At 33.3% G+C, this 59,067-nt stretch overlaps 6 protein-coding genes across 8 annotated transcripts; 2 read left to right on the forward strand and 4 right to left on the reverse strand.

The window, feature by feature from the left end:
- Nucleotides 1-13,836: 13,836 nt before the first annotated feature.
- Nucleotides 13,837-15,965, reverse strand: LOC133878189 (uncharacterized). Of its 2 annotated transcripts, none has more exons than XM_062316703.1 (2): nucleotides 15,828-15,965; nucleotides 13,837-15,707 (listed from the first exon to the last, which is right to left on the reverse strand). In XM_062316703.1, exon 2 carries the CDS (start codon nucleotides 15,648-15,650, stop codon nucleotides 13,980-13,982), a length of 1,671 nt encoding a protein of 556 aa, XP_062172687.1. In that variant the 5' UTR covers nucleotides 15,651-15,707; nucleotides 15,828-15,965; the 3' UTR covers nucleotides 13,837-13,979. The 2 variants fall into 2 exon arrangements, with proteins under 2 accessions (XP_062172687.1, XP_062172686.1); XM_062316702.1 differs by having other exon boundaries at nucleotides 15,851-15,962.
- Nucleotides 15,966-23,556: 7,591 nt separating this feature from the next.
- LOC133876683 (S-protein homolog 29-like) lies at nucleotides 23,557-24,021 on the forward strand. Its single transcript, XM_062314941.1, has one exon. The coding sequence runs from the start codon at nucleotides 23,557-23,559 to the stop codon at nucleotides 24,019-24,021; it is 465 nt and encodes a 154-aa protein (XP_062170925.1).
- A 9,653-nt stretch (nucleotides 24,022-33,674) lies between these two features.
- On the reverse strand, nucleotides 33,675-35,671 carry LOC133876684 (uncharacterized). Its single transcript, XM_062314942.1, has 2 exons — nucleotides 34,865-35,671; nucleotides 33,675-34,664 (listed from the first exon to the last, which is right to left on the reverse strand). The coding sequence occupies exons 1-2, from the start codon at nucleotides 35,669-35,671 to the stop codon at nucleotides 33,675-33,677; spliced, it is 1,797 nt and encodes a 598-aa protein (XP_062170926.1).
- A 2,037-nt stretch (nucleotides 35,672-37,708) lies between these two features.
- Nucleotides 37,709-42,618, forward strand: LOC133878254 (10 kDa chaperonin, mitochondrial-like). The gene is made up of 3 exons (XM_062316784.1): nucleotides 37,709-37,936; nucleotides 39,739-39,878; nucleotides 42,353-42,618. Exons 1-3 carry the CDS (start codon nucleotides 37,832-37,834, stop codon nucleotides 42,399-42,401), a joined length of 294 nt encoding a protein of 97 aa, XP_062172768.1. The 5' UTR covers nucleotides 37,709-37,831; the 3' UTR covers nucleotides 42,402-42,618.
- Nucleotides 42,619-42,876: 258 nt separating this feature from the next.
- Nucleotides 42,877-47,707, reverse strand: LOC133878053 (uncharacterized). 2 transcript variants are annotated; one of them, XM_062316541.1, is made up of 6 exons: nucleotides 47,550-47,707; nucleotides 44,317-44,370; nucleotides 44,165-44,237; nucleotides 43,602-43,642; nucleotides 43,280-43,339; nucleotides 42,877-43,182 (listed from the first exon to the last, which is right to left on the reverse strand). In XM_062316541.1, the coding sequence occupies exons 1-6, from the start codon at nucleotides 47,613-47,615 to the stop codon at nucleotides 43,120-43,122; spliced, it is 357 nt and encodes a 118-aa protein (XP_062172525.1). In that variant the 5' UTR covers nucleotides 47,616-47,707; the 3' UTR covers nucleotides 42,877-43,119. The 2 variants fall into 2 exon arrangements, with proteins under 2 accessions (XP_062172525.1, XP_062172526.1); XM_062316542.1 differs by having other exon boundaries at nucleotides 44,320-44,370; nucleotides 47,550-47,701.
- A 2,855-nt stretch (nucleotides 47,708-50,562) lies between these two features.
- On the reverse strand, nucleotides 50,563-54,493 carry LOC133877940 (uncharacterized). The gene is made up of 6 exons (XM_062316398.1): nucleotides 54,383-54,493; nucleotides 53,523-53,574; nucleotides 53,272-53,410; nucleotides 51,303-51,373; nucleotides 51,061-51,147; nucleotides 50,563-50,974 (listed from the first exon to the last, which is right to left on the reverse strand). The coding sequence occupies exons 1-6, from the start codon at nucleotides 54,478-54,480 to the stop codon at nucleotides 50,720-50,722; spliced, it is 702 nt and encodes a 233-aa protein (XP_062172382.1). The 5' UTR covers nucleotides 54,481-54,493; the 3' UTR covers nucleotides 50,563-50,719.
- Between the last annotated feature and the right edge of the window lie 4,574 nt (nucleotides 54,494-59,067).

Here is a 59,067-nt window from a genome sequence, read left to right on the forward strand (position 1 = left end):
GCTTTCTTGATGTTATATTTGAAGGCAATTTGTTACATATATAGTGAAGGAAGTCAATACTACTACACCGTGCTTTAGTAGTTTTGGACATTTTGTGGCAGATATTAAATTAGGATTAGGCTCTCTATGGACATTTAATCTTATACATGTCAAGAGGAAAGTCAATTTAGTTGCACATGGTTTAACCCGAGAGGCTACTACTCATGTTGTAGATATTACACGGATGGAAGAGATTCTAGATATAACCAATCTGTATTGCTTGTTGTGAACTTTGCATCCCTACTTCTTGATTCAGCTTTTCTGATTAATATATAAATGACATTTTGCTTAAAAAACAAAAACAAAATAAAAAAAATAAAAAAATAAAAATAAAAAAAGACAGACAAAAACAAAAACAAAAACAAAAACAAATAGAGAGGCAAGCATAACAGTAGTATTTGAGGTTAGTGCAGCGATCTTCCGTCCAGAGGTGGGTTTTATTTTGGAGAGCAATAATCATTGTCCGCATTTTATAGTAAAAAATATATAGTACATTATTTTTTTTATTTTTAGGAGATAGAAAAAAGTTGGAAATTTTGAACCAATTAGATTAGTAATTTAAGTCTGAGTGGTTAATTAGTAGAATGATTACAAAGCATAACTTTAGTGATTAATTGCACTGTTTGGTTCAAAACATGTCAAACCAAAACCTAATTAATGTACTTATGTTAACAAGAGAGTTGGTTAGTTTATTTTTGATGGAGATCAACATTTTTTACTATTGAATTTTTAAATAAAAAAAAATAGAAAAAAAATTTACTTATAATCCTTAATCTTTCATCATTTTTTAAATAAAGATACCCAAACTTTAAAAAGTGTCAATTTAGAGTATCGATTTTTCAATTTTTTTCTATTTCAACCATATGTTAGAATTTTTTGTTAAATCATATCAAAATTCTCAAAATATCCCTCGTTTTTTTTTAGGAAAAAAAATTGTTAGAATTTAGATATCAGTAAGAATTTAACGGAATTTGCAAAAATACCTATGCCAAAATCTTTGAAAATTTTATAATTTTTTTTAAAAAAATCAATACATAGTATTTTGAAAATTTTGATAGAATTTAACAGAAAATTCTAACGAAATTGTTGAAATTTAAAAAAAAATTAAAAGATGAATACTTTAAATTGATACTTTTTAAAGTTTGAATACTTTTTTTTCAAAAGTAATGAAAAATCAAGAATTATAAATAAAGTTTTTCTAATTTTTAATTTTTAACCATGGTTTTTTCTCGTAATTATTTTTTTTCATTCTCAATGTACCCCTCTTTGTTTCTTTCACAATCAACTAACCCACACCACAAGCAAACAAAAATAATGTATTATTGAAACTTTTTTGGACCATCACCATCACTCTCCAACTTGGCATAGGGACGGAGGGAGGGGGGGGCTGGCAGGGGCCATGGCCCCCCCCCAAATTTCCCCAAAAAAAAAAAATTTAAGGTGAGAAAAAAAAAATTATCTAAAAAATTAAAAAATTTAAGGTAAAAAAGAAAATTTAGCTTACTTGGCCCCTACCCAAAAAAAATTTTCGGCCATTGGCCCCTACCTATAAGAACTTCTGGCTCCGTCCCTGTCTCCAAGTCTCCATTATGAACAATGAACATGATGGAAATCCACCTTCTTCTTTTTTATCTGCCCCATTCCTTTTTTACCTCTTTTGTTTTTCCTTTTTTTTCTTTTTCTTTTTAATTTCGGGTAGATTTAATTTGAGTGGGTTGTTGGATACTGTATGTGCATGATAGACTATATATAATTTACTGCTATATCATATGCTATAGGTCCATGCCTTAAAAAAGTGAAGTATAAGAGCTAGACTGCTAGAGTCCATGTTCTTAACCTTAAATCATATACCTTGAGCTTAATTAGAAGCATGAATTTTGAAAATGTTTATGCCCTAATTTAAATTGAAGAGTTTTGCTTGCTTCAACCGAAAAAAAAATGGAGAATGATTGATAGAGAACGCCAATTATTTTTTCACTAAAAACAATTTCTATCACTTATTTTTCACATAGTGATCTTCAGTAATTTTTTCATCGAAGATAAACCAAACTTCGTAAAAAAATAGATTTTCTAGTAAGTGTGGTGCGGTATATATTTGAAGTAGCTTGTGATTAATTACTAATCTGGAGTTTTTATAATAAGCTAATCCTGCTTTTGTAAAATATATACCAAATTGTTTTGGATTTATTTTCTAAAAGAATATCCTTTATGCTATATAGATGTCATGTTGGGGAAAACGACATTGTCTTTATTTGTTTTTAATGGAAACTTACCAAAAAATAAAATAATGACTAGTGTTCAAGAGCTTATGTAATGAACCACCTTTAACGACATAATATTGTGCGTTTTTTACTCTCTTGAATTAGACTTCACAGGAGATTACTCATTCTGCTACTACTCTCGTAGAAACACGCTTCAAGTTCATGGCTATTACGACTTTAAAACGTATTGTGTCAAAAATTATGCGTTTATATATATAATCACATTTCCATTTCAGGCGATATAGGACATCACAGCTTAAATTTTCATGTAATTTTGGTCTTATGAACATAATTTATTTTGGTGCACAAAATTAATATCAAAATGCACCAAGGTAGTATCTATTATGTCCAAGTAGTGATAAATTCAAGGCGCTTCAAATTTCCTAATTTCTGTTTAATACATATACAAGTAATACAACTCTAACAAGGTAGAAATTTATCTACTCAACTTCAATTTTATTTTATTTTATTTTAATAAAAGCTGCTTTATATTTTTTACACGTGTAAGAGATTAAAATAAAACTTCCCAATCAAACAAAAGAATGGGGTTAATTAAGGTTTGACCCGAATGGTACACCCACCTGCTACATATGCTTAGATAACACGTTAATGATGTGTTATGCTAATTATTATAAGTATTTGGTTCCATATTAATTAAGAAATAAAAAATGGGTTTAAATGGTACTTCACCACAACAAACGAAATACATCTTAACAACAATATAAAATAACTCATGCCACTCAAATTTTGGCTTTATTTGTTAATATGTTTCAGAGGTTTTTTTTTTTTTTTTATTTGAAAACTTATTTTGATGTGACATAAAGCTTTTTGTATTTTTATAAGTTTTTATTTATTTATTTATTTTCCCTTTGTGTGTATTATAGGGATTGCATGGAAAGAACAATAACCAAAATACCCACAAACCCTAACAAACGCCTTGTATTTGGATATTTGTTAATATTTTTGTTTTAAGAATAAATAATAATAGACAAAAAAAACAAAAATTTTAACCAACTGACGTGAAAATGTTTGGTCAAAACATTAAAACTAATAATTTTTACTAGACAAAAAGAAAAAAAGAAAAAGAAAGATTAACAATGATAATGGACTAATTTTGTACATGCAAATAAAATACCTCCATTTTTTTTCTTACGTATGATTTATGACAAAGTTTTCTTTAAATTTGAGTTGGAAAAAATTCTTTGAACTCAGTCTATTAAACTGCATGTCTTTAAAGCAAAAACAAAACAATTTCTCCTCCGAGGGTTCAAAGTACGAATGAAGAGCCAATTCTAATTTTAATATATATTATATGCCCTAACCAACCTTTTCGTCTGTGCCTTGAGCATTTTAACACGGGTTTTGCTCCATAAAATTGTATTTAGTATTTTATTTTTTTTTATAAAAAAAAATACTAATAACAATTTTTATCTTTATATCACATTAGAATAATTTTTTTAATTAAAAGTGGCATGCCCTCACATAGTCACATGCAAATTGTGCGTCGGGTCAGCTCATTGATGCTCATTATAAGCATGATTAAAGGCGTGATAAAGTGGGGATTAAGCAACTTTAATTAATAATTACACTTATTAACAACCTTCTCTCTCTCTCTTCTCTATGTGGCTAATAACTACTTCGTGACGTGGCGGACCATGTATGTAATGACCAAGAAAATAAATAAGGAGTTTAGTATTTAATAAATTATATTTATTAAATAGATGAGACTAATAATTATATTCTAGGTGGTAATACTTATATTATGTAAATAAAAATAGTTTAAGATAAAATAATGGAAGTTGAAATAAAAAAATATTATTAATGAATTTCTAGGATTAAGTAAAAATAAGTCTAGTTAACATGGAAAAAAAAAAACAAAGTGTTTATTTTTATCATATGGGCTTGTAAATGATAGCCCAAGAAAGGAGAAAAATGATGATATCTTTTAGGCCCAAACCAGGAATTTCCACTAAAGCCCTTAAAAATCACTTAGTTGAAGGGTGCTAAGGTTGATAACTCTTCATATTATGGAATGAGTAATGCTCTACATACTTCTATTTCTTTACACCCATTTCTCAATACTCTTAGGTGGCTTTTAAAACTACAATTGGATTAAAATCCAATAAAAAGTCATATCAAAGCCAATGATGGTTTTAAAAGCCACGTACGGGTGTAGAGAAGTGAAAGTGTGTGTAACATTACTCTTACGAAATTTATTTAATTTAACCCCATAAAAATTCACGTCAAATTTTCTATCCTCTCTTATATATATATATATATATATATATAATTCTTTAGAATTTTTCCCACAAACTTTTATATAGAAGGAAATCGTATACATTGGAACTTTGGAAGGTGACCCAACCTCAGGGTACCCATCCGGGTCTCAAGTCTCAAGTCTCAAGTAGTGTCGAATTACATGCTTTATCCTTTCAACCCAAGTCTTCTTCACCATAACTAATAGGGAAAAATCTAAAATTAGTTATTGTATCTTATCTGATTTGTAATTAGCTTTTTATGATATTAAAATGAACTTAAAAGTTTTTGAGATATGCCAAAAAATGATTTACTCTTTACAGTCAAATTTCATCCACTATCTTAACAGATTTAGTTAGTGTGACACTAATTTAAATACAACACGTGTTATAATTTTATTTGTTCTAACGTGACACACTATCGAAATCTGTTAATTCAGTGAACGAAATTTGAATATAATAAATAAATTATTATTTTAGCATATCTCAATGATCTTTGAATTTATTTTGATACCAGAATAAATTAATTAGAAATCAAGCAAACCAGAGAGACTTTTGGACGCATGTTATTTTCACGCACATATTCAGTGGTATTAATATTTTGGACGATTGTGGAGAAATGTACTTTGCTTTTAAGCACACGATGAGGAGTGGGTATTAATCTTACGAGTTTTAAAGGTGAAGGTGGTAGAAAGAGTGGGTTGGCATTCGATCACCAAAAAGAAAGAAAGAAAAGAAGATACCTAGACGCATATACATGGTGGAGATATATGCCTTTTCATTTTGGATAAAGAAAAAAAAAAAGGGGGGTTTTGAGGGAGAGTGGTCATTTGGATAGACCACGACCCATAGTTATCTTTTGATAATCTAAGTATTTGTTGCTGGACCACTTTGGAACCCATTTCTAGAATGGATGAAAATGGGAATTGGCGGAACGTACATGGCTCTGATACCAATATGAAAGACAAACTAGTTTACAAACTAGTTACTTTTCTATCTCTCTTTCACTCTTTCTCTCTTTTATTACTAGAAGATAAAATAAGACTTAGAGAATAGTAGAGAAAAGAGATAAGAGTAGAGGAAATATTCTTCACTTTTTCTTATATTTCAAAACACCTTACAAAGCCCATATATATAGGCATACAAAACACAAACGACTAAAGCTTTTTTTTTACTTCTTCTTTATTACAATAACTTAACACCAATAACTCTTCTAATTTAAGACTTCAGTTGAAGAGAACTTAAGACATCAATAAACTAAATGCCTTTATTAAAAAATTTCTTAACTAGCTTCTTTATTAAATATCCTTCTTACGTTTTGGATTTGTTGAGTTTCCAACCCCTAAGATTTGTTGAGTTTCCAACACTTAGGTGTGGTTCAAGCAGTGAATTATGAGAGCTCAGGTTGGAGCACCTATGGTCACTTGATTGCTGATATACGCACTACACTTTTTGAGTTAACGAGTTTTACAGTTCGGCATGTGAGACGATCGGCTAACCAAGCTGCCAACAAGTTGGCCAAATTTGCCGTGAACCAATCCTTAGATTGTGTGTGGGATGGATGTTGCCCTGAGCCTATCAGGGATATTGTAGTAGGGGAGCAAGCTTTTTTCTAGAGGATTTTTTAACAGATCTATGATTTCTCCACAAAAAAAAAAAAAAAAAAAAAAAAAAAAAAAAAAAAAGTTTGGAGGAGTTAGGGGCAGACGGGCAGCAGTGTGTGATGAATAAAAGTTGGGAAAGAAAAGAGTAATTACACAAGATTTCCACTTTTTCAAATTTATTTGTCCACACATTTATGTTGTTTTTAAAACTACCATTAGATTAAAATCGAATAAAAAAATCACTATCCTAAAGAATGAAATGAACGCCCACATAAAGATATCACATAAAATAAGAGTACTCCACTAAAGGTAAGGATACTCAGAAAGGAGCAGTGATTGGCAGGGAACGCCTGCCCCTTTTCATTAAAAGATAATTTTTTTTTTTTTTTTTTTTTTTTTTATCAAAAAAACAACTTCTGATATAGAAGTTATCAAAAGTTGTTTTTTGATAAAAAAAAAAATAATAATAAAATAAAATAAAATAAAATAAAATAAAATCATTTTTTTAATTTAAAATGCCGGTTGGGGGACTTTTTAAAATCATTTCCCCTCGTAAAGGCAGTGAATGCTAAAGGAAAATTCCAACGTGATCAAAGGTCCAATCAGCCATAACAATCACTAAACGAAATGTGTAGTAAACGAAATTCAAAAGACAATTAATCCTAAGATATGAATGAGAATAAGTTGTAATTATGAAACTTGAGAATTTAAGACACAACATTCGTTTAATTATTTGGTAAACCAAAATTAACAAGTTGCAGTGAGACAAATAGGTAACGAGCTTTACAAATCCAAATGGATAGTCAATATTTGACTAAAATGCCTAAGAGAATATTCCCTAAATTCATTGAATACCACATGCACGTACATTTCCTCTTCAATTCTCAATTGTACATGTTGCTAATTAATTCCAAGCCTTGAAAATTGCAGAGATTGAGAATAGTGATTTTGGGTTGGCAAATAAAGGCATCCTCTTTCCAATTCAATTTACAATGATTTTATGCAACGAGAAAATCTGTGATTTACCTCAATCGATTCCCTGGATATGTCAAGGATGACGAGAGTTGTATGAAATTACTCCTCTAGCAATCATAGTCAAAGTCTTATGACATATATCTTCTTCTTCTTCTTCTTCTTCATTCTTTTTTAAAGAAGGAGAAGCAGGAGTTTAATCCAATTAATGTATATAATGAAATAAATTATACGACTATGAGGTACTCTCTCATTAACACAAACACAAATGTATTAGCTAGCTAGTGTAGCTAATTAACTACAAAAAAATATTTTTCTAATCAGCACTAAGAGATAATGCTTTTACTCTTATGTTCTCTATACAATTAATGCCCCAATGGACGCTGGCTTCGCATTGTGTACAGTATAGGGCCACATTCCCCTCAAAAGTTTTACCGCACGTATCACATGGACGAGGGACCTTAGTTTTCCATACAAAAGTAAGAGGGTGTTGATGATATTCTGAAGTAAAACTTCTTCCATACTTAATGTAAGAAAACCTTCCTTTAACGCATCGAGGATGAGCAACAAAGTTATATTGTATGCAGTAATAAAACCAATGGTTTGGATTTCTTTCTTCTTCACAAATTAGACAATAATATTCTTCAGAATCGTTATTTTCAGCAGTAATGTGAGTGAGTGAAAGGAGATGCAAGTGATATTCGTACTTGGCTTTGAATGGGAGTGTTGCACATTCAAAACCCAAGGCAAACCTGCACTTAGTGCATACAAACAGACCATTGTGGGACCTATTACAACCTCTGCACTTGTTCCACCCATCACAAGCATTGCAGTTTTCGTCAGAACTGATAGCGTGATTGAGGGAGTGTTGGTGAACTTCGTGCTTAAAGGATTTTGAAATCGAACAACATCGGATGTCAAGCCTGTAGTTACATCCATGACATGTATAAGCGAACCCATGGCTATAACCACCACAAGAATCACAATATACGATGCCATCAATGTTGTTTCCCCTTGCGGAGAGGGTAAGCGAATGTGGATGACTTGGGTGTCGCTTCTTTAAGGGTAGTCGGGCACATGAGCTGTGAAAAATGTAATTGCATTGCTCACAACTATAAAATGGGGCGGAAATTGATTGCATACAACCTTCACAGAGCTTATGATGATGAACATCTACTTCGTTGCGGCTAATGATTAAGTTGTGTTCATGATATAAACATTGGAGGACATCACCTTCTTCAACCTCTTCAAAGTCGATATCCTCAATGAGATCTATGTTCAAGTCTAAGGTCTCACTTGGAAGACAAATATTTTTGCAAACGCATTCCAAGTGGGATACGAAATCACATTATTGACAATAATAACCCGCATACTTGAGGTTGACCTTTTTATAGCAAAGCTTACACAATAAGTTGTTTGGGGTTGGCTAATAAAAAGGCACCTTATTGGGTGGTTTGCCTCTAAACCAAAATAGACCCCTCTAAACCAAAATTCGTGCCTCATGGTTTATAATCAGTATAATCTTGACCTATTTGTACTAAAATTCTGGCTAGCTCCACCATTGTTAGGACTTACTTGGAATTCCACATCGAACATTGCATTCTGTAAGTCTTAAACATGCATGATTCGAACAAAGTTGGAACACCAAATGGAACAGCCAATACTGGAAGACTTCAATCATTTCATGATAAGGAGCGTTTGAATCAACTTGGGACGACACTTAGGACGGCCAATTTTGACACTTTTACAACTTAGTTTGAACCAACTTCGAACTAGGCTTGGCAATTCAGGTTTAGGGGCCAGGTTCGTGTCAACCCGACCAACCCGATTACATAATCGGATCCAACATGAACCCGACCCGATTATTAATCGGGTTGAATTCTTAAACTCGAACACGACCCGGGTAACCCGTTGTGAACCCTAGTCCGCGTATCCCAAACAGGCAAACAACACAATCTCGACCTCTCTCACGCCCCAGCTCAACCTCACCACCATCCACCACCACTACTTCACCAACTCACAAAACGATATGGACTCTAACCCCCTCCTCTCCGATGCTCAAGACGATGACATTTCCATTTCCGAAGACAAAATCGACGCTCGACATCGTCGAAGATCCACTCAACAAGACGAATCGAAGGAAGAAGATGCAGACGGCGCCTGATCGGATCGGACTCGGGTTTTGGGCTACTTCTTCAACCATCTCAGCAGGGCCATCAGGAGGTCGTTCAACCAGCGCTCAATCGACGAGTGGGATGACGATTGCTCAGGGTCTGAGGATCGGAGGAGGTGTGAACGGTGAAACCACTAAAAGTCTGAAATGGCTGAAGGAGAGGACTAGAGGAGGCATGAAAGAAAGTGAAAAAAATATTGAAAAGAAAATATGCAGCCACTAGGGTTTGTTTCGGCCCTTCTGATTTTTTAACTTTTTTTTTAAACAAACAGGTTATAATCGTGCCTGGGGTTGACCTGCCAGACACGATTATAACCCTGTCATAATTAGGTTGACCCGAACCCGATTATCCCAAATCCAAATCTTGTATTTTTGTGTTGTGTTCGTGCCGGGTTCACGAGTCATGTCAAAAATTGCCAACCCTACTTCGAACGACACTTGGAATGACAAGTAGTGGGTAAGTTTCAGTATTCCTGAAACACATTCAGTTTGAACTCACTTAGGATTTAACTTGGAACAACTTGTTCTGCTTGACTTGAAACTGCTTCTTCAAATGACTTATTTTAACCGGTAAAACCTCAGTTCGAACTGAGTACATGAAATTGTTCTAAATAAGAAGTCTGAAGTACATTTTTGTCTAAAATTGAATTCCACCAAAGTGTTTTGAACATCGAATTAGCTAACTTAAAAACTAACAACGTGAGTCTGGTTTCTACTGCTAATTGGCTGCAAAAACTAATAATTCTAAAACCAAAATAGGGAGAACATACAATGGTTTCAATTTTTTTTTTTTTTGTGAAAATTTTAATATAACTTGTTAAATCAATCTCACAATCCTATACATCTATTGAAATTGACTAGCTCATTCATGATTTACTGACCAATTAAAACACATTTGTAAATTTTTTAGTATTCCAATGAACCCGCTATTGTCATGGGTGTTGTGTTCATGATAGAAACGTTGGAGGACATCACCTTTTTCAACCTCTTCAAAGTCGATATCTCATGTCTTCAATGAGATCTATGCTGGAGTCTAAGGTGTCACCTGGTTCAATCAAATTTTTGTGGGCGCATCCCAAGTGGGCTACGAAATCACATTGTTGACAATAATAACCCACACACTTGAGGTTGAGCTTTGTAAAATGGAGGTTACAGAATACGTCGTCGTGCCCTTTGATCACTTTACGAAGTGAATAGATGAGAGTAAGCAAGTGACGATCTACCATAATTTTGATGGTACGCAGCATCACAGCACAGCGAGTGTGAGCCAAGAGTTGACAAATGCGACATACCCGGGGGAAGATGTTGCTATCCAGACGGACCGCATGGCCACATACTTCACAATCAAACTAGATCTGCTTCATGAAGGGAACAAATTCATGTTGGTGACAGTCGTCAGGTTTAGTTACCCAAATGGCAGCACATTCGATATCAAGGTCGAAACCGCAAATATTGCTTTGGTAGAAAAGAAGCATCTTTCGTAACGCTTAAGGCAGGCATCACAATATCTAAAATCTTTTGATGGCGCTTAAGCTTGGAGATGGAAGGTGTGGTTTTGATGGAAAGGGGGGTGTTGTATCTCAGGGGGTAACTCAGCGCATGACTTGTGGAGGAAAGAATTTGCAAGGAGAGCATTTGTAGGCAGGACCACACGATACTGATTTATCGCACCCGGAGCAAACAACTTCATTTTCTAACTCTTCCACCAACATCAATGTTACGTAACTAGGGTATGTGACAAGGGCATTATTGAAATTATATTTATGTCATCTTTAATAGAATAATTATGTTAGGTTTTTAAATAAGGTAATAGTCTAATTGTCTATTAGAAAGAATAATAGATTATTATTATTTTTAAGAAAATAAAGAGTCTTGCTCATAAAGCAATATCTCTAAATAATAGATTATTATTATTATTATTATTAGGAAAATAAGGAGTCTTGCTCATAAAGCAATATCTCTAATAGAAAATTAAGGGATTTGTCTCCCTTTAGAATTAATATTTATTATTTTGGGTTTGTAATATTTATTTAATTATCGTCCCGTAATTTCAGCTTTGTAACCTTATTAATTGGGGTATTGAAGAATGAATAATCAAGCAAAATATTATTATTCAACTCTTGTAGTTGCATTAGGAGTTTTTTAGGGTTTCTTGAATAACCATAACTTTAGGAGGCTTAAGGTACTTCGAATACTCTACTATCACTCGCACTCCGATCCCCATCCAAATCACCATCGTCCATTCCTTCTTACGGAAGATCGTAACAATCAAGGGATGCTCTTTGTGGCTAAAATGTTGGATGCTCTTTCTAACTCTGCAAGCTTAAGAACGAGCTTAATTTAATCGTGAACAAAAAACAAAATAGAATAATTAAAAGAGGAAAAGAGAGCAAACAAGCACAGGTGGAGCTAAACCCATGAGTTTTTTCTTTGAACTAAATGTAACCGTAAATTCGGCTCACCGGAAAGTGAGCGTGACCGAGATCAGTATATTGAGCAGACCCCCAATGAAAAAACCCAAAGGCAGAAAGTGAGAGTTACGCAGGGCGGAGTGAGGGGCAGGCCAGGCGGGGCAGCAGCGCCAGTGTGTGATGAATAAAGGTTGGGAAAGAAGAAAAAAAAGGGCCCAAACTCATTAAAAAAGGGCACAACTTTTACGTAATTTTTGCACAATTCTAACCTTTTATTATTATTATTATTATTTTTTATAATCAATCATTAGATTTGTTTTCCTACATGTAGGCTCTAAATATTCAATGATTGATCTTTAAAAAAAGTTGTTAAAGTTGTGTAAGGGTTGTGCAATAAACATTACTCATAAAGATAAGTGTATTTTAGAACTGAGAAATGCTTGGTTGTACACTCTCATCCCACTCCTATCTCACTCTTATCTATTTGGACCAATAATGTGAGAGATAGTGGAGAGAGTGTAGTGGGACCCAATTTTTTTAACAATATTATTGGTCCAAGTAGACAAAGGTGGGATAGGAGTGGGATGAGAGTGTACAACCAAGCATTTCTCTTTAGAACTAATGAATTATTGATTTCAAATTTAATGTATTATTAATTCCAAATATCATTTGATATTAAATTATAATCTTGTAATTATAAAGGATTTTGGCAAATACAAATATGAAATATGGGAATGAGATTGACCAAATCAGCCTATTAACTAAGATTTTATTTTTTCAAATAAAATTTCAAATTTGTATTTAAAGATTTTACAATCAAATTTTCCTTAATTATCCTACACAATATTTTTCTTTTGTTTGAAAATTATATTTTTTTCTTAGTTTCCTCATCCCTATAACTCTTAATTTTTTTAAAAAAAAATTAAGACAACAAAAAGAGAAACGAAATTTCATTTAATAAAACAATTTAAGAGTTCTTTTCAAAATTTAAACTTTGCATTAAATTTCACTCAAATCTCTCTCAAATTTCCCTATAATCAGCTAATCCTTGGTTTTACATAAATCTTCTTTCCAATAAATATGAACCGTACGACTATGAAGGTGTATACCGAAAGGGAAATATATATGCTGTTGATGGGATGATTTTGTGTAAAGGCGCGTTTGAGATTGTGATTTCATAGACAATATGTGCGATTTTAAATCAAATCTCAGAACATAGATCGTTTAGGAAATGCGTTTTTAAAAATTGCAATTTGAAAAAGTAGAAAATCTGTTTTTTCAAATCGCAGGTAAGATAGTGCTTTTTTGAAACACAGAATTTTAAAAGCTAATTTGCAATTTTAAATGCTAAACTGTGTTTTTAAAATCAAGATTTTAAATTGCACTTTTTAAAATCGCAAATCCAAATGGACTCTATATTCAAATCTTATACTGCAAGTACTTATATGGTCTTTATACATTCGAATATTTTCCCCCACATTGCTTGAGAAATATTAATATTTAAAAATTATTTTATAAATATTAATAAAATATAATTTATTATTTTTTTTTTATTTTTAATAACAAGGAGAAAAGAGAAATGGAATGAAGTCACAACACATAAGAGAAATTTTAAGAAGAAGAGGTAGACACAGGCAATTTTACCAACTTAATCCAATAAATCTCTTCAAAGGCCTATCTCTTGAAAAGAGGAGCTTATAAGGTATGAGTTTTAAAATTCCAAATGGGTAGTCAATATATGACTAAAATGCATAAGAGAATATTCCCTAAATTCATTGAATACCACATGCACATTTCCTCTTCAATTCTCAATATATTATTATATTGTACGTGTTGCTAATTCCAAGCTAGAAAATTGCAAAGATTGAGAATAGTAATTATGGGTTGGCAAATAAAGGCATCCTCTTTTTAATTCAATATACAATGATTTTATGCAACGAGAAAATGTGTAGTTTACATCAATCGATTCCCTGGATATGTCAAGGATGACGAGAGTTGTATGAAATTACCCCTCTACCAATCATACCCAAATTCTTATGTCGACAGATGTATATTTTTATTTTTATTTTTACTTTTTAAAGAAAAAGCAGATAGGGAAGCAGAAGACAGAAAGGGAAGCAGAAGTTTAATCCAATAAATGGTACCTAATGAAATAAATTACACGACTATGACCAGGTACTCTCTAATTAACACAAACACAAATACAAATGTAAGCTAGCTAGTGCAGCTAACTACCAAAAAAAAAAAAACGTCTCTAACCAGCACTAAGAGATAATGATTTTATCACTTAATTTCTTTCTACAATTAATGCCCCAATGAACGCTGAATTTGCATTGCTTACAGGTTAGGGCCACGTCTCCATCAAAAGCTTCACCGCAGGCATCACATGAAAGAGAGACCTTAGTTTTCCATTCAAAAGTGAGAGGGTGTTGATGATCATTTAAAATAAAACTTCTTCCATACTTGATGTAAGGATTCCGCCCAACTACGCACCGAGTATGAGCAGCAAAGTTACATTGTATGCAGCAGTAGAACCAATGATTTGCATTTCTTTCTTCTTCGCAAATTAGACAATAATATTTTTCAGAATCATCAATTTCTGCAGTAATACCGTGAGTGAGGGAGAGGGGATGCGGGTGATAGTCATACTTAGCTTTGAGAGGGAGTGTTGCACATTCAAAACCCAAGGCAAAATTGCATTTAGTGCATACAAATACACCGTCGTGGGGCCTATTACAATTTCTGCACTTATTCCACCCATCACAAGCATTGCAGTTTTCGACAGAACTGATAGCATGATTGAGGGAGTGTTGGTGAACTTCATGCTTAAAGGATTTTGGAATCGAACAACATTGAATGTCAAAACTGTAGTTACATCCGTGACATGTATAAGTGAAGCCATGGCTATAACCACCACAATAATTACAATATACGATGCCATCAATGCAGTTTCCCCTTGCGGAGAGGGTAAGCGGATGTGGATGACTTGGGTGTAGCTTCTTTAAGGGTAGTCGAGCGCATGTGCTGTGGAGAAAGTAATTGCATTGCTCACAACTATAAAATGGGACAGAAATTGATTGCACACAACCTTCACAGAGCTTATGATCATGAACCTCAACTTCGTTGCGGCTAATGATTAAGATGCATTCATGATTGAAATGGTGGAGCTCATCACATTCTTCAACCTCTTCAAAGTCGATATCCTCAATGAGATCTATGCTCGAGTCTAAGGTCTTACTTGGAAAAGAAAGATTTTTGCCTACGCATTCCAAGTGGGATACGAAATCACATTGTTGACAATAATAACCAGCATACTTGAGGTTGACCTTTTTATAGCAAAGCTTACAGAATACATCGTCGTGCTCCTTCATAATCACTTGACCGAGTGAATAGATGAGAGTGAGCAAGTGGCGATCTGCCGAAATTTGGATGGTACGTGGCTTCACAGCACATAGAGTGTGAGCCAAGTGTCGACAAATGAGACATACATGGGCCGGCTGGGCGGCGGTGCTGCAATCCTCACCACAGAGTTTACAAGTGAACTGAATTTGCTGAAAGATGGGAACGAATTCATGTTGGTGACAGGCGTCAAGTTTAGTTGGCCAAATGGAAGCACATTCGATATCGAGGACGAAATTGCAACTATTGCAGTCGTAGGCGAAGAATCTTTCGCAAAACTTAAGGCAGGCATCACAAAATCTAAAATTCTTTGATGGCGCTTTGAGAAGGAGGGTGTGGTTTGGATGCAAAGGGTGGTGTTGTATCTCACGGGGTAACTCGGCGCATGACTTGTGGAGGAAGAATTTGCAGGGAGAGCATTTGTAGGCAGGACCACATGATACTGATTTATCGCACCCGGAGCAAACAACTTCATTTTCTAACTCTTCCACCAACATCAAGGGGTGCTCTTCGTGGCTAAAATGTTGGATCTCCATCTCTCTCAAAATTTCTCCCGATTATCTGCCTCTTCCTGTTTTTTCTAACTCTGCAAGCTTTAGAACGAGCTTAATTTAGTCGTGAACAAAAAACAACAAAGAAGAAAAGAGGAAATGAGAGCAAACAAGCACAGATAGAGCTAAACCCATGAGTTTTTTCTTGAAGCTAAATGTTACCGTAAAATCTTGAGAAGGCTCACCGGAAACTGAACGTAACCGAGATCGGTAGATTGAGCAGACCCCCAATGAAAAAAAAAAACCCAAAGCAGAGAGGAGCGAGGGGCAGGCGGGCAGCTGTGCGTGATCCGTAAATTGTAATAATGAAGAATCACTCAGACTTTGGTGGAGCAAGTCCTTTTTCTATTTCAGAGTTGTGGGACCATTGTGACAAAAACCAATCTTGATGCCAGCTGGTTGGCCTTGCTTGGTCGAGCTGTGAAAATGTTCGATCGTTAATTATATTCGCATATGCAAAATACAATTTTTAATATCGGTATCCATATTCGTATTCGAATTATATGATTATGATTATGATTATTACGTGCATTTGCGTGTTTATTGTGATTATTAAATGTTATTATTATTCGCTATACACATATGAGATAATATGCGTTTTAGATTACTTTAAATAAACTAAGATTTAATTTATAATACAATTTACGATTATCAGTCATAGATGGTTATTGTCTCATAAAGTAATTGAGATTTTGATTACCAAGATTGGAAGATAATCCGAGAGGGTGTTTTTGTTTTAAAAAAATAAAAATTTGAAAGGTGCATATAAGTGAGGGCGATGAAGTAGTTGTTAAAGTATTGATTAACTAATCAATTTATTATTTTTTATCAGTTTAAACTTTTAGATAAGTGGTAGTTTAAAACATAATATAAAAGTATATATATGTCATAAATTTGAACCATATCGCCTTTGTTTACCTCAAATTTCAATTAAACATTTGAAGTATTGGGTCTCACATATTAAAAGTAAATTTGAGCTTATATGTGAGGAAGATTATTAAAATATTAATTAAATGATTCAAATTATTATTTTTAGAAGGGAGGCTTACATTCTCTATTCATTCGATAAACAGCCAGTTCAATATCCATATAGCCCAATCGAAATTTTAACTTCATTAGGGGCTCGCAAGCACAACAAGCACCCGATTTGAGGCATACATCGTGAAAGAGGCAACAAATCTATATGATTGTAAAACCAAAAATCACTCCCCTAAATAAAGAAATAAACGCCCACATAAAGAAATCACTTTTTTTTATGACTTCAACTTTTGAAATATAAAGAAGCGAGGAATGAACAGTTTGTTTACAATGAATGATGATTAAAGTTGGGTAAGAAAAAAGTCCCACCCTTTTCAAGAACCAATAGGGGATGCTCGATGATTCTTGTGGAGCAACTCCATCTTCAGAGTTGTGGGCCATTGTCGGTCGAATAATCAATAATGGTGAGACGCGGACAAAATCGGTCACGAGAGTAAGATTCTCAATTATTTTTTATTTTCATATATAAGAAAACACCTCATTAAGAGATTTTCTTACCTTTCTTATATCAATTAAATATTATTTTTTTTACTCATATTTTATTCTTTAGTAGACATGTATATATAAGAAATTACTATTAATCATTTCCAATAGAGAATGCTCGATGATTCTTGTGGAGCAACTCCATTTTCAAAGTTGTTGGCCATTGTCGGTCGAATAATCAATAATGGTGAGACGCAGACAAAATCAGTCGTGAGAGTAAGAGCCCTAACAGAAGATTTTCAATTATTTTTTATTTTCCTATATAAAAAAACACTTCATAAAAGATTTTCTTACTTTTTCTTATATCAATTAAATATTATTTTTTTTACTCATATTTTATTATTTTTTTTCTCTTTCTTACATCAATTAAATATACTTTTTTTATATTAAAATAATATATAAGGAATGAATAGTAGACATGTATATATAGGAAATTATTATTCATTTCCAACATCTTCATCTAAATATAGAGCACATGCTGTGGAAGGTTTTTTTTTTTTTTTTTTTTTTTTATGTTTTTCATAAATTTTTTCTTAAATATAATAAAGAGAACTAATATAGGATAACTGCTACTAATGCTTTAATAGTCTGCCAGCTGGTTGGTCTTAGACTCTTCACTAGGAATATTACGAAACTTTATTTTAATTTTGTCAAATTCATGGAAAAAGAATTGCGTGATGTACATTTATAATACTTTTCCGTACTTATCTTTTTTATATATATTTGTTTTAATCTCTTTCATGAAAAATTTGAAATGTGGTGTAGTAAACGAAATTCAAAAGACAATTAATCCAAAGATATGAATGAGGATAAGTTGTAATGAAGCTTGAGAATTTAAGACAACATTCGTTTAATTATTTGGTAAACCAAAAAAATTAACAAATATGTAAAGAAATAATCAAAATTAAGAAAAAAAAAATAAATCAAAACATGGTTAAATAAATATTAACCATAGATTTGCATTGACTACAACTTGTATGGTCTTTGTATAGTCGGATATTTGCCCCCACATTGCTTGAGAAATATTATTACTTAAAATTATTTTTAAAAATATTAATAAAATATTATTTTAGTTACCTCATATATTAGGTATGAATAGTCAATATATGACTAAAATGCATAAGAGAATATTCCCTAAATTCATTGAATACCACACATTTCCTCTTCAATTCTCAATTGTAAGTGTTGCTAATTCCAAGCTAGAAAATTGCAAAGATTGAGAATAGTGATTGCAAACCGTACTTACACAATAAAGTTGTTTGGGGTTGGCTAATAAAAAGGCAGCTGATTGGGTGGTTTACCTCTGAACCAAAATAGACCCCTCTAAACCAAAATTCGTGCTTCATGGTTTATAATCAGTATAATCTTAACCTTTCTGAACTAAAATCCTGGCTAGCTCCACCACTGTTAGGACTACTTGGAATCCCACATCGAACATTGCATTCTGTAAGTCTTAAACATGCATGATTCGAACTAAGTTGGAACACCAAATGGAACAACCAATACTGGAAGACTTCAACCACTTCATGATAAGGAGCGTTTGAATCAACTTGGGACGACACTTAAGACGGCCAGTTCTGACACTTTTACAACTTAGTTTAAACCAACTTCGGACGACACTTGAAATGACAAGTAGTGGGTAAGCTTCAGTATTCCTGAAACACAATCAGTTTGAACTCACTTAGGATTTAACTTGGAACAACTTGTTCTGCTTTACTTCAAACTGCTTCTTCAAATGGCTTGTTTTAACCGGTAAAACCTCAGTTCGAACTGAGTACACGAAATTGCTCTAAATAAGAAGTCTGAAGTACGTTTTTGTCTAATTAAAATTGAATTCCACCAAATGTTTTGAACACCGAATTAGACAACTTCAAAAGTAACAACGTGAGTCTGGTTTCTACTGCTAATTGGCTACAAAAACTAATAATCTAAAACCAAAATAGGGAGAACATACAATGGTTTCAATTTTTTTTTTTTTTTTTTTTTTTTTTGTGAAAATTTTAATATAACTTGTTATATCAATCACACAATCCTATACATTTATTGAAATTGACTAGCTCATTCATGATTTACTGATCAATTAAAACACGTTTGTAAATTTTTTAGTATTCCAATCAACCCGCTATTGTCATGGGTGTCTCAGGGTAAATAAATAAAGAAAGAATAAAAAAAAAAAAAAAAAAAAAAAAAACTTTTTTACTTGCTTTCAAATGGGATTTTACTTCTATGTATTTTTATGCTTGTATTTTTCAAATGGGAAACTTGTTTTTGGAAACAGGTTTGAAACTGTTCTCAGATTTCGTTTTTCACGTGTTTTTCTTGTCACCCATTTTTTGTTTTAAAACAGGTACCCAAACGCATGGCTACAGTGACAAAAACGATTTTGCTGTCTTGGAAACAGAGGATCCGTTTCCAAAACGACAACCAAACATCCCCTTATTTTCCTATATACGTACACCATTTGAAATTCATTGAGATTTGTCTTAGAAAGAGCCACCCGCCTGTGAGTCAGGGGATAACCATATTGCTCTTCATTTGATCAAACCAAATGGCACCTACGCCTTCAGCTTTAGACCAGACTTCTTTAAGACTACGCGATTTACATGCAAATTTGCGTGGGACGGCAAGAATTTCCAGTTTCCCATCTACGTATTTGACAGAGATCATCCAGTGTGCAGTAAATGCTTTTGGAAGATTACTACTTCTGGTCTATGTGAACTTAATTATGTCACCAACAAGTATGATCTGTGCTATACCTGGTGATCTCAAGCCTGCAGCAATTTTCTAAATAAATTAAGAGCTCCTTAATTACGTACGTACCTTAATATATTAACTGTAGTGAAAGAAAAGCCCAAACGTACTAATTATATGTTATAAGTCACGTAGCTAGTTTGCCTCTTTTTAAAAATATTCTAAATAAGTTTATTGTTAGTGTTGTTAAAAGTCGATTCTGTAACCCAATTGGGCCAGAGATCACTGAATGCATAATTGTCTTGTTATGTACGTGGAGAATGATATGTTCAGGCTATCAACAATGAAGAAATCATGCAACGATTTCAAAATATGAATACTCATTAAGGACAACAAAATAAAATAACGATAGCTAGGCGTGACAAATTAAAATATAAGCTACATTTATATGTTTTAATCAATAATTAACTTTTTTTGAATTGTTTATTTATTTCATTCGTTACATTCTTTATTATTTTTAATTAATTTTTGTTTAAATTAATTTTTAATATTGACCCATCTCAACCAAAATCCTGGTTTCACCAGTTTTCGGACTTACTTGGAATGCCCAATTGAACGCTACATTCTCTACAAGTCTTAAACATGCTTAATTAGTTCGAACTAAGTTGGAACACCAAGTGGAACGGCCAATATATACTAGAAGACTACAGTCACTTCATGATAAAGAGCGTTCGAACCAGCTTGGGACGACACTTAAGACGGCCAATTCTGAGACTCATACAACTTCCTTTGTTTGAGCCAACTTTGGTTGGCACTTGGAATGACAAGCAGTGGGTAAGTTTTAGTATTCCTGAAACACAATTCGTTCGACCTCGCTTAGGACTTAGCTTGTTTTGCTCTACTTAATTGAAACTGCTTCTTCAAATGGCTCGTTTGAAGTAGTAAAACCTCAGTTCGAACTGAGTACATGAAATTGCTTAAAATAAAACGATTTTGCTGTTTTGGACCGTTTCCAAAACAACAACAAAACATATCCCTATATACACTATCAAAGCACACTCTTCAAATCCCATTTCTTGTGAAATCATTTGTTTCACAACATCATTTGTTGTGGAAGCCAAAAACACGTTCAAAGGTGTACGTGGAAGCCAAAAACATTTCTTGTGAAATCATTTGTTTCTTTATACACGTATATACCATTTGAAATTCATCGACATTTATCTTAGAAAGCCACCCAACATAGTCAACAAACAGGCAACATATATGGTCTCATCCAGCAGAAATGTAACGTTGCTACTAATGTGCCTCATATTAGTGTCTGTAACAGGGTTTGTTTCGGCATCATTTCTCCAAAGAAAGCGAACAATCATCACAATGTATAATGAAGTAGATGGAGGCAAAGATCTTAACATTACCTGTGATTCAGGGGATGACCATCTTGGTCTCCAATCGATCAAACCAAACGGCACCTGCCACCTACACGTTCAGCTTTAGACCAGACATTTTTGGGGATTCGTATTTTGAATGTATATTTGCGTGGGCCGACAAGAATTCCACGTTTCCCATCTACATATTTGAAAGAGATCGATCATCCAGTGTGCAGTAAATGCTTTTGGAAGATTGCTACTTCTGGTCCATACCGTCCATGCATGTGAACTTAATTATGCCACCAACAATTATGATCTGTGCCATCGCTGGTGATCACAAGCTTGCAGCATTCTAAATAAAGAGATCCTTAATTACGTACCTTATTATATATATTAATTGTTGTGAGAAAAGATATATGTAATTGTTTACCATTAATTGTATATACATTGTGTGGAGACCGTTTGGAAGTCATTCGGATTTCTTTTATAAAGGAATTCTTTTTTCCTTTTTTTGTTTAATTGTTTCAAACTTTCAATGGATCGGGAACACATTACATATCTATCTACTAGACAATGGTGATACTTGTTGCAGTACTCTTGATTTTCATGGCAGTAATTGGGGACAACACAACTGATTTGGAAGAATTTGGCTTTGAGATGAATCCATGCACTCTTTGAGAAAACAAAAAACAAAAAACAAAAAACAAAAAAGGAAGGGGTGGCAAGCCACCCCTAGCCAATGGGGGTGGCCAAGCCACCCCTTCCTTTTTTCTTTTCTTTTCTTTTTTTTTTTTTTTTTTTTTTTTTTTTTGAATTTTGAATTTTTTTTAAATAAGTTTATTTATTTATATTTTTTTTTATTAAGATGGACACTTGTCGCCATCTTATTGGTTTGATGTGGTGCAGACGTGGTATTTAATAGAATCTGTCAAAAATTTTAATGGAATTTGACTTCAGGGATCGATTTGTAATTATAATTTACCACGTACAAAGACCTCTTATGAACTTTTTAAACCATAGAGAGTGATTTGTAATTATGGCATACCACAGGAATCAATAGTGCAATTATCTCCAAATTAAAATATAAGTTACATTTATATGTTTTAAACAATAATTAACTTTTGTTGAATTGTTTATTTATTTCATTCCTTACATTCTTTAATATTTTTAATTAATTCTTGTTTACTTGATTTTTAATATTGACCCCTCCCAACCAAAATCCTTACTCCGCCATTGTTCAGACTTACTTGGAATGCCCCATTGAACACTGCATATATGATTTCTTTATTGAAAAATTTGCAATGTGGTGCAGTAAACGAAATTCAAAAGACAATTAATCCTGTAGGATATGAATGAGGATAAGTTGTAATGAAGCTAGCTTAATTGAGAATTTAAGACAAATCTGTAATGAAATAATTTTCTAAAATCAATAACTAGCGTCTAGCTAGAGCATGAACACAACCCAAGAGTACGTAGTTTATGTTCAAGGGAAGTGTTATTTGCATTGACTACAACTTATATGGTCTTTATATATATAGTCGAATATTTGCCCCCACATTGCTTGAGAAATATTATTACTTAAAATTATTTTTAAAACTATTAATAAAATATAATTTTACTTACCTCATATCCTGGATTAGTTATGAGTTTTACAATTCCAATTTCCAAATGCATAGTCAATGACTAAAATGCCTAAGAGAATTAATATTCCCTAAATTCATTGAATCCCACACACTTCCTCTTCAATTAATTCTCAATTGTAAGTGTTGCTAATTACAAGCTAGAAAATTGCAAAGATTGAGAATAGTAATTGGAAACCATGCTTACACAATAAGTAGTTTTGGGCGTCTCTCAAGGTAAATAAGGTAATAAAAAAAATAATAAAAAAAAAAAAAAAAAAAAAAAAACCTTTGTTACTCGATCACTTTCAAATGGGATTTAACTTCTATGTATTTTTATATATGCTTGTTAATTTGCCAAATTTGAGTAACTTGCTATAAGTTATTGGTTGAAAAGCCATTTCCTAAAATAAAAGTTAAGCTGATAAAATTTTGACATCAAATCCCATTTTCAAAGATATATAATGGGAAAGCTTCTAATTATACCAAGATTGATCCCACAAGACATGGAAACCTCCTAACAACTAGATAGCATTGCAGTTTAAACATAGCATGTTTGAATAGAAGATAGACTTGTTGATAAAAATTGTTTGTAACTGAATGAGTTATAAATTAATACACAACATCGATCAATTGCCAACATTTGTCTTAGAAAGCCACCCGGCCAGCATATATAGTCAACAAACAGGCAACATGGTCTCATCCAGCAGAAATGAAACGTTGCTACTAATGTGCCTCATATTGTCTGTAACGGGGTTTGTTTCGGCATCAATTTTCCAACATAAGCGAGTAACCATCACAATGTATAATGAAGTAGATGGAAGCAAAGATCTTAATATTAGCTGTAAGTCAGGGGATAACCATCTTGCTCTCCTAACGATCAAACCAAATGGCACCTACGTGTTCAGCTTTAGACCAGACTTCTTTGAGACTACGCGATTTACATGCAAATTTGCGTGGGACAAGAACAATTTCCAGTTCCCCATTTTTGTATATGACAGAGATCATCCAGTGTGCAATATATGCTTTTGGAAGATTTTTACCACTGGACCATGTGAGCTTAATTATGACACCAGCAAGTATGATTTGTGCCATACCTGGAACGAAACGTCCAGTACTGTGCAGAAAAAGCTTTTGGAATATCACCATATCTGGTGATCAAAAGCCTGCAGCATATTCTAAATAAAGAGCTCTTTAATTACCAGCCTTATTATATTAACTGTTGGGAGAAAAAAAAAGAAGCGCAAACTAATATGTGGAGACCGTTTGGAAGCCATTCGGATTTCTCTTATAAATAAAGGAATTCTGTTTTCCCTTTTTGTTTAATTGTTTCAAACTTTCAACGGAACACATCTACTAGACAATGGTGATATATAGTTGTTGCTGTCTTGATTTTCATGGCGGCTGGGGCCATGAAAATTTAGCTTTGAGATGAATCCGTGCATCCTTTATTCGCGGATCCTTTACTTATAGTACTCATTGATCAATTCAAAAACAAACTAAGTTTCCTAATTTCTAATTGACAATTTTCAATGTTAACAGAAGAATATCTGTTCTTCCTCAAATCTTTCATTAATAGGTACGTGCAGGATTAAATCCTTCTGAAAAATTAAGTTTATTTTTTTCTTTTTATTGAAATATTAATCAAACAAATTGGAAGAACCCAACTTTTAAGGCCCGTTTCATTCTTCTTTTGTTTGTTTGTACACAATTTGTATGAATAGCTATTCTCATGAAAATAAAAATTTCTTTACGAAGAGGAATAATTATGATATTAATTTTAATTGTATTCGCAAGTGCACAAATCGTTTGTAGTTAATGGATTACAAGTGCGACGTCGATCTCAAAGAGAATTGTGTTTTTTAAAATAAAATTTATGACTAAATTAATCAAATCCCAACCTAGTTTCAAAAATTAAGAGATTGTATTTGTGAATAAAATTAAAAGCATAAACAAAATTAAAGTGAATGTAATCAAGTAAAAAAAAGCACTAAGGTATCGGAATCCGCACTCACAAATTCATAGCAACATATTCCCATGATTAATAATATTTCTCAAAGTTCTCACAATAAAATCTGAAGTATGTTTTACTTTTACTTCAAATATTTAATCAAAAATATCACATGTATCTATTCTTTACACAAATAACAAAAGAATTTCAATTTAAATTAAACGATTAAGTGTATCCGTAAGTCACAGTAAGATATCCAATTTAAATCAAAACATCAATTGTATTCGTAGAATAAATTACAATGGATATCCAATTTTTTAAACAAAAAAAACCAAGCATATACAAACAATTTTATGAAACTATCTTAAATCATCAAATGTATCATTAAATCACAAAAGATATCCAATAATTATTCTACAAAATTGAGTTGAAGTAAAACAATTGGAAAATTAAATTATTAAATTAGAAAATATTAAATCACATGGGAACAATGTTGCTAATTATAAGTGAGGCTTCATCGATCATCAACCTTAGTTGAGGTTTAGCCTCTCATTACTAAAAATAACATGCTAACTTTTATTAGAAACATCATCAAAATAAAAACTTACAAAAAGAGAACATTGCAAAAGGACGGAGACGCACGAACTATGTTTCGGTGCTCTCTTGTGCAAGGAAATAAAAATAACGTAGCTTCATTGCTGCCCGTTTTAAATTGGAATTGAAGGAAATCCTGAGCTTAAGAAATCATGGCTCACCACGTTCCTCTTTTCAAGAGAAAAATATATTCTGCAAATCTAAATCTGCTAAGCCCTCCACGTGTGTCTTCTGTTTGGTTAATTTGTAGTTCTACGTCAATATTGTTGGACAATTAACTTGAGTTGCGATTTACCATAGATTGAATACAGATCAAACTTCGAATTTGCTTTTTCCTCGCAATGAACCAAATTTTCTTAGACAAGCTCTTAAACAATTCATATCAAGTGCTTAATTAGCTATTTTTTCCTACAAGTTAATTGTTAGGGAAAACTACATTTAAGCCATCCAAACAATCAACCGTTTTTCAACTAGCCCCCTAAATTACCAACCCTCGCACGATGGCCTCCCAAACTACCAAAAAGTAAATTGAAGATATGACACGTAGCAAGGGTATTATACGAATATTTCGACAAATTGGATATTTTTGACACTTTTTTGTAGTTTGGCGGGGCCTAAGTGTAAGGGTTGGTATTTTAGGGAGCTACTTCAAAAAAGGCTAGTAGTTTGGGAGGGCTTAAATGTACGTAGTTTTCCTTTATTTATAATGTTGTTAAAAATTGCATCCGTAATTAAATGAGAGATCAATGAATGCATGATTGTCATGTTACGTACATGGAGAATGATATATTCAGGCTATCAGCAATGAAGAAATCATGCAGCAATTTCAAAATATGAAGACGCACCAAGGACAACAGAATAAGTTAACGATAGGCGCAATAGGCGTGATAAATTAAAATATAAGTTACATAATTTTTTTTAAACAATAATTAACTTTTGTTGAATTGTTTATTTATTTCATTCGTTACATTCTTTAATATTTTTAATTACTTCTTGTTGAACTTGATTTTTTATATCGACCCCGCTTAACCAAAATCCTTGCTCCGCCATAGTTCGGACTTACTTAGAATGCTCCATTGAACGCGGCATTCTACGAGTCTTAAACATGCATGCTTGGTTCGAACTAAGTTGGAACACCAAATGGAACGACCAATACTAGAAGACTTCAATCACTTCATGATAAGGAGCGTTTGAACCAGCTTGGGACGACAGTTAGGGCGGCCAATTCTGACACTCTTAAAACTTCTTCCGTTTGAGCCAACTTCGGACGACACTTGGAACAAAAAGTAGTGGGTACGTTTCAGTATTCTTGAAACACAATTCGTTCGATCGAACTCACTTAGGACTTAGCTTGGAACAACTTGTTTTGCTTGACTTGAAACTTCTTATTCAAATGGCTCGTTTGAGCTAGTAAAACCTCAGTTTGAACTGAGTACATGAAATTGCTCAAAATAAAAAGTTCGAAGTACATTTTTGTCTAATTAAAATTGAATTCCACCAAAGTGTTTTGAACACCGAATTAGCCAGGTTAAAAACTAATAACGTGAATCTGGTTCTACAGCTAATTGGCTGCAAAAACTGATAATTCTAAAAAAAAAATAATAAAAAAAGGGCGAACATACAATGGTTTTACAGTTTTCTTTTTTGAAAATATTAATATAACTTGTTATATCAATCACAAAATCCTATACATTCATCGAAATTGACTAGCGCATTCATGATTTACTGATCAATTAAAACATGAGTAAATATTCTAGTATTCCAATCAACCAGCTATTGTCATTAAGGGTACTGTACAAGCGGTGCGATTATTAACCGGTAACCGCTAATAACCGACAACAACCGCTAACCAGAAAAACTGAAAAATCGAAAATAACTACAACCGGATAACTGGATACTCAGTTGTGGTTACCGGTTATTACAGTTTAAAAAACCGGTTAATAACCGGATAACCGTAATCGGATTTTATTATTATATATAATTATAATTTTATGTATATATTATCAATTCAAAAACAAACTAAGTTTCCTACTTTCACAGTTTTTTTTTTTTTTTCCTTAAAAGTTTCTAATTGACAATTTGAATGTAAACAGGAGAATATCTATTGAGAAAACTACATTTAAGTGCACCCAAACTAGCAGCCTTTTTTTAAGTAGCTAGCCCGCTAAACTACAAACCCTCGCACTATGGCCCCCCATACTACATACCAAAGAGTGCCAAAAAGACTCATTTTATCAAGATATTCCTATAATACCGTTGCCACATGTCATATTTTCAATTAAAAAATAATAAAAAATTAAATTTAAAAATCAAAGAAAAACTTAAAATATTTTTTTAAAAAATGGTTATTACCTTTTTCCCCCAAGAACTGACAGCCTCTGTCAATATGCCCCTATAAACTGACACCCTCGCTAGAAGAGGAGTAATGTTTTATATCACCCTTATGTCTCCTTTGTGTCCCCCAAAACTGATGTGACTCTTAAAATCATCATTGAATTTATGATAGATTACTATTGGATTTTGATACAATGGTTATTTTAAGAGCCACATCAATTTTAGGGTGACATGAAGGTAACATGAACTACTATTTACATACCAAAATCCTCTTTCCGTCAGTCAACTTCGTTAAAAGACTCAAATACCATAACTTAAAATCAAAATTTTCATATAATACCCTGAAAATTAAACAAATAAAAAATAAAATAAAAACAAAAGAAAAACGAAAAGAAAAGGGTTGGCTGCCACCCTTCAGGGAGGGGGGTGGACGCGCACCACCTTCGGGTTGAATCTGATGTGGCCCACAGTTCACCCTAAAGCAAGCTCGAGGTGGCCGCGTGGCCACCCCCAAGTTCCGGGGTGGCGACAAGCCACCCTGGAGGTGGCTGGCTACACCTTTGAGGGTGGCTCACATGCCAACCCCCTCCCCTTAAGGGGGTGGTTGCAGGTGGGAGCCACCATCTTTTTTTTTTTTTCTTTTTTTTCTTTTTTTTCTTTTTAATATATATTTCCTCTATTTTTTCAACAAAGGGCTTATCTTTGTTAACCTTTAAACTTGTTCCCTGTTTTAGTTCTGGAAACTTGATTATAGGTTTCTCTTGCTTAAAAGGCTTATGTTTCTCTTTTGGAAGAGGCTTATTATCGAGTTTTTCTTCAATCTTATCCAATTGGTTTTCTATGGAGTTTAGGTACTGGTTGGTGTAATTGGCTTGCTCAATGACTTTCTTAACATCTGTATTCTCAGATGCAACTTTAAAGGTGAGGCTTTAACCGTAGTGGTTCTATGTTGGAACACTATGGTTTCTTTTTTAGGATATTTATGTATTTAAACGAATTTAACGTCTAAAAATAGAATATTCTATCCGATTTAACGAGATTTTCTAACGGAATGGGAGTTTTTGTATATAAATGGTTGTTCAATGCTCTCTTAGGGTGAGGGTGTCAATTCATTGTGGCATATTGATAGAGGTTGTTAGTTCATGGTCGAAAAATGTAATTACCCATTAAAAAAAAAAAGGGAGCGACCCCCAAGCCCCCAAACCGTCCTATCTAGGGTGGCTGAACCCACCCCTAGGCCAAACAGGGGCGGCTAAGTCACCCTCAAGGCTCTTTGGGAAAGTTTATTATATATGTTTGGTGTTCTTAGGTTGATCAAGAAAATTTCTTAGGTACTGAAAAAGAAAAAAAGTGGTTGTTAGTAAGCAGGGGAACCCACAGGCAGCACGCCAGGATGAAATATTCCAATTGATTTGTGGCCTGTAGTTGTGACTTTAACCTCATGTTGGAGCAAGCTAACCCACCCGTGGTGGGTAGGGGGCCCTTCAACCCCAAGGGTAAGGGGGTGTGCATATCAGACCTCACGTTGTGGTGAATAAACCAATTGTATGTCAGCCCACCTGTGACCACCTCCATACTTTCAACCACATTTAATGTCCCACTTGGTAACAAGCTTGCGTTAATGAGCTCGACATTAGCTGTGATACATGCAATGACTTAAAAATTAAAAGATTTTGTTTTATTTTACCAATATGGGACAATATACAACGCCTAAGTCATTTTTTTTTTTTTTTTTTTTTTTTTTTTTTTTTTTTTTTTCTAGTGCTTGCCTGAATGTGCTTTTGTGTTCTTCTAGTTGATCGAGAAAAACCTCAATGTCGGTTCAGGCACGAGCATCGTACACTAGAATCTGAAATTGGAGATTGAGAAGTTTGAATGGAATCAAAAGTTCGGCCTCGTTTTACGCTGGACAGACTCAAATGGTTATGGCTTCTCCAATCTTGAGACAAAATCAATGGTTCACGCTTCACACGATGGAAAAAAGAAAATGGAAGAGATTTGTTGGGATGAATATCACGCTGAGTCATCTTATCTCCCTCCCAAGTTTAGTTAAATACAATTTATTGTCTATTACTCTATTTAATAACTGATGGTGGACAATCAGAGTGGTACAAATCATGAGACTGCGAGTACCCCTTTTCCTATGGAGGACAATCCTGCACCACCTTCCTCCATAAATTCTCAAAGCTTCACACCACAAAATACACAAACCAAAAAGCCACCTGTTAAATAGTCTATTGTATGGGACCACTTTAAAAAAGTGGAACCAGTTGACAAGGATAATCTTAAAGCTATGTAATTATTGAAATAGACTGATAGGGTGTCACCATAAAAATGGCATTTCAGGCATGATGACCCACGTACCTACAATCTAATTGCCCAAACTCCCCACTCAAAAAATCAAAACTTTCCAAAAATCAAAATTTGTTGCAAATGTCATTTAAGAATGAGACAGATGGCATTTGTAGTAAATCTAAAAGCCTCCAAATTGGATTTGTGAAGTATGATCTGGACATAATAAGGCGTGAGATTGTTCGGTATTTTATCAAATGTGAGTTGCCTTTTAAGCATGTGGAGACCGAGGGTTTTAAAGAATTTGTTAATGTATTGGAACCTAGGTTTAAAGTGCCATATTGTGTTACTGTACAAAGAGATTGCATGAAATTGTACATGGAAGAAAAGCTTAAGTTGATGACTTTGTTGAGCGGTCAAAGGGTTTTCCTCACTATCGATATATGGACTTCCTTGCAAAATTTGAATTGCATGTGTGTTACCAATCATTTCATAGATCTTGATTGGATATTGCATAAGAAAATCATCAAGTTTTGCCTAGTTCCAAATCATAAAGGTGATACCATTGAGAAAGTGTTGGAGAATTCAATGGTAGCGTGGGGGATTAAGGGTATTTTTACAATAACAGTTGATAATGCCTCCTCCAATGATGTGGCTATTGAATATATGAGAAGGAGGTTGAAGGATGAGAATTCTAATATTTTGGGAGGTGAGTTTCTTTACATGCGGTGTGCTACTCATATTTTGAATCTTGTTGTAACTGATAGTTAGAAAAAGTTAAATGATGCTATTTCTAATATTAGGAACGCAGTGAGACATGAGACGTCTTCACCGGCAAGGATGGCAAGGTTCAAGGAATGTGTAGAATTAGAGCGGAAATTTATTCAATGTAAGCAGATGGTTTGTCTAGATGTTCCCACAAGATGGAACTCGGCATACTTAATGATAAGCATTGCTGAAAAGTACCAAAGAGCATTTGACCGAATGGGGGAGGAGGATACTCAGTTACTTGTTCCTGGATTTCTTTATTGGGAAAATGCTAGGATATTTGTGACCTTTTTGAAAACTTTTTATGATGCCACATTGAACATTTTTTGTTCAACTTATGTCGCCTCCAATTTATGTTTCATGAAACTTTGTGTTATTGAAGAGACCTTAAATGAAGTGTTTCAATTATGATCCTATCATGAAGAGCATGGGTCTTAATATGAAAATTAAGTGTGAGAAGTATTCTCAGTGTAAAAAGTAAGACTATATAGAATTTTTTGTTGAATTCACATTCTCACATTCATGACTAACTTTGATTAATTTATATTGTTTGTTTTCATATAAGATATTAAAGCAGGTGTCACCCACCCTAGCTAAATTTTTTGGGGCAACCCACATAAAAATAGATGGGACGCCCAGCACTCAAGCAGCTGGAGAGACGATTGTACGTGCTTAACTTAGTGATTTCATTTGTGTGCTGTTGAATATATCATATATATTGAAATAATATAAGTATTTACTGAAGCAAATAGGTATTTAATAATTAACACATTTAATATATATATATATATATAAATATATATATATATATATATATATATATATATATATATATATATATATATATATATATATATATATATATATATATTTCAGGAAAAGATTAAGGAGTTGATGGCCGATGACACTATAAGAACAAACCTTGTATCTCCGCAGGGTTCAATACTATGGGCCAAAAATGATGCTCTTGCAAGGGCAATAGGGAAAGCAGAATACTCAGGGCGTGTTTGTGGAACGAGGCTTAGGCCACTACCAGTTAGACTCACTTCTCGATCATCTGCATCATCAGCGTCATGCTTGAGTCATGAAGCTGCATTCAATGCTCAAAGGAATGAAATGATGGCAAAATGGGAAGAAGAGAAGAGAAGAATGGCTGAACAATGGTGGGAAGAGCTGAGAAGATCAAATGAACGATCGGAGGAAGAGAGGAGAAGAACAAACGAAAGAATTGCAACACAGAGTCAGATGATGGAGAAGATGCTGAAGATGATCGAAGATCTTGCTACTACCAATGTAGCACTTGTGGCCAACATTTCGGCTACGCTCAACACTAAGTCACCTAACATCATGAGGGTGAGATCCTTAATAGCCAGTCGACCAGGTTAGCTCCCAACATGATTAACTAATTAACAAAGGGTGACGGTTGAAAATGTTACGTGTATCATTACTAGTTTCTTATGTATATATATTAGTTATGTAATACATTTCATCCGAATTACTAATGTAGGTAACGTGCCCTTGATGATCGAGAATGATGGACGGACAGCATTGAGTGACTGTCGTGAAAGAAACATATCTTGAGTCATTGTGAATGTAGGCGGAGTATCGTATTTTTTAAATGATGCAAATATTGTTTATATGATTTTATCAGTTGGACTTGATCGGTTTGTGATTGTAGGTAACTTATGTATTATGTTTTGAAATTATTTTGAATGTTTTGAAGTTTGTATTATATATATTTGGGGTTGAGTGACATTATTTATGTTGATACGTCGTTTTGTTTGTTATTGTTTTGTTTTTATGGCTTGTTGTGTACATTAAGCCATAGTGATTGTTTGTGCGTGTATGAAGTTTGGATTATGAGTGTATATGATCGTTTATGAGTTCATATATGAGAACAATATTCTTGGTATTAGATATTTTAAAAAATAATAATAAAAAACATTATTATTATTATTATTATTTTTACTTAGAGTCATTTTTATACCTTAAAACGACTCCAACTTGTTTGAGCTGTTTTAAACGAAACGGCTCAAACCAGTTGGAATCGTTTTTACAAAAGCAACTCAAACCGGTTTGAGCCGTTTTTGGGTCCAAAAAGAGCCGTTTTCGTATTAAAACGGCTCGAACCTTGTTTTAATTCTCTATACCTTGAACTGTTTTCAAAACAGCTCAAAACATTTTGAGCCGTTTTCAGGCCTTAAAACAGCTAAAAAAAAAAAAAGGCTCAAAACAGTGATTTTTTTTGTAGTGCATATCAATTGAATGACTCGATCATCATCCAATCAACTCACTCTCTTTCTCCTCCTCCTCGTCGTCATCGCCACCTCGATATTTCACCTCCGCCACCATTGTTTTGTTGGTCCCGGCCATTGTTGGAGCAAGCAGTTGCTCCGCTCTTGGCTGGGACCCCCAAAATGTTTAGTCTCATAATGATTGATGAGCTTCAAATTATTTGGAAAAATATGAAACCCGTTCTCTAAGGCGCTTCAATTCATAGTATCAACTACTCAATCCCATAATTCAAGCTCCATGTTTCTCTGTTTTTGGTTAAGCAACCAAACAAAGATTTCTCCAAACTCTTTTAGTTAATGGAAATTCTTTCAAATTAATTAGCTTGAAGAAAATTTTTGTTCCGCTTTAAATCTAAAGGAAGCATATATATAAGAAAAGACATAAAATACCAATTGGAAAGCTTAAAATGAAAAGGTCGCACTGCATGAATCAATTTATATGTATTTTTTTTTTTCTACAGCCTTTGACAGGCGTTGGCCGGGAACTACATTTGAAAGTCCATTTGTAGCTTCTGCTAGCCGTACACGTTTTGCATGCTAATCAAACGTACATGTATCTGAAGTGGGTGTCTTTTTTCTCATTCCACCACCGGCGCCACCTTAATTTGTACATCCATCAAAGTCTCACTTGGCTTCATTATCAGAATTGAAGGTGATGTCATCTCAGTCGTCTCCTTCTTCTCGTCACTGAACTCTGTGTCCGATTCACCTCTATACCTCCCGTGTATATCACGTTTGTAAAATTCCAGCGTTCTTGCCACCAGAATCAACGAAATAAGAGCTCCAAAGAAGACAGCAACAGTAATAATTTTGAAAGATAGGCCAAAACATTGTTTCCCCACGCAAACCAGTGGCTTCCCTAAGTAGTTTTTATCCGAACCGTCCATTGCATGAAACTTGGTTGCCTCTCTATCGTAGAGCCTTCCAGTGAGCTCTTTATTTAGCAAATATGAACCAACCGGAATTGCCACTTGTCCACAATTGAACAATGTGGAGTAGTGCTTAAGGCCAAAGATCTCGGAAATTATGGACAAAACTAGCGGCAGCTGTGCACCAAGTGTAAACCCAATGATCAATGAAGCCAAATAGACTGAACCCTTGAAGGGAAACGCGATGTGAAGGTGACCGATGCAGGTGAGAAAAAGAACAGCCGACAACATAACGGGGCGAGGAACTCTATATTTCCTGAGTAGTGTCTCCGACAGAAAACCAGAGAATACTCTCCCAGCGTAATTCGATATGCTAATAAGCGAAGTAAAGGTCTTTATGGTCTTTGGCTCATAGCCAAGCGCCTCACGAATTTGTTCCATGTTGTCCACAACGGTCAAGCCTGAGCCAAGTCCGACGAGTGTTGAAAAGAAGATAATCAGCATGTCAATGCTTAACAATGCTTGTAATATCCCATAGTCTTCCCCTCTTTTTGGTTTGTTAAGAATATACGTAAAGAAGGATGTTTTTGTCTCCTCTTTTGCTTGATTGGCAGAAGAATTCTGTAATTGCTCAACAGCTTGTGGCTTCTCAACAATTATTGTACTAGGAGGTGCTTTCATCTGCTTCCAAAGCAATACCTGTTAAAGTATGATTAAATTATTTAATCTATCTCTTCAATTCCTATAAGCTTTTGAAAGAAGTTATAATTTAACATGTTATTTGAGCCAAAGGTCTTAAGTTCACATGTGAAGGAAAGTGTTAAAATATTGATTAAATGATTATATTCATTTCTGTTTGTTGGTTTAAGCTTTTGGAATAAATAGTGATTTAACCATACCTCTTGTCTAAAGGCGACGACAACAGGTAAAAATAACAAGATGCACACTGCTACTGCACTTCCAGCATAGGCCACTCGGGAAAAGGCGACATTTTGTTGAATCATTGTCATGGCCATCAAAAACGCAGCAAGAGCGGCTGATATATAAAGGAAGTGATAGAAAACTTTAACCTCATTCGGTTGCCTAATCTTGACTTCCTTCTCCCTAATTGTGTACATAACCAATACTATTATCAACGTTGGGAGCCACGCTATGAGAAGGATTAAAGATGTTGAATCATCATCTCCATAAATGGCCGAGTGAATTTGAGTAAGGATAGACCCACTAAGCCCAACGTAACCTTTTAATAGACCCAACATAATCGATCGGCTCTCTGAAAAATTCTTGACACAGGTGACAAGAGATCCTGTATTTGCAAAATTCTGAGAATTGGCTGCAATGAACATGTAGACACACATATGCCAAACCTTGGGCTTGGAAATTTTTCCGGTGACAGCCAACCATACCATGAAGTAACCGAAAAAGTTGGTGACAGAGCCGATGGCAAGCACGAACCATGTTGGGGTGACCTCGGCGACAAGTCCAGACAAAATCCCAGCGCTTGTACCGATATCCTTCCATGAGCTTAATGTATTGAGTGCTGATTGGTTGTATTCAAGATTTCTCTTGATATCATTTGAGTAGTTTGCAAATAGGTATGTTGCACCTGCACCAGACATGATAAGAAACGATGCAAAGACTGAGGTCCATCTACCTACTGCCAAGTGTGCAGCAAAACTGCAAGATTCGCTCTTTGCCTGAACCATTTTTCCTCTTTGAGCTAGGTATCTTCTTTACGGGTTTGCAGGGAAGAGGAAGCAGAGGTGTTTAGATTGATATCTGAGTTTCGGGTAATTGGAGGAAAGAGGCTATAAATAAGCAAATACAGATCGAGCTTGAGTTAGTTTGTGTTTATTAAGGTAGTTCTTAGTAATAGCTCATTCACATGTGGGAAGGAGCTGTCAAACCTTTTAGTTTTTGTTACTCCTTTGGACCGCTGTCATTTTATAGATCAGTTAGGCTACAAGGTTAGTTAGGAATTTAGGAGCTGCCCAATTATGAGAAAAAAAACGTGGATGAAACTTGAAAGTGTGTGTACAGAAATATGCGTAAGATCCAAGTATACAATATACATGCAGTGATTGGTGTGTCCCCATTTTTTGTATTCTAACAAGAAACAAACCTACCCAAACCAATTATCCCAAAAATTAGGCAACACGTGTGTTAAATCATTACTTATTTTAAAACTTAAGCAGTAAGAAAGTGTAATTTTAATTATTTAATTAAGAATTAAAATTAACTATAAACCAGTCTAATAAAGTAATCGACATGTGTTTCTAAAGTACGTGAGAAACATATGCTTTCTTATTAATGTCATTAAAAAAAATATATGTTGAGGGACATGTGTCACTTTATTAGACTGGTTTGTAGTTAACTTCTGTCTTTTAATTAATACTCTCTTCGTTTCGGGTGGGCTATTTTAATTGAAATTGGGAATAAACACTTAGAATCAAGGTTCGAACTCAGGACTGATAAAATAGGGGATAAACTGTAGAATCAAGGTTCGAACATACTTAGGATTCTGGTAATATTCACAAAGTTCGAATTCATGGTTTCGATGAAATAAATAATAAATTATAAAATCAAAGTTCGAACCAAAAGTCTAATACCATATTAAATTGTAACAAATTAATGAGCCTCGTTATTCTCTGGGCTTAAATTTTATTTAAAACTCTCTTACTTAATTATTGGATATTGGATCTTGCCTTCATGTAGATTGAAGTGTATATAGACCAAAGGTAGATTACCCATTTGCATAATCCAATCACTTAAAATAAAATCAAATAAAAATAATTAGAAGCAAATATCATAATCGAAAGGTTAGTGGCCCTAAGACAGAAACCAGTTGATTAGGAATAACACTTTCTAGTTTGAAGGCTTTCTTCAATCTCCTCAATATACCCTCATAACTATAAGTTGATCGTTAATGCTAGGAAGCAGCACTTTATCTAAAATTTATCTGAAAAATGCTGCTAACACATTTGTAATTATTCATGACACATTAAATTACAAATATGTCATGGAACAATACTTTTTCCGAATATATAATTCCCTAAGATCACTCATAAATTAATATCCAAATTACAGGTAAGTTTGGGACATGATTGTTATCCTTCTTTGTCGAGCACAATGATTGAAGTTCGAAGTTTTTATCACTTGAAAAATTAGAAGAATAAAAAAAATGAAGAGATAAATCAATTATTCCGGGAGAATTGGATCTCCAAATCATCATTTCAAAAGGATCAACATCCAAATGTTCCAAGTAATTTTTTACTTCTCTTTATTTTCGAATTTTCAAGTAATAAAAACAAGGCCCCGTTTGTTATATATTTTTTTTTCAAAATAAAAACATTAATAAATAATTTAAACACAAAATATTCATAAAAACAAAAATTTGAACCTTTTTTCTTATTAAAAAAGTTAGACCAGAGAGATTAATTATAATTATTCTAATCGGCGTGATTATAATAGTATTACTCAGTCCCATCATAATATTAGTGAAACCAAAAAAAAAAAAAAAAAAATTACTAACAAAATTGATAATTACCATTTCAAAGGTCAAACTTTCACCTTAATGCATAACTAGTCAAACCACTTTGAAGATTTTATCGAGCCTTGGAGCTTTAACTATGATCATTATGCTTCTTAATTCCAACCATTTAAGTTTAACTCTCTACTTACGTCATCAGAATCATAAACCCAAAAGGTATTTAAGGAGCGAAAGAAGCTTCTAGTTTTCTTTATTCTTTTTTTTTATTTATTTTTTTGATGAATTAAAGAAGCTTCTAGTTCTCCACATTCCGCACTCTTTTCTGCTCTCTCTCTCGCTCTCTGATCCGTTCACTCATTGTCGTTCCTAATCCCAAATGGCAAAGCGCCTGATCCCATCTTTCAATCGCGTTCTGGTCGAGAAAATCGTTCCCCCTACTAAAACCAACTCCGGTGTCTTACTTCCCGAGTCAACCACCAAGGTAAAGTCTCTCTCTTTTTTCTTTTAATGCTGAGGAGATTGTTGGAAAAGAGATATTGTATTGACTTTGAATTGTTTCATTTGTCTCTTATTTGTGGTATTTTTTTTTTTTATCTTGGAACTGAAACTGGGTTCGTGTCTTTTTCTTCTTGTTTACTTTCATTTTACCATTTTGTTTTTTTATTTTTCTGATACTTGGCTTGGCTTTTGTTTGCTATGTTTAATTTGGGTTTAAACTCTGGGGATTGGTGTGGCTTGGGTATTTTGTCCCAACAGGAGGCTTTTTTTTTTTTTTTTTGGACCTTTTTCTTGATTGGCTAGTGTCTTTGCCTTTTTTCAATATGAGTTCTGTATTGTTCTTTGATTGTTCTGGATATAATTTCTGTATGGGATTTTATGTTGTGATCCAAGCCATTTATTAGTTTGCTATTCTGGCATTCTTTTACTAACTAAACTAAAATCTCTATCTTTTGTGTCGTTCCTTTAATTGAGCATGATGTGTTTCTTATGGGTATCATGTTTTCTGTTTGAATATTTATTACTTTTTGCCTCTGGAAATGTATTTATCTTCAAAACATAACGAGTTGTATATTTCTCATACTGAAAAAACAAAAATTTCCACTTAAAATATTACAACGAATTATTAAGATGGAGTTGATAATTTCATGTTACATTGAGAGAAAGAACAACTATGTTTGATTAATTCTTTAGTTTACTAGAAAGGCCTAACTTTAATAGTTCGGAGACGATGTTGCTTTACTTTTTCTAAAATGGCTAGTCACATTTGCGCTATCACCCTAAAATAATTAGTTAATTTGAAACTTTCCTAGAATCACTTATAAAGCTCAGTTTCACCTAACAAATAATTAATGTGAAACTTAGCACTCATGAGTATCTTTATAAACCACTCACACTCTATGGGGTATTTATCTTCTCAATATGGGACCAGGGTATTACTCGAATAATCTTTTCTATTCTATGAGGATAATTATATTCTTGAAAATACTAGATGCAAGGGCTAGAGTTGCAACTGTTGCTCACCTCCATGAACTTGGGCTACTCGTAACATTTTGATTAGCCACATGGCCCGCACAGTTTACATGTTGTTTAAAGTACAAAACTGGTGGGTCAAATATTTTAAGATGGATATTTTTAAATGGAGGCAAGCACAGTTGATATTGTAACATCTCGTTCCTATATTGGGAAGAGATGAATAGTTCATATAGAGTGAGTGGTTTATAAAGATACTCGTGGGTGTTAAGTCCCACATTGGCTAGTTATTAGGTGAAACTGGGCTTTATAAGGGATTATAGGAAAAATTTCAAATTGACTAGTCCCTTTGTGGTGATAGAGCAGATGTGCCTAACGCTTTTTCCTAGGTCATTACAATTGGTATCAGAGCCACCTAGTAACGCCAGGTCATGTAGTACTGAACCACTGCATGACATGACCCTAACGAGGACGCTAGGGGTTTAGGGGGGGGGGGGGGGGGAGTTTGTAATACCCCGGTCTCATATTTGGCATAGATGAATAAGTCATATAGAGTGCGTGATTTATAAAGATACTTATAGGTGCTAGGTTCCACATTGCCTAGTTATTAGGTGAAACTAGGCTTTATAAGGGATTATATGAAAAACTTCAAATTGACTAGTCTTTTTGTGGTGATAGCGCAGATGTAGCTAGCGTTTTTTCCTGGGTCATTACAGATATTGCCGCTGCCACTCCTTTTATATGTTTGTTTGTTTGTTAGCCACCATAAATTGTTGGCTTACATTGTTTGTTTTTAACTGCTTGATCATTCAGCTGCAATCTGGAAAAGTTGTTGCTGTGGGCCCAGGAGCTCGCGATAGAGATGGGAAGCTTATTCCTGTTAGTGTAAAGGAAGGAGAAGCAGTTCTTTTGCCTGATTTTGGAGGAACTGAGGTTAAGCTTGGTGATAAAGAGTAAGCTATACTCCTTTTGCTACAGGTCAATATTTTAGTTTTAGAACCTGATAGAAGTGACGAATTATTCTATTTATCAGTTGCCAATCATGTTATATGTAATACTTGTCTTATCTCTTAAGATAAAGGAGTTCATCGTGCAAGATTTACCTATAATGGGGGTTGCTAATTAATAAAAATACTAATATAATTGAAAATATTAATATACTAGGAGAGAACTGCCTTTCCTGTATGCTTTCTCAAGCTCTGTTGCTACATGGGCTTCACGCAATTGATCCGATCATATTGGATTGGATCAAATAGATACCCCTTCAACATAGCATAGGTCGTCGAAAGGATCTCAGAAACCCAAGAGAGCTAGGTTCTTTCCAAAAATGGAGTGGAGTATGCAATTGCTATTTTAGTCTCGGAGAGTTTGTTTTACATTAGCCAATATCATGGAACTTAAGAGAATTTTCTTGCTAGGATTTAAGCAAACTCTGGCTAGCTGAGTGGTTCCCGGGGACCCTTGGTCATTTTCAGGAAATAAAGTGTGAAATAATTTAGATGGAGACAGGAATTACTGTTATAAGTGGTCAGTTTGGCTAAAAAATGAATTCATTATGTATTAATTTGTTAGTTGATTGCATGGTTGAATTTGTTCAGAAAGTACATTATCCTAGAACAGAAGTTTTCTAGATGCAGAATTTGAAAGGGGATGTCCTTCCTGCTTGGGTTCAATACATGGACGGTTTAATGGGACCAAACCATCAAAACACCTTTTGATCATATTTGGCTTGGGATATTACGTATATCAAACTAGTTTAATTAGTTTCTGCTCATAGTTCTATATATTTGCAGTCCGCTCATTCTTACTAGTTTTTGCCTCTGGTGTTGTGGATGTTGAGACTGTATTGCATTTTCTTTACTAGTGATTCTTTACATGACATGGGATGCCAAATTCTATAACTTTTCAGCTTTAGTTGACGTTTTAATTTGACTAGTGTATGACCATAAAACAAAATTATGAAAAGAATATTGTACTACTTTTAAGATCATAGAAGTTGCTGCCCTAGTAGGTGGTTCGCCTGTGGGATGTTTTCCCTTTGGTGGCGGATTGGCAACCTGATTTGAAGGTGTCGTATTACCCCATGATACCAACTTATGCAGGGAAGCGTGTGAGAAAATTAGATCTTGTAAAAGAAAAGATAAATGATCTTGAATCCGTTGATTTGTTCACAAAAACCGAAAACAAACCCATTCTTTAAACGTATTGATTCACTCATAAGGGCATAAAGGTACAATTGGTTTATCCAAAAGAATACCCAAAAGTTGGAAGAACAAAAGAAACCTCTTTCTAGAAATTTTATTCACCAAAACACAATGACAAAAAACAAAGCCACAAGTAGCCTTTAAATAGGCTAGAAGTCCTAATCTTAAAATTATTAAGAAATCCTAAAACCTAATCCATTAGTAGAAAATCTTAATGGGACAAAATTTTCCTCCAAACTAGGTTGAAGGACATTTGTCCTTAGAGCACGTGATATTAAAAATGAATAAGAATCGCATGTTCTGAGAACAGATGTTAGTTTAATAGATTGGCAATTTGGAGGAAAACTTTGTCGGAATTAGATACAGACTCTTAATTTAATGGACTAGAATTCCTAATTATTACAAATAAAGACTCATAATCCTTAATGGACAAGGATTCTTAATTATTAAAATAAAGACTCCTAATCCTCAATGAATAAGGATCGCTAAAAATAAATACTTTTAATCCCTTAATTTATTTCAATTCTTTTAATCATGGAAAAACATGCAGTCTTCTGCAATACGATTTGCATCTTTCATTGAAAACCTTATCAGTTAGCATGCTTCTGCACTTTTCTTTCACTTTTCTATCCATTACATTCTTAACAGCAGAGTGTTTATATGTGATAGCCTGTAAGGTGATGAGTCCAATAGGTTTTTCACTTATTCCAAAGATTGCTTTAAAGGTTTATAAAGTGATATCAATTGAGAGTGGAATTATGAAACTTGGATAGTGGTACTAGATTTGTTCACTAGGTGTTAAAGAATCAACAACATTAACTTTTAGTGATATCATGTTCTTCCTTTATTTCCTATGCTTTTTGTTTACATCTTGGTCTTGTTTCCGGAAGCATTTGCCCCCCACCCCCCCCCCCCCCCCCCCCCCCCCCCTTTTTTTTTTCCAACTATGTTTTTTGCCCTCCAAAAGCATGTTTTATGAAACAGGTAGAAACTATTTTCAGGGCAATTTCAAATCTGTGTTCAATACTCTTTCTCCCATTCACTCACAACTATAGCCATTCGCAAGCATATGTTCACCTTTATTTCCTTAAGTCAGATTAAAATTTTGTTCCCTTGCCATTATGGGACATACTATTGTCATTACTACTTAACATGTTTTCCTGCCATTATAGACAAACTATTTTCATTACTTCTTGACATGTTTTCCTTGTCTTTTAATTCAGGTATCATCTGTATAGAGATGAGGATATCTTGGGAACTCTTCATGATTAACGCATAGTATTGCACTATCATTGTCAAAGGGTTGGATCCTTAAGCATGAGGCAGTTCATGATTAATGGAGAAAACAGGCCTTCTTGTCCCTGCAATTACAGGCTGTTGTGCTATTTTGCAATTTTGTAACTTGTTCCAGTTAGACATTTGCTGCCCCAAAATAACCAAAGATCAGGAGTTTAATGGTGCTAATTTTATCAAAGATTGTTGTTTGCCTGATGGTGGATTTTTTTTATTGGTGTATATACTTATATTATCACTTTATTTCCCGACCAAGGAAAAAAACTCACAACATTCACTATTCTGAAACTGATTAAAGCAATAAACAAATCCGATGGTCCTCACATTCAAATCCAAATAACTAAAAGAAAAAAAAAATGAAAAATCATTTAAGCTTTGATTAAATTAGGGCAACTGCCTTGCTATGATAAAATTAAAGTTATAAAAATTCTTCACAGATAGTATAAGAACAATGTATTCAACCCAAAGATAAATACTGGTTGTATATTGTGAAGCCTACATCCAAAATCATTTACACGACACCATTTATAGTTTGAATTGCCAAAATTAATTTCATAATTCAATGTTACATTGTTACGCAATAATTAAATCCAAATACTTCAAGATTACAATGTCTCTTCCAAACCGAGTCGCTCATGTACTCATTCGGAAAGGGGAAAACAAAGAAAGCATGCAAACACATGCATGAAACTATTCTTCAAGAGCTTTTTGATGAGCTTATGAAGCTCCGAGCAGCATCTAAACTCAATTCTTCATGCACCTGCAAATAATATGAAAAAAAAAAAAAAAAATCAGTACATTAACAACTGGAAACAAAACTTGATTGCAGAATTGCATAAATAATGTAAGATATGTACAAGTTTTTTATGAATTCGTTGAAAAGCGGTGCAGAATCTCTCTGCTTCTGCTGCCCCCACCTATAACATAAATGAGCACCATTAGATCATGTCACTTCACAGAAGAATCCAAAATCTTAGAATTTAACCAAAGAGTTAAACATGGGGAAACAATGCATTTCTCATAGCATTTTGTTTTTTACTTCTCCAAGATATGAAATATTCAAGGAATCATGGTCCACAAGTTTCATGCATTATCAGATCATGTTGGTATGTGAAATACTAGAAGTGGCAAGATTAGGAACTCTAGTAATTTTCATAACATAATTGGAGTTCAGCATACCTTCCTCTCAGCAGCCAACTTTAGCTTCATCCAAAATGCATCTGTTAGCACACAAACACATAAGCATGACAATTTAACTTCGGTACTAAAAGCCAAGATACAAGTATAAATGCATCTTAATGTCAACAAAGCCCAGCACGTTGCAATGTGCTTTAGTAAATCAATCCATTAATTTAAGTAAATATTACACAAGAAAACAGCAAAATTCTGCACACACATCCCCAGATGAAACTTTTCAAAGGTCTCCAAGCAAGTAAATATTTTAGACGCCAAACTTATAGGCGCAATGGCGTAGAGATGAAATCAAAAGGGTGGACATCTACAAACTAATAAAATACATTTAACCAGATAAAATGGTTTGATTGAGGGCAAGGCAGTCGAAGACATCCAAGATTATCATCTTCAAGCAAAAATGGATACTAGGGTTTTTCTAGAATCAGCTCCCAAAAGAACCCACCATTCCCTATCGTTTCTTTCCACCCTCCCAAATCCACTGTACACAAAAGAAATGCACCATACCTAACAAAGAAAATTATAATATGAAAAAGTTATCTGATGGATACCATCTTTGCTATTTCCTTGATTCTCAACTTCCCTTTTATCCCCCTCATCCCAAGCATCTTGCCATTCGTTTATCTGTTGTGAAGTCAAAACTGTCAACTAGTGCTGAATATACACAAATGCATAATATTGCGTTAAGCAATGCCAATCATACCACCTCATGCTGCGTTGGGTTAGACGTTGACTCTCTTGATGCATCTGATTCCACCTGAAATTATATTCAAAAACCAAACTAAATGCATATATAAGAAACAAAGGAGAGAAATTTTCATCGAAATTTTGAAGTCGTGTTGTGCACTGTTTCAAACAATAGAAACTGCATAACCATTAGTTTCACTAAATTGATTCACAGGAAATCGTTGGAGAACAGGGTTTTTCAAGTTAGGAATATTAGACAAAAATATTTTAGTTCTATACAATTTTGGACCATCTAAGAACTTTTGGCTTTGCAGAAATTCAAGAAGCCTCCCTCAAGAAATACTAATTTCATGATCAATTTTGAAAGTTTCATCACAACAAGATCAATGCAATAACCTCGATGCAATATTTTTTATTCTTGAATAAAAATTTCAAAACACTAATCAAAATAAGCTGACAAACACAGATGTAGCAGATAACGAACATAAAAAAGTCCAGCACATGAAAGATTTATAATGATTGTCTGCCAACACAATGGCTAATGGACTTGATCTGTTCCAAATCAAAAGTAAGATTTAATCTTCATGATGTCTTTTGATTTCTTTATTTGTGAGAACTAGTTGTCTCATGATCAATGTGATACCAATCTTCAGCTTTCCTCCATGGCATTACCTAGAATGCCTTCATACAAAGAATTACAAACCAGGGCCTAGTATTAATTAGCATCTTTCTGGCTAAGCAATATTCAGTCCTAAGCCTGCCGAACCCCACCATGCCATATACCACCTGGGCCAAGGCCTAGGGGCCAATTACCAATATTCTAAATAAGGACGAGGAGGATTATAGTAACTAAAGAGATGGGAATGCAAGATTATGTTGCTTAAACACATGTAAAGATTAGTACCAACAAGGGTGGAACTAGGATTATTTTTTGGAGATCATAATCGTTCAACAAAATCCCAGCACAACTTAACCATAATTTTTCATATTTTGATGAATTTCAGAAGTGTTTTATAATCATAATATGTTTCCTCCCTACCAATTTTTCTTTTCTTTTTTTCTTTTTTTTTTGATATTATAATCATAATATGGTTCCTCCTTACCAATTTTTCTTATAATAAAAAAGATAATAACTTGTACTAAAACACTTTACTGTATGATATGATCCTTTCCTTTTCCCTTTTGAGCAATAGAAACCCCATCTTCTCACTTCAGAAGTGTGAAGTTGTTATGGCAGAGAGAGAGAGAGAGAGAGAGAGAGAGAGAAAACATAAATGAAATAATAAACGGAGAAGAGAGAGAAATTTCAGGCATTGGCATTGGAGTTTGCAAGGGCCTGCTTGGCAACATATTCCCTCAATTGCCTCACATATTCAAGTACCTTGATAACAAGGCAATAAAGAGGTATGATTTCTTGACTCTTGGGAGCCTCAAAAAACATATCTGCAGCGTTTTTCCTCAACAAACAAATGTAGAGTAGCGTAAAAAAATTGGGGGGGGGGATAGCTAACGTGGGTCCGCCTTGAGTACCACTTCTTCTAATCATTAGACAGGTAGGTGAAAGAAAATTAAACAATAAAAATCCCTTCATGAGGGGTGTTTTAAGGATTTGTCAATCAGCCAACACAAGAAGACTCCACAAAACTAGTACAAGAAGAATATCGCTGAAGAATCTTACAACCTCAAAAAAATCATTTAAGTTCCCTTTCATGGTAGCCCAAAGCATAAAATGAAGATATGTCATCATCAGATTTTCATGGCTAACCAATTACAACGATTTGCCACTCTAAAGGAACCTAACCTATAACCAGATGTTTGCTCACAGATTGAAATCCAGTTCCAGAAATTTTTAGTGAAAGGCAAACCTAGGGTAGGCAACAAAAGATTACTCAAAATCTCAATTTGGTGATACAACAAATAATAATAATACAATATAATAATAATAACAATACAATATTTGCATCGCTGATGATTTGATTGGGGTACTAAATGAAAGGAAGGAGCAAAATGTGCAGTTTATAGTAGATAATTTGTAACAACGAAGCTAGTTGAAAAACAAAATGGAACATTTGAACAGTATATGCACAATCACTAGACTAAAATAATTATAAGAATACACTAAATCAAGCATTCAACTCCATCAAAAGCTTCTGTCATGCGGTTGATCATGTAATGGACTGAGAATGAACCCCAAGGGGTTGGCTCAAGTTGTAAGGTCCTTGCTTTTTGTGGTAGTCCCACGAGGTCTAAGGTTCAAATTCCCTTGGGTGCAAACAATTCTTTACAGCTAGCCCGCCAGCGAAACCGAAGTATTACTCGATCCGTGTGGAGGGGGCATTTTACATAGGTTTGAGATTTACCTGACAAGGGTAGGAACACGAAATGGCCCAGCTTTTAAGGGGTTTCTCGTCATAAAAAAATAAATAAACTGAGAATGTGACCCATTTCTACTACATATGCCTATTAGTAATATTCTCCTTTAATGAGGGGTAGCAAGATCCACTATATGTAGGATGCCTATCAAAATTACTAGACAATGCATACCATTTCAAGAAACTATGTAAGCTATGTCTTAGGCAAAACACATCAAACGTCAGTATCATATATCATCAATTCGTAACATCCCAAAGTAACAAGAAAACTCATTCAGACAACACTTCTCACTTAATCTGATTGTAAATATCACATCTGAATAAAACATCCTTGATCTCCTCTTACATATTAGTTATATGACATATCTTCATAAGTCATCACCCCTGATTTTTTGTCATTGTTAGTAAACCCACTTGTTTGTTCCATTCATGAATTATCACTGACAGAAATTAAAATGCTTCTGTTTACTCCATGCCCATTAATCTTGTTATGTAATCGTTGCACATTCAAACCCCAAGTAGTTCAAATTATGCCATACTGGATCAACCTCTATGCTACAATCTACATATCATGGAAAGAAACCTATGCAACCAGCATAGACTTTCACACCATTGCAGCAACTAAGAACACCCACAACAAATGTGAAACTAATCCCAGAAGGGAAACTTTCAGACACTCAAACAAGATATAAAGAGACCCCGTACACATAATGGCATCAAAACGACGAGGGAACCTTCTGGGTCAAATATTAAACACATTTCTTGAACACCCACGAACTTCAACGATGTTATTCTAAAAATAAAAAAAAATAAAAAATAAAAAGGGAAAAACGAAAAAAAAAAAAAAACAAAACTTGGTAAATAGAGGGAGAGTTACATGGTAATCGCGAGCTCGGACGATGGGGAATAGATCAAGAAGGCGTCGGAATTCAACTTCATCCATGCTTGCTGTCGCTGCAGCTCTTTCCCGATTAAACGCCAAACAATACTGTACTTCCACACTTTTCTTCTTTCCTAATTTTCAATTTTTTTATTTTATTTTATTTTATTTTATTTTTTCCTGTGCCCTTCAATCGTTAAAACGTTTTTAAGAATAAGGGATAATTGCACCGTTGGTCCATGTGGTATGCCATAATTATTTTTCACTCTTTATGATTTAAAAAGTGCATGGGAGGTCCTTGTGGTATGTAATAATTACAAATTGATCTCTGGCGTCAAATTTTGTTTAAATTTTTAACAGATTCCGTCAAATGTCACGTCAGCGCCACGTGTCGCCATCTTATTGGCGACATGTGGCGCTGACATGGACATCTTAATAAAATAAATATAAATTTATTAAAAAATAAATAAATAAACTTATTTTAAAAAAAAAAAAAAAAAACAAAACAAAACAAAAAAACAAAAAATGGGGCAGGGGTGGCTGCCACCCCCTGCCCCATTTTTTCCTTTTTTGTTTTTTTAAAAAAATAAGTTTATTTATTTATTTTTTAATAAATTTATATTATTTTATTAAGATGTTCATGTCAGCGCCTTGTGTCGCCAATAAGATGGCGACACGTGGCGCTGACATGGCATTTGACAGAATCTGTTATAAATTTAAACAGAATTTGACGCCAGGGATCAATTTGTAATTATTATATACCACAAGGACCTCTCATGCACTTTTTAAACCATATGGAGTGAAAAATAATTATGGCATACCACAGGGACCAACGGTGCAATTATCCCTAAGAATAAATATGCCGAGGACTAGTTGGGAGAAACAACGGGAAAATATTCTTGCATAATACAATTGTACAATATTTGCATAACACAAAATACAGGAGGTGAGACCTATGTGAGAGGGACGCATCACATGAATCTTACCCATATGTCTTGTGTTGTGCACCAATCACAACTCAGAAAACAACAGCTCTGTTTAATATAATATTCTTAATTTTTTTGGGTTCCAAAAGTTGTTTTAGAGAGAAATATAAACAGAAACCCTTGAGATATGTTAGTTGCACAACTTTTACATGATAATTGTACAATAATGCTGACGTGTAAGTGAGTTTTAACCTCTCTTAATGTTATTCAGCATTTTTTTAAAAAAAATAAAACAAATTTAAAACTCAATTATACATCAATATTGTTGTGCAAAAAGTTGTGCAGCTAACATATCTCGAACCCCTTTGATACGGATGAGCTATAAAACTCAACTTTTACAACTTCCAATAAGATAGTGACATATCATCTAAAAACACACGACACATTAGACATAAAAATTCCGAATTTTATACCAAAAAAACCAGATTTTTCTTTTTTCTTGTTTCCTGCCTGCGCAGGAGCCTCTGCACTCCTATGCTCATCTCTCGTGCAAGAGCTCTCATGCACAGGAATTTTCCTGTGTGAGAGCTCTTCTCTCTCTTTTGTAGTGGCTGCTCTCTCTCTCTCTTTTCTTGTGTACTCGTTTAGCTCTGGCTCCATATTCTCCATCTAAGTTCCCTAACCTGTATACTCTTTTCGCACAATGGCACTTACAATTTTAGGCTCAATTCATTGAGTCTATGAACTTTAATGAAAACTTGCAGTGGGTCGTAGAGGGAGAGCAAACCCCTAGAAAGACCAAATCTAGTTTCTACCCATACGGTTGACTAGGCTTACTTCCCTATATATATGGAGAGAGTGAGAAATGAGATGTAGTCGAGTTTAGTATTGATTGTTAGAACTCGACTTATATATATAAACGCATGCGCGAAGGTTTAAGCTCAAACTAAGCTCGAATTGAGCTTTAAGAACATGTTTGAACTTGGCTTTGCATAAATCAACTAAATTTGAGCTTGACTCAAGCTCAGCTCATTTAGTTAAGCAAGCCAAGCTCGAGCTCGAGCATGAGCACGAACTTGAGTTATATTCCAAATTATTATTTTTTTTTACTAGACAAATTAATGATAGACACATGCTAATAGATGCTACATATGTATGTTATAATGTTAAATTTGTTAGTATGTATATACTAATATACACACACTAATATATATATATATATATATATATATATATATATATATATATAGATGTTAAAATGTAAATACACACATGTTAACATATTAGTCTTATGTTTTATATACACACACAGACGAATATGTACATATGTTATTATGTTAATGTATATATATACACTAACATATATTTTAGTGGAGTAGGGTTGACCTAACCCATGAGTGTAACCTTTCCCTCAATGTAGAATCTACAAATTACAACTGAAGCATATGAGGCTGCATTAATCGGGAATACACTTACATAAGGAATTGTTTTACTTTCAAATTTCACATTCACAATCACAATAGGCATATATTATAACTTCTTTTTTTTTTTTTTCTCGGAAGACTAAAAGTAGTGAATAAAAAGATGGAAAAATAAAAATATCAAATCACACCATCTCTATAATAGTTGAATATCTCTTTTTCACTTGTAGATGTCGAAATTATTCGTAATAACATATCGACTAAACTTGAAAAAGTCTTATCAATAAAATTTTCATTTATTCGAGATCTGGGCATGGGTAACAATCCATTCTATAATTTCTTTTACTTACCTAAATTGATCTCACAAACAAAGGAATTGTATATATATATATATTCACACACACAAAAAGTTTAATGCGCGGAGTCAAATTTATTCAAGTATTATTCACGAGCTTAAATCAAGTCAAACCGAGTATATCTGCATTTGGCTTGATTAATATTCGAGCAATAATTATTGTTCAAGCTCAAGTCGAGCTTATTCGAGACGAGCTCAAACTGTTCATAAACAATTCGATTTATTTACGGCCCTAATCTGATTCGATAAACAAATGGCTGCATCAACGCTATGTGATGCAATTAGTTTGAAAACTGGAAATGCTAGAATTCAAACCAAAAGAAAGGCTGACGTTAATTAGAAGGTTCCTGCATCAATGTTATGATACACAATTTGTTTGAAAACTGAAAATGCTTTCAAATATCTGAGGTATCAACTAATGATTCTATCTGTTTCCATTGTTAAGGTTTCTCATCTTGCTTGCACTTAGTGGCGCTTTTTGCCACCACCCTTCTTACCTCCATTCTTCTTTCCACCTCCCTTCTTTTTCCCTTTATAAGTGACCACATGGGTCCCAGAATCACTCTCTCTAGATGGAGTCGGATGTAACAAATGCTTTACATCAAGTACACCATTTCTAAAATGACCTTCAGATGACTTCAAAACCCTGTCCTCAGGCTTGCGTCTCCCCACTGATCTTTTAGCACCATGCTTGCCTCCAAATTGTCCAAGAATCAAACGCTAAAAGAGCTACAACAGTTAGTGAAACTACAAAAGCCTTTTCCAATCAGATGAAGTAATGATAAACGATGAAAGAAATCAATCACCTCTTGTAGCATTTTCTCCTCTCTTTCCTTCTGTTTCTTCATCATTGGTCGTGCTACACTTAGGGGCAGTCTCTGCTTCTTAGGAGGCTGTTTCATGGGTAAGCACAGATTTAGGAAGTTTTAAATGGATACAAACAGCCGCAGTATATGAAAATAGAGCTCACTAAGTGTCCCGGCTACTTGCCTGTTGCAAACAAAATATAGGTAAACGTGAACATAAAAGAAGGGCAAAGAGTTCTTACCTTCCCACCTAGATCAACTACCTTCCTGCTCTCAAATTCCTTTCTCTCTTTCCATGTCATATGTGAGGAGCCTGAAAAGTTGCATTACCTTCAGATCGCAAGCAAATTAAAGAATGATAATTAACGAAAGAAAAAAAAAAAAAAAAAATTAATTATAATAAGAAAGTTGAGCTACAAACTACCCAAATAGAAATCTTAATATTGCTAGCTTCAGTTGAATCTTACCTTGAACAAAGGAGAGAAAAATTTACCAGATTGAAATAACCAACATTTCTTCTTCTAACCTCTCTTTTTGATAAGTAAATTTCTTTTTTTTGATAAGTCTTCTTCTAACCTCTCTAATAAAACAAAAAGATATTTTCACAAGCATGAACTGTTGCTTCGTTATCTAAACATAGAAAGCACATACAGCAACGTATAGCAGTGACCAATTAGATAGATAGTGCATTTTTCTTTTCAAGATTTACATGACCAAAATCATCTCCAAGAACTGCAAGCATTAGCCCTTTCCTTGATTGCCAACACTAAATCAGCTTTCTCCACAGGGAAATATCCATCAGCATGCTAAAACACTACAACAATCACCATAATAATAATGATCCATCTACAAAAGCCCCTGATAAAAAACTATGACCATTAACAGGGGAGGATTATTTTGCAGTAACATAAGCTGCTACATAAATCACCGTAGTGCACTGAACAACAACAAGAATCTGGTAAAACTTACCACATAATGTACTATTGGGGAGGTAGGCTTGTAAAAATACCTAATAAAAATTGCTTAACTAGATATTAGAATGCAATAAGGTAGTTATAAATCAAAATCCTTTTCTCCCCCTGATAAATAATTTCAAGTTGGGAGTTATCATTCGGAGTTACCGTTCCCGACTCCTTTCTACCCAAAACTTCAGAGCATATATGGTTCAATTTACTCTATCCAGATTTCCTTTTGAAAAGGACCACAACAAGAAGAAAGGAAAGTTTTGGTGTTCACCAACTTTAGCATTTTGGAACCAAGGAATACATCTATGAAGCACGTGATCTAGAACATTGCACCAAACCATGAGGCCCACATATGTGCAATGTCCTTAAAATGCCAAGGCACATTGTAATTACAAATAGCAATACATGTGTCAGGAGTGACATATGAATCCCTCTCTGCCCCTTTTTCTTTAAATTGTTGTAAAAAATTTACTGACATAACTGTTCAACAATTAAACTACTAACAGAAAACTCAATTCTAGGCCTTCGAATATTCTAAAAGGCTCCACCTTGATAGCATCTTCATTCTCATTGGCCTTTGAATAAAAAAAGAATTCCTCAATGGCTTCTCATAGTTCATTCCAGTGAGACATAACCAGGATGTTTTTAGTAATAACTACCAAAAATGAGTCAAAAGAACACCTCAAAACTGATTCCTCATTGATATGAGTTGTTCCATCAGGAAAAAGCAAAGGCAGATCCATAATCCAAATGATAAGCATAAGGGGCAAGCCTTCAAGACCCAGCACAGGGAAAGGAGGACAGATAGGGTCTTCCAGTGCCCAATTTCTCCAACCATAACCCAATTCATAAACTAATCTCTACATGATCTTAAAAGTTCTTGGCCCATTAATCCTATCGTGTCTGTGTGTAATTAGTTCTTCGCCTATTATCATAATTTGATAAACAAGGCCAAAATGGAGACACCTCCAAATAGCCTTGACCCATCAATCAAAATGCATCTTTAAACACTTGGTAAGCAAAAACATTCACCCCCACTTCATGATCTTAAGCTAAAAAGTAAAAGCCAATTATAAAACCCCATTACATGAATATCTTAAGCTAAAAAGTAAAAGCCAATTATAAAACCCCATTACATGAATATCTTAAGCTAAATTACTGCAAAAAATTAAAAGGGTCTATTATAACAAGCAAATTATGGGACTAAAACAACAAAGTAAAGTAATTAAAAGTGCAAGAAAATTACTGAAATTCTCAATGTCCTTCATGATCTTCTTGAAGTCCATTTCTTCATCCTTGTTATCCGTAGGGTCTGTCAAGGGTTCTCCTCTGTCGGCTTCTTTCTTCTTCTTGTACATTCTTTCTTGTGTGGGTTCAAAGCCCGACTACAAAGAAACAACGTAAAAGAAAATTTGAACGAATCAAAAATTCAGAACAGTGTCTGTGTGTGTAGAGAGAGAGAGAGAGAGAGAGAGAGAGAGAGGTATGTATAGTTACTTGAGCGAAGAACTGAGTTCGGCGGTGTGAGGGTGGGGGTGGGCGGTGAGAGCTGAAAAGAAAAAAGACCTACGAGTGATTAAACAATCCCAAGTCATTGACAGTACATGCCTTGTTTTGTAAAATTTCTGTTTCTGTATAGGCATGCATGTATGATGTTAAATCAGTATTCAAGTGAAATTATATGTATACATCAGTAACTAGGTAACATGGTATGTGTCAAATGCTATACATAAGCTAATGCAACCGTGTGCATGACTTTACTATAACTAAATTATATGATATACTCTGTGTAACTGCATAAATAGCATGTACACGACGATGCAATCTTAACATGAGAATCTGTAAAAATTTACAACCAATAATTTCCACATTCAATACAAGAATCTACAAAAAAAAAAAAAAAAAAAAAAAAAAAAAAAAAAAGAAAACCCAGATTGATAATTGACTGTCTTAATTACAAAGCCATACACTTGAAATCCCTAAATTCAACCGAAATCAGCAAAATCACTTAATGGGTACATCGAATATTATCATTTTCATCAACACACGGACACCCATTCATAGATTAATTCAAAACCAGAATCAACAACCGATTTCGTGAATGCTCAAGGGGGTTTTCGGTGATCACCCAAAGTTTCCAACATCAACAGAAAAGCTACAAAATATCCTATAGTTATACCAATTAACTACAAACAATTGAACAAACTTCTTGATTATCATCCAAAATTCCGCACCCACATCATCACTGAGAAATTTAAGAGAGAGAGAGAGAGAGACAACGACGGCGGGAAGAGACAGACGGGCGCGAGAGAGAGAGAGAGAGTGAGAGAGTAGAAGAGGGAGGAGGAGAGGAATACCTCATGTCTTGGATTTTCCTTTCTCTGGAGTTTGGAAGTTTCAGTCGTGAGCTGCGTTGGTTCTGGGTTTTTAGGAAAACAGAGGAGGCTGGGTGCATACGATTTCTTGATGAGAAATGGCTTAACGCCCAACTCCCAAACCCAAATACCTATCATTACCACGTCAGATATTTTTTTTTTTTTTTTTTTTTTTTTAATTTGATTCTTGTACAACATCAATACAACAATCGTACAACAAACCCAAGTATGTGGGATCCACCCTCATGTGAGGGATTGTTGTACGGTTGTTGTATTGGTGTTGTAAATCTAACATTTTTCTTTTTTTTTTGGAAAATGATGGATTTAAAAACACCACCACAACAATTACACAACAATTACACAACACCCCTTCACATGGGGTGGAGCCCAGTGTGTGGAGGAAAATGTTAGATTTACAACACCAATACAACAACTGTACAACAATCCCTCACATGAGGGTGGGCCTTGTTGTATTAATGTTGTAAATCTAACATTTTCCAAGAATCAAATCTCGTGTGTGGAACCCACCCCATGTGAGGGGGTGTTGTGTAATTGTTGTACCAATAAAGTATTTTTTTTTTTTTTTTATTTGTTTCCTTCTTTAAAACCTGAGTTGGCTGTAGCATTTTTCATCGAACTAGAGATTTATAAACTATTTTTAGAACAGAAGTTAAAAATAATTTATAAATTAAAAGAAAAAGGTAAAAAAATGGAACCTAAAGAACAGAACTACAAAAAATAAAGATAAACAAATAAATTATTTACCATCCTCTTTGAACCCGACCCTTGCAAACACTTTTTCCAAAACCCAATCAAAGTTAATAATAATCTAATAGAAAATTAACTGTCTTTTCTATACACTTTTTTTTTTTTTTTTTTTTTTTTGGTTCCAATGAATTTTTTTTTTTTTTTTTTTGGTTCCAATGAAATTCATGAGTATAGGAATAATTCTTGTTAATAGATATTTTTTCTTTCGATCATCATTCGCATATATAAAAGTAAGAGAAAATACTTTTAGAACAGAAGTAATAACTAATATAAAAGTTAAAACAAAAAATAGAATCCGAAGCACAGAATCACAAAAAATAAAGACAAACAAACAGATTATTTACCCTTCTCTTTGAACACGACCCCTGCAAACACAATTTTCAAAACCCAATCAAAATTAATACTAACATAAGAGAAATTAACTTTCTTTGCCCTATACTTTTTTACGTTCCAATGAAACTCATAAGTATAAAAGAAGTCTTGTCAAATAGATATGTTTTCTTTCGACCATCTTTCGCATAGATAACGTATAAAAAAAAAACTATTTTAGAAAAAATAATAATAATAATAACAATACATAAATTATAACAAAAAATTAGGACCAAAACAAAAGAAGATATGAAAATCTCTTTCTCATCATTATTTTATGAATTCAATGTAAAATTTACCAAAATAATAATTGAAGAAAAAATAATACATAAATTAGAAAAAAGAAATAAGGACAATAATAAAAAAACAGAAGAAGAACAGAAGCCAAAATTTTTGATACGTCCTAGAAATCTAAAGTTGTGGAGATCCAAATGCATTGCAGAAAAGGCTCGTATAATACTTACTATTAAGTTTACACTTGGTTACAAAAGGTTTCTTAATGGTTTTCATATTGAAGAAACGGTTTGTTTGTTTTAATTTTAATTTTTTTTAAGACAGTTTTTTTTTTTTTTTTTTTTTTTTTTTTTTTTTTAAAAAAAAAAAAAAAAAAAAAAAAAACAAGGACTGCTTTCAAAATTTGGATATGTAAAATATCTCATCATTGGATATGAAATATATATATATATATATACATACGTGAGTCCGTTGGTCAGCCCGGTTGCCAGGAGAGCGTTTAGGGTGGTCCCGGCAGTGGTCCCGATAGAGTTCGCATTGATTGTTGAAAACTTAGAGTATTAAAACAAATGATGGATTCGTTCTTTAGGAGCTCTTCCTCTAGGTCTCATAGGCCTTCTTTATCTGATAGTAATAATGAGAACGTCATTAATAATGAAGAGAATAGGGTTATGAGAGATTTTGAAATTATGATGAAAATTAGAGATGAGTTAAATAGAAATTATGAAATAAACAAAGATAAATTACGAAAAGATTTCATGTCTCCTGAATATGATGATAAGAGAAAATAGTTTTTGAATACATTTTCACAATTAGAACAGAATAATATAAGAACTATATGGTATAATCATATGAATGAATTAAGAACAGATATATATTTCTTTCCTTGGTTTGAGCATAATTATGAAAAGATTAATATTAGAAAAGATAATAATACAGATAAAATTGAAAATAGTCAAACTAATGAAGAATACTCTCTTTCTAAATCTACTACCCTCACACATCTAGAAACACAAATAATTGTTTCTCCTCTTAAAGTAACAAGTTTTAATGACAATAATAAAGATATGAATAATGTTATACAACAAAATAATAATAAAGAAATTAGTCATTTACCTAATGAAATTATTCATAAAGAATATACTCCTAATAAATCATTAAGTCTTATTCATAAAGAATCACAATTAGTTACTACACCTCTTAAATTAATTACTTATTCTTTTAAAAAAGCTAGTCCTAGTAATGATAATAATATCATATTACTAAATAATTTTACAAATACGTGTATAAACGCTTTTAATGACAAAACAAATAGAATTGAAAATCAGAAAATTTCATTAAAAATTAAAAATCAAGAAAAAGAAACTGAAAGACTTTTATTATATGAAACTCCTCCAAATTTACGATTTTCTTTTAAAATAAATGATACAGAATTATTAGAAGAAATTTCTGAAATAAAAAATCAAGAGAATAAAAATCATGTGTCTACAAAAAATTATAAAATTTTGGAAAATTCACAAGAAGAATATGAAGTAGATACAGAATTAGTCATTGATAAGTTACAATCTAAAAATCTAGATCTAAACAGAATAATTTTAGAAAATAGTAATGATAGTAGAATAATACTTAGGAATAATCATAAAGGAAATTATGTAACACATACTTGGTATCCTAAACCTCCTGATATACAATTTGAAGAATTAAGAATAAGAAATGCTTACACAGATGATGCTTTGCATGAATGGAATATAGATGGATTATCAAAATATGAACTTTTAAATATCTTACATGAAATGATAATAATAGCAAATACTTATAAATGTCCTAATAGATCAGATCATCAAGTATCAAATATTATTTCAAATCAATCTATAAAAGATGTTTTAAGATATAAGAAAAATATTTATAAAAATTTAAAACATTTAAAATACCTTTCTACAACAGATTTTAAGTGGTATAAATATGTCTTTCTTCCAGAATTATTAATCAGAATGAGTAAAAGAAACTCTTATTGGAAAGAAAGATTTATAGATTATTTTACCCATAAGGATAAAGAAAAATTTAATAATTGTCACAATGATTATATGAATCTTACATATAGAAGAATTATTAATGCATTAAAACATATAGAATTAAAATTGTGTATAATTTATGATAAGAAATATGCTAAAAATCAAAAAAGTTTTTCTCCTTTAAAAGTATCATCCATTAAGTATAAGTTTCATAAAAAGAAGATAAGATCATACAAACCTTATAAGACAAAAAGTTCTAAAACTCTACATTACAAATTTGGTCAAATTAGTCATTATAATAATTGCAAAATAAAAGATAAAATTATAGAACTTAATATTAGATTTCAACTTTTAAACATATTATTTGGATCTGATATAAAATCTGAAGAATTATTACAAATTGATGACAACAATATTATATCTGAAGATGATGAAAATTTTAATAGTGAAATAAGATTATGTTTTTATAATAATAAGAGTACATGTAGAAAAGATATAAATACTATAACAAAAGAAGAAAGAATATTATTAAAATTAATAAATCAAATTGAAGATCCAGAAACAAAAATAAAATACTTATCTGAAATCGTTCAAAAAGAGAAAATTATTGCTAATGACATAAATTATAATATTATTGATGTCTCTAAAAGATTTAAACAAGAGAAACATCCTACTACAGGTCCAGACTTAAAATTTGAAATAAATAACATAAAACAAGAGATAAAAGAATTAAAATATAATTTCAAGATTCCTAATTGAACAATTAGTACAAAAATTTATAACATTACAATCAGAAAAACAGCATACAAAAAAGATAATACAAGATGATAAAATCAAAAATCATGATAATATCAAACATGATTCGATAGATAAAGAATTATTCATTAATCTTATAGATAAAATAATCTTTCAAAAACGGTATGTTGAAGTTACTTTAATTATTAATGTTGAATTTCAAATTACAACCATAGAATTATTAGATTCAGGTGCAGATATGAATTGTATTCAAGAAGGAATTATACCTACAAAATTATTATGAAAAAACAACTGAAAAATTACATCAAGCTAGTGAAACAAGATTAAATATAGAATATAAAATACCTAATGCTCATATATGTAATGATGGAATATGCTTTAAGACTACGATTATTTTAGTAAAAAATATTACTTCTAGAATAATATTAAGGAATCTATTTTTAGCATTATTTGATTCTTTTATAAAAACAGAAAAAAGAATTAGTACTGAAATTATGAGAAAGAAAATCTTATTCAGATTTATTTCCA

Source organism: Alnus glutinosa, chromosome 9, assembly GCF_958979055.1.
Source record: "Alnus glutinosa chromosome 9, dhAlnGlut1.1, whole genome shotgun sequence".
NCBI lineage: Eukaryota > Viridiplantae > Streptophyta > Magnoliopsida > Fagales > Betulaceae > Alnus > Alnus glutinosa.

Excerpts from the sequence above, each read along its gene's own strand:
- LOC133878254 (XM_062316784.1), top strand. The coding sequence starts at position 37,832 with ATGGCAAAGCGCCTGATCCCATCTTTCAATCGCGTTCTGGTCGAGAAA. Across the intron at positions 37,937-39,738 it reads TTCCCGAGTCAACCACCAAG|CTGCAATCTGGAAAAGTTGT; the intron begins GTAAAGTCTCTC and ends TTGATCATTCAG. Across the intron at positions 39,879-42,352 it reads GTTAAGCTTGGTGATAAAGA|GTATCATCTGTATAGAGATG; the intron begins GTAAGCTATACT and ends CTTTTAATTCAG.
- LOC133878189 (XM_062316703.1), bottom strand. The coding sequence starts at position 15,650 with ATGGAGATCCAACATTTTAGCCACGAAGAGCACCCCTTGATGTTGGTG.
- LOC133878053 (XM_062316541.1), bottom strand. The coding sequence starts at position 47,615 with ATGGATGAAGTTGAATTCCGACGCCTTCTTGATCTATTCCCCATCGTC. Across the intron at positions 44,371-47,549 it reads TCCGAGCTCGCGATTACCAT|GTGGAATCAGATGCATCAAG; the intron begins GTAACTCTCCCT and ends ATATAATTTCAG. Across the intron at positions 44,238-44,316 it reads ACCCAACGCAGCATGAGGTG|ATAAACGAATGGCAAGATGC; the intron begins GTATGATTGGCA and ends ACTTCACAACAG.
- LOC133876683 (XM_062314941.1), top strand. The coding sequence starts at position 23,557 with ATGGTCTCATCCAGCAGAAATGAAACGTTGCTACTAATGTGCCTCATA.
- LOC133876684 (XM_062314942.1), bottom strand. The coding sequence starts at position 35,671 with ATGGTTCAGGCAAAGAGCGAATCTTGCAGTTTTGCTGCACACTTGGCA. Across the intron at positions 34,665-34,864 it reads TCGTCGCCTTTAGACAAGAG|GTATTGCTTTGGAAGCAGAT; the intron begins GTATGGTTAAAT and ends ATACTTTAACAG.
- LOC133877940 (XM_062316398.1), bottom strand. The coding sequence starts at position 54,480 with ATGCACCCAGCCTCCTCTGTTTTCCTAAAAACCCAGAACCAACGCAGC. Across the intron at positions 51,374-53,271 it reads GAAGGACATTGAGAATTTCA|GCTCCTCACATATGACATGG; the intron begins GTAATTTTCTTG and ends GCAACTTTTCAG. Across the intron at positions 50,975-51,060 it reads AGGAGAAAATGCTACAAGAG|CGTTTGATTCTTGGACAATT; the intron begins GTGATTGATTTC and ends TAGCTCTTTTAG.